Source organism: Echiichthys vipera, assembly GCF_963691815.1.
Source record: "Echiichthys vipera genome assembly, chromosome: 6".
In the NCBI taxonomy this organism is placed as follows: domain Eukaryota; kingdom Metazoa; phylum Chordata; class Actinopteri; order Perciformes; family Trachinidae; genus Echiichthys; species Echiichthys vipera.
Genome location: NC_139831.1, coordinates 13,680,610 through 13,752,698, shown reverse-complemented (window position 1 = coordinate 13,752,698; position 72,089 = coordinate 13,680,610). Strand labels below are relative to the sequence as shown.

At 40.8% G+C, this 72,089-nt stretch overlaps 2 protein-coding genes across 2 annotated transcripts; both read left to right on the top strand.

The window, feature by feature from the left end:
- Window positions 1-6,230: 6,230 nt before the first annotated feature.
- rom1b (retinal outer segment membrane protein 1b) lies at window positions 6,231-13,479 on the top strand (the record flags this gene model as incomplete). The annotated part of the gene is made up of 5 exons (XM_083915261.1): window positions 6,231-6,380; window positions 7,870-8,112; window positions 9,431-9,618; window positions 10,086-10,332; window positions 13,228-13,479. 5 exons carry the CDS (start codon window positions 6,231-6,233, stop codon window positions 13,477-13,479), a joined length of 1,080 nt encoding a protein of 359 aa, XP_083771387.1.
- A 2,079-nt stretch (window positions 13,480-15,558) lies between these two features.
- ccdc88b (coiled-coil domain containing 88B) lies at window positions 15,559-70,531 on the top strand. The gene is made up of 28 exons (XM_083915216.1): window positions 15,559-15,628; window positions 16,928-17,076; window positions 18,540-18,648; window positions 28,666-28,735; window positions 28,913-28,971; window positions 30,266-30,349; window positions 31,207-31,347; window positions 33,609-33,754; window positions 34,150-34,231; window positions 35,338-35,496; window positions 37,456-37,602; window positions 37,797-37,977; window positions 38,217-38,332; window positions 38,706-38,774; window positions 40,192-40,902; window positions 41,017-41,196; window positions 43,400-43,740; window positions 44,021-44,180; window positions 45,870-46,268; window positions 49,356-49,517; window positions 50,015-50,292; window positions 50,578-50,721; window positions 53,395-53,581; window positions 58,012-58,157; window positions 65,878-65,985; window positions 67,490-67,641; window positions 69,678-70,013; window positions 70,375-70,531. Exons 1-28 carry the CDS (start codon window positions 15,569-15,571, stop codon window positions 70,410-70,412), a joined length of 4,914 nt encoding a protein of 1,637 aa, XP_083771342.1. The 5' UTR covers window positions 15,559-15,568; the 3' UTR covers window positions 70,413-70,531.
- The last annotated feature ends 1,558 nt before the right edge of the window (window positions 70,532-72,089 follow it).

Genomic DNA, 72,089 nt, shown 5'->3' with positions numbered 1-72,089 from the left:
AGCAGCTGAGTGACCGGAGACGAGCAAAAACCAAAGTCAATATAGACAAAGCATTCACTCCATCGGCCGAGATAAATCAGTTCAACAGCATTAAAACGCACGCTGAAATGGCTACGTTTCTCCTTGATCGGTAAACTAACTTTCATGTTTACTAAGCTGTAACGGCGAACAGTAACTCTCTCGCTCTGCAATACTTGTTTTTATGGTGCAATTTGCTGGAGGAGATGGGTTCAAACGGACTCAAACAGACTCCAGCCTCCTGTAGGCCACCGGACCGGGCCTTACGAACTTGGCAACCCGAGTGCTGGAATTATTTATTGTTGTTGCGACTACGATCTTGAGACACTAGATGGCGGTTTTATGCTCATTCTCCCTATTCAACCTTTAAGTAACAGCTGATATTGAGTCTGATTCGTTTTTTATTAGGTTTTTAGCTTTTACACTTCAGAGTATTCAATCTGCAGTAAAACTCCTGAGATAAATCCAATAGTTTTTATATATAATAGTTATTTGTCACATACACAATCATACAAAGTTCAGCGCGCAGTGAATTTTTTTTTGGTCAGCTCCAAAAACTAAAAACTATTAAATAAAATAAAACAAGTAAAAGTAAAATAAGTCCGAAAAATTAAACAGTTAACTGTGAAACAGTGAAACAATGAAAAAGTAAACAGTGAAACTATGAAAAGTAAACAGTAAACAAATAAACAGTAAACAGTAAACAATAAAACAGAATAAGTTATATTTGAAACAATATAACCGGTGCATACATATTCAGTGAATGTCAGGTGGTTGGATTATATTCATGAGTCATAAATAATGTGTGTTTAGTTATGAATATGAAAGTCACCGGTTCAGGGACCAGACAGCCTGAGAGAAGAAACGCTTTTCATCCTCTCTGTTTTGGCCTTGCGGCGTCGCTCAGCAACAGAGAGAAGAGTCTGTTGTTGGGGCGATGAAGGTCATTCATTATCCTCTCGGCCTTCGACCTACACTTGCTGGTGCAGAGGAAACAAAATCAAAAAACAAAGTTCTGCTAGAGCCTGTGAATATTCTCATTTGCCCAGATCATCGTTATCCCCAAAGCAATTTCAGTCAAAAGCAACTGGACTTGGTTATTTGTCTAGGAAGACGTTTCACCTCTAATCCAGCAGGCTTCATCAATTCATGTATGCACGTACTTGGGTGAGAGGTGAAATGTCATCCTGACAAATAAACAAGTCCAGTTGCTTTTGACTGAAATGGCTTTGGGGAAAGTTCTGCTACAAAAATGTGTTTTCATTTTTTAAACTTTTCTAAAATATTTGAATGTCTGTTTTGTGTGTGTGAAATACTGTAATCTAAAATTAAGTGAAGTAGTATAAAGTAGCACAAAGTACCTGAGTAAAGTACAACATTACAGTATATCTATAAATCTTGCTAGCTAGGAGATGGTTTTATATTTCTGTACTCAGGCCCGTTGTCTCGTAATCTGCTCATGTGTGCAAGCAAACATTTGCATTCATGTGACCTGTGTCCAGTGCTGTAATTCAGATAACACTCCACCGCTGACATTATTTTGTAGGTCAGTATTTCGTAATACAGTTGAGGTAGAGATTAAAAGAACATCTGTGATAGAAAGTTCTAAAAGATTTATAAAGTGGCCTTTCTTTTTTGAATTGAGTGTTAATATGTGTGTGTCTCAACCTCAGGTGCCGTGCTTGATAAAGGAGTTATTGGAGAAGCACTTTGATTCGGCTGAGGCCATACAGAAGTTTCTGAAGACGCCCACTCCGATCAGCCATCCTGCCGCCTCCCCACAAGCAGCAGACGGACAACCTAAAGTGAAAGAAGCAGCACATGATTGGCTGACGAAATCAAATACAGGTCCGCAGAGGGTCACAGCCTTCATACCATTTAAACAGGAGGTGCCAACAATAGCAACTGAAGGCACTCTCTCTAGTCAGCACGAGTCGAGCCACAGCCAACCGTTCTCTGTAGCTGACATCAGCACTGCTATCTATAAGAAAATGGCTGCCAGTTATGCAGCCAAACCTGTCTATCCCCAAAGCCAACAGCAGCTCCCCCAGAGCTCTAACCACACCGGCCCCCCTGCAAACCTCCAGCAGGCCCACGTGGGTGGAGACAGCTGGGGTGGGAGGGGCGAGGTAAAGGTAACGCTTTTGGAGCAGGACGTTGTGCATGTGACCTCCATGTCAGCCCAGCAGATCCTGGATGATTTTTTGCAGCAGCTGCAGCCCCATGGTGAAGTGACGGAGCAGCAGGGTGGGCAGGAGTGGGCGGGAGGAGCGGAACAAACAGGAAGAGTGGCAGAATGAAAATGTCATCCAACAACATGCAGGATAAATGTTCTTTCATTCATATTGCATTGAAATATAGGTTTTTATTATATTTTAGCTTGTATATTATTTACTTTTAGGTTTAGGTTCAAACACACACACACACACACACACACACACACACACACACACACACACACATACACACACACACACACACACACACACACACACACACACACACACACACACACACACACACACACACACACACACACACACACACACACACACACACACACACACACACACACACACACACACAGACACACACACACACACACACACACACACACACACTATATGCTTTATTAATATATTTCCATTTAAGTGGTAATTTTAACAATATGTAATTTACTGTGCGTTCCCTTGCTCCTGTAATTTCCCCCCAATTTGACAGAGAACATGTCAATCACATAAAATTACAGTCTTCAAAAAGGCCTCTGTGCTTTAAAGGAGTCATTGTGGAGAGTTAAAATGACAAAAAAACTCATCCAGTATTGTCTATAATTATATAGACGTCAAGTCAAAGTGAACAATCGCCTTTTTAAAAAAAGATTTTCTAAAGATAAATACTCCATATTGTTGTACAGAAGCAGCTCTTCATTTCAGTAGTGAGCTCAACAGCTACAGTTGACCTTAGTTCAACGAAAGACGAGGTTTTTAAAAGTCGGAGACGTCAACGACTTAAGAATTACAGATCTGAGGTTGACATACAGCCTTTTCCAACAGCTGTAGTCTCTCAATTTATGTGAGATGGCTGTGTTATCCACGATTTAACTGAATAAATGTTAAAAACAGATCAAATCTACCTGAAGATTGAAACCCACTTACAAATCAGAGAAAAGCATCTGCTTTATTTAAAGCCAATATATTTTATTAATAATAATTTAATCAGGCAGAAACTCTGCTTTCTACACAATCTCATTTGTGTTTCCTTTCCATTGATCATGATCATTTGTTCAGTATATTTGTGTAGAATAACTCTTGTAAAAGGTTATTGGTAACTATTTTATTGTAGATGAGTATGAAATGAAAGAAATACTACTGTACATGCAGATATTTGTGTAAATATTCACTGAGGCCCTTTCTGAATTGATATGTGGTAGATGTTTGAAGCTGAAGTAGTGAATAAAATGTAAAAGTTGTAATTATTTTGACAATGTAGATTTATTTTAATCTGTATTGCCCCCATCTCTCTATACGCATTATAATTATGAATACTGCTACTGTCAGTTCCATATGTAACTATGTCTTTATGGCTGTGCTACCAATAAAACTCTTAAATGAATGCAACATCTGTCCTTTCAATAATCATCATTTCCTCTTCTCTCTCTTCCTGTCAACTTCAAACATCATCATCTTTGGGGCGGCTGTGGCTCAGTGGCAGAGTGGGTCGTCCTCCATTCGAGAGATTGGCGGTTAGATCCCCAGCTCCCCCCGGTCCGCATGTCGAATTGTCCTTGGGCAAGACACTGAACCCTGAATTGCTCCCCAATGCTGCTCATGGGTGTGTGAATGGGGTGTGAATGGTTAGACTAGATGGTATGTAGATGTCCACTGTCTTCTGAGTAAATGGGTGAATGTAGTGTGAAAGCGCCTTGAGTAGTCAGAAGACTAGAAAGGTGCTATATAAGTACAAGTCCATTTACCACCTTTCTTTATATAACAAAAACATATTCAGCTCGGCTATTACCCTTAATATTATCTGTATTAAAAATGTTGGCAGGACTGACGGAAGTCTCTGCCACTAGAGGGCTACACAAGTTTGCTCATTATGTCAATATGAATAAATGTCTTAATCAATCTCACCATTAAGGGCGCGCTCACACTATCCTCCCGGACCGAGACCCGGACTTTAGGGTACTTGTCCCCCCTCCCTCTCCCCCCCGCGCCCCAGCCCCGTTTGTACTCACACTACCAGGGCCTCGGCCAATGCTTCTTGCTGTCCATATGCCTTCAAGCCGTAACACGTCACACGCATTGATCGCGTGTGTGGCTTTGTTTACAAATCTTTCCATAGACCTCGGAGTTTTTGTGCGTCTTGTCGACTGTTTTTGAATATTTTCATCCGACCAAATCTGCAGTAAACACTCCACCTCCGCACCACACCAACGTGAACCTTTCCCCACCATTGTTGTTGTTGTTAAATGTCCGCGCATGGTCCGTCCTTCTATTTACATGTCCGAACAGGCGGACATAACGCTACTGCCGTAGGGCTCGTGCGCGTGCGCGTGCACGTGCGCACGCTCGTGCTCGTACATGTGTAAACGGCTCCGCTAAAGCCCACCTCTTTCAAGCGGGCCGTGGCGGCCCAGCTGGCCCCAGTTGAGCGCGGAGCGGGTGCGCTCACACTACTTAAAGGTACTAGACTTTAGCTGAAAAACCGGTTTTGGCCGCGGCCAAAAGGATAGTGTGATCACGCTCTAAAACACATCACTAGAAGTGTGATTAATAGGGATTTAACATTCATTAAAGGATCATTTGTGGATTTGAGGTGAGAGTTTGATTTAGTTTCTGTTTGCTGTGTTGTAAGAGCTGAAAACACAATACTGGCTTTAACCTGACTCTGACTCAAGCTGTCATAAATACTTTTAATAACAGTTTAATCCTATTGATCCAGCCCATCAACCTCCCTCCCTGTTTCTCTGCATACATAATCCTATAAAAGCGTATGTCTCCTCTCCATAGCCTCCACTTACTTTCTCTTTACATGAAAGAGCCTCTGCTACCCTGAGATTGTTTTAGGGACAATATTCAGTCAATAAATGAATCAGTTGGCTTTCTCTTTTTTTATTTAATCATAAAATGATTGTCATATAGTAGTTATAGTCATATACAGTTGTGTGTTGTGTCATTTCAGTGCCGCATCATAAATACTGTACGTCTTCAGCTTTTTCTAACTTGGAGCAGAGTAATTTAGTTTGAATGGAACTGGGTTGATAGTAATTCAGTAATTTCATTAAAGTTTCCATCCAAAAACTTTCAGTACCCCGACAGTAAATTAGATTTGCTTGCTCATTTCCCCACATCTCATGATTTTGTTAACATTTATCCTCATCTACTGTTTCTTTGATATCTACTCTGTCTCTGAGGCATCCATAGTGTCCAGCCTGTGCAGATGGGTTTCAGGTAAGTCCACCTGTCATAACAGTCCAATAGTCCCTCCCTTACTATGTCTCTATCAGAACAAGTTTGCTGATCAGACACTGGCCTGCTTTCCCATTGGCCCCTGGACTTTAATAGGATCCCAGGTACTCTGTTGGGGGGATTACGGCTCCAAACTCTCTCTTTGGCCAGTGTCTGTGTCCTCCAACTATGGGAACAGCGGTTTAGGGGGTCGCCGCACATGCACAGACCCAGACCCAGAGGGGCGCCATCAAAAGACAACATCACGTCAAGAGGAAGGAATCAGCTTGAAAGGGGGGGGCGGCTTCGGCGGTGTGACCAATCCACTCGAGGGAAAAACCTGTCATCTTTGAGAAAAGGAATACGTCTCTTCCACACTTCATTATTTGACAAATATCTCACATTTTCTATTGTTTTGCTGCACTGATTTGGATTATAAATCAACATTTTGGGACAATTTCAGCATCCAAGTGAAAGCTTTTGGATTATCCTCTGAGGTTGACTGTGTCCTTTACTATCTGAGGGATCTGCCTGCTTATCCCCTCCACCTGGAACAACTTAGATGAGCTCAACCTGTTAATAACTCACCAAACAACAGGAGCAGAGGCCTGCGTTGACCCCAGCATCTTGTGACCTCTGTGTCTCTTTACATGAAGCTGGCCTCTTCTGGACTACAGTTTTGACTAGAATTGACTCCACTCCTCTTCTCTCCTGCTCCCTTTCTTTTCTGTCGCTGCATTGATCGGCGCTTAGTAGTGAATCATGGCGCTGTTGAAGATGAAGTTCACTCAGCAGCGGCGGGTGTACTTGGCCCAGGGCCTGTGGCTACTGTCCTGGATGGCAGTGATGTGGGGGGTCATCATCTTTTGTCTCGGGGTTTACCTAAAGACAGAGCTGATCCGTAGGGCCGAGGTAGAGAGACGGAAATACACTCATGTTCACACAAATGAACGTCTACTTAAAGACTAGAGAGCCATGTTCGAAAACACTGGCATGAATTTATTCATAGCTACACAAACATTTATAGGTTTATCTGCTCACCTACCTATGCTACCTTTATCTTTGCTCGTGGTTGTTTACAGAGTCTGCTGTGCCGCAGCTTATCGGCGACTTTTATTTAAACTTAGCTCTGCAGTTTAATCCACAAATACAAACAGCAGTGCACACAATACAAGCGTAAACATGCACACAGTGACACTCAGGCACATTCATGCATGTTAAGTCGTGAGGACGTTGTGTGTTGTAACTGTTCTAAAAAAAAATCAACATTTCTTTCCAAAGTCAAGGGGATTTAATGTGTAATGTGACCAGCAGGTGAAGGCCCTGACCTTCACCAGCTAGCCATCGATCACTGATTGATTTGAATAGGTTGTATGCATTGATATCCAGTGGGCTGCACAGGAAAGCTGCAGGCCATGACCACATCCCTTCAGATAGTTATTGTGTTGTGTAGCAAAGTACAATTGAGTTAGTGCAGAGAGATGGTTTAGATAAGCGAAATGTTACATGTGACCGACAACATGTGTCAGGAATGATCTTACAGAATGATTCACAATAACTTAATCCTCTTTTATAGTTTGTTTTGCACTTTACTTAATTTTCAGGTTCATACTTGTAATTTGGGTATCTATTATGTTGTATTTTTACACTATTTAATGTTCAAAAAACACATTATTTTTCTCATACTGTCTGTCTGGAGGAGGAACTACTCTAAAGGCACTGTAGCAGCACTTTCCAACTATATACTGTATATAGTAAAATTGCAACATCACAACTATACAGAAGTCTGACGGTTCGTTTAAAAGCACAAATTTTTAAAAGGGGCTGTGGGCGTTTTTATACGAATTGAGCGCTTTGCTACTTTCACAGTATTTATCTAGCACCTCGACCTGCTTTATAATTATAACAAATAAATGGGAACCTCACTTTTTACAATATGGGACCTTTAACTGAAACACATCAGTAACAAGATAAACAAGATAATTTGTCCTAAACTCAAATATATTGATAGATATTACCGAATAATTATGTTACAAGGTGGCAGTACTGGGCTGAGTTATTTAAAAGTCATGTTAAAACAAATATGGGGCAAAAGTGCTTTATGACTGACAGGCTTTTGAAAACTCAGCCGATAATAAACTCACTCACTAATTGACTTTTGTTGTAAAAACGTGCAATGAATAAAATGTGTCATAGTATTGCCATAGAAGCTCTTGCATTCATCACATTAGCAGCTAAGGGAATCTCTTGGCTGCCAAAGTAATTTTTAGAATAGATAAGGCTAATTGAATGCAGGATTATTACCTGCTAAAGTGTGTAGAGGAGATGACAGAAGTGACCTGCAGTTGGCTGCTGCTCTTTTGGCACTGATTTCCTTTGAATGTGCTCTTCCTTTCTTGAGGTGATGGACAATCAAGAGATCCACGTGGTGCCCAACATCCTGATGATGGTGGGCCTGGCCTCCATCGGCACCAACTGGGTTGCCAGTCGTGTGTGTCAGGACTCCTTGGACCCAACCCGCTTCCCCCGTTGGAAACTTTTCCTGCTGGCTTGGTTTGCTGTAGCCACAGTGCTTTGTTGTCTGCTCATCGCTGTTGTGGTGCTCAGCTACGCCCTGCAGGGACGCCTGGAGGAGTCCCTGAAGGTGGGGTCTAGGATGATTGAAGGGTGACAGGTCAAAGGGTAGAGTAGTTGTCATTATGGCCCTGTGGTAAAGGGATCTGTCCCATAACAGGATGGTGCTTTCTGCTCCTAAAGCAAAAAGACAAAATGAAACCCGCTCCCCACTGTGTCTAAAAGAGAGTGCCAGCTGTCTAAAATGAAGGACGGAAATGGGAGAGTTTAAGGGGTTTAGGCTACAGAGAAAGGAGCTCATATTTTTGCAAGTTGAGGAATTAATGCAGATAAGAATAAAAACAAAAGACACAGAAATGAAAATGAAACTGAGTTTTGCAAACAGAACAAAACTAAAAGAAAAACAATTTTCATTTCAAACCATCAATATAGTGAAGAACCAAAGCTCTCAAGATAGACTTTCTAAAATCTGAACGATGTCACTCAAAGGTTTCAGAAGAGCCAAAAAGAAGCTCAATGTGGGTGCCCCTGGCCATCTCCATCTTGGCAGCGCCTAGTCTTGCAGATGTATCTCCACGGTGCTGTGTCAGTGCTGTAAACATGTTAAATTCTGCTGTAAAGTTGGGCCTTTTAACATGGGGTCTATGGGGATTTACTCAAGAGGTCATTTGAGGAACTGCAGTTTTTGGCACTTCTGTTTTCAGAGCTGGAGGTACGTTGGTTCTAATGGGCCTTTCAGACCAAACGTGTCAAAGGAAAAACCATGATGGCTGCATGCCCCTCTGCTAGCTCTGCCACCGCGCCTAAAGTTCAACTAGGCTGAACTTTGACCCCCACACACTGTGACGAATACCCACACGGCCAATAGAAACAAGGTAGCTAGCCCAGACCATTTAGTTTACACCCATAGCCCAGACGAAGCCTGCCAACATGGTGGAAAAGCTGATAGTGTTCTAAGAGTTCTCTGAACTGTACAACACAAGTTTAGGGCTATTGCATGCTTCTCAGCATGGGACACATTATGCATAGAAGTTTTGAAACCATTTTGCTCTGCCCGTCCCAAAACATCCTAGTAGACTTGCGCTGAACCAAGCGTACAGCTCAAACCGCGTTTGGTCTGAAAGGTGCATCAACCTTCTTTAAATGTTGCATTGAGACAAGAAGAATCAGCCCTTAGGTTTGCAATCTTTAAGAGGTGTCAGTTGTCTAATTTACACTGCAAAAGATTTTAACCAGCAAACCAGACATCATTTAACAAAAATAGGTTTCAAATTGGACTACTCCATCATATGTCTATCTTTTAATAGGAACAGAAAACAGCTTCATCTTTGACATACAGTACAGTAAACCAAAACATCCGATACATTTCACAATTTTCTCTCTGTCAGGTGGGCCTGAGGAATGGTATTCGGTTCTACAAGGACACAGACGTGCCAGGCCGCTGTTTTCAGAAAGAAACCATCGATCGTCTGCAGATGGAGTTTCGCTGTTGTGGAAACAACAACTTCAAGGATTGGTTTGAAGTTCAGTGGGTCAGCAACAGATACCTGGATTTCACCTCCAAGGAAGTCAAGGAGTGAGTGAATCACAACTGAGGAGTCGAGCAGGTTATGATATGATGAAGGAGAAGAAACTGGACTGACGAGGGGTATACAGGAAAGGGAAGAGAAATCTAGATAAATGACAGATGAATCGACCGCAGATCCAAAAAGGTCAAATAATATGTTACAGAGGGGATGGAGGGAGAAAGAGAATGAAGTGAAGGCAGAAAAGGAGTGTATTAAAAATAGATCTGGCCTTTACTTGAAGAGAATGACAGAAATGGATGGAAAGGTTGGTAAAAGCTGAAATAAGTGAAAAGGAATGAGCACACAGAAAGGTTATGACATGATGATGCTTGGAGAGAGGCACTGCTCCCTTCACATTAACGTTAATTGTGTATTGAGCTAAAAGTCTGGCCTTTAACTTCCTCCCTTTCATAATATTTTTCTAATTTGTTTCCACCACCTGTTTTCTTACTGTCCCTCCCTCCTCTGTCTCCAGTCGTATCCGGAGTAACGTGGATGGCCGTTTCCTGTTGGATGGTGTTCCTTTCAGCTGCTGTAACCCCGCCTCCCCTCGCCCCTGCCTGCGGTACCACCTGACAGATAACAGCGCCCACCACAGCTATGACTACCAAACAGAGGAACTCAACCTGTACAACCGCGGCTGCAGGCAGGCACTGACGGACTACTACATGGATCTGATGAACTCAACAGGCCCAGGTGTGCTGTCAGTCATCTTAATACAGGTGGGATTATTCTTTCATTTGTGACCTATGTCCTGTGACCAGGCCCCAGAAATTTCTGCTGCGCCCCTGCACACACACACATATATATTTTTTGTAATAATTATTGTCTCCTGATGTACTGACTGCCATGACAACCACCAGAATTAAAACCTCACACATTGTTTTTGAAGTATCGCATTAGAAAAGCTGTTTGTAAACAGGACAATTTATTAAAACTTTCTCAATTGCACATCAAACTTTTTTACACTCACTTGAGGTGGTTTTTGCCTTGCCTGTCCAAAAAGAGTTGATGTGCTATGAGAGGTATGGGAGCACCTTTGCTGAATAAACTCTGGGACATGTTCAATCTGAAAACGATATGCACCGTTTTGCTACAGTTTGACCGACATGTGTCCTTGAAAAGGTCCCTTCGTTCTAATACAAATACAACCATACTATGAGTATGATGGAAACAAATGTAATATGTAAATATAATATGATGTATAATATAATAATAATATGTCCCAATAAATAGTCTGTCAAAGGCAGTATGCCAGGATATCCTACTGCACCAACCGATTTTGCAGTATGCAAGCCAGCATGATTTTCTGGCTATTCTGACCCACAATCCTTTCCAGCACATATGAGCCAGAGAGTCAAAGTTCAAGGCACAATGTTATGAAAAAGTTATATCCTTTTAGTATGTATATTACATAAAACAGCACATACTTCACAAGAGCAGCTGCAGTATGTATTAAAAGAAAAAGAGAAAGATTTGGAACTCAATATGCAACAGACTTTGAGATGTTTTCTCTCGTTGGGTGTGTTAGAGGTGTTACCCAATCAGCAGTGACATGTACTGTACGTAAACTCATGGCATTAAAAAGGCAGTGCACTTGCGTACACAAAAGGCTATTTGACGCACCACTGTTTCTTTTTTAAATAAATGGTTTACATTTTGTCGGGGCTGAACGTTCCCCTGGCCTTGCGAATATTTAACTCACAAGTAATCAGCTGTTTCCGCTGTCACCGTCTTCCTGAATATTCCCATAAAGTGTTTGCATCTCCAGACATCATGAAACATGGCCAATACTAGCTGGCATGAAAGAACAATTAAAACTTGCCCAACTGAACAAAATTCCTGTAAACCTGTCTCCATTTTCTCTCATTAATGAGTTAGATGACCAAGGTGACCTGTTTGAGTTCTCAGCCCTTTCTTCTATCTTCTACCTACGCTATAGCCTTATTCATTTGCTCCAAACCAGTTGACGTGCCAAATTCACATTTATTTCAAAAGTTCAATTAAATTGAACAAGGGCTGCTGACACACATTGATTTCTGTCTTTCAATCAAACGTACTTAGACTCCTTTGCTAAATAACACTATTGATGGCACTTTCTCTTTCTCAAATAACAAACAAGGCCTCAGGCTGCAACAGGACGCTCATACACATGTTTAAAAGTGCATCATTAAACACCGCCTGCAGCTTTAACAAACAATCTATACTTTGAAATGCAGCAGCTCAGTATGGTGGTTTTTCCAGTCCACCATGATGAGGATGGTCTGCTGCTGAGAAGAGTGAACGAGGCCTCAGGCTGAGTTGTAGATAACGTCTGATTTTCAATAAAAAGCCAAAATGTGCTTTAAATCATATAGCCCCGTTATCAAACAAAAGAGGGAAGAGGAAGCATGAGATATAACTCAAAATTTACAGCACTGACTGTGTCACAACTCATTTATATTGCTTTAGATGGACTGCAGGAATAAAGTTTGGAGATGTGAACCCATTCTGTGTAAGGGACAGTATGAAAATGATTGGACCTTATGCCTCATGTTTTAGAAAATATGCAGACTTTATGATAGTGTACCTTGACGTTAACTTTAACATTTAACCACTGTTATTATACCTATGAAAGGTAATGTACAATTTGATTTGTATATGACCCACATACTTGTGAGTGAGGACGTGCAGGGCTGCTTCTGCTTCTGGGGGTCGAGGTGGATGGGTCCAGTGTGAAATCAAAAGTCAACGTTGCTTTAACTACTTAACAAACACAATGCACGTTAGTTGTGTAACAATACTTATATTAACCCAAATCAGAATCTTTTCCTAAACCAAACTAAGTAGTTTTGTTGTTCAAACAGGTTCTGCAGTTCAGGGGCTTGCACAAGGGCACTGATGGCTGTATGAGCTTATATGATGATACATTAAACCCATAGACTGTATAAAAAATAAATGTATCCTTCACTGTAGGGAGTCGCCATCTTGTCAGAGTCTGTCTCATTCCCTCTTACCAAGAAAGGGAATTGATGTGATGGTGGGGGTGGTACGTCCCTCTGGCTGATGTTTACCTCTGAGGAGAAGTGAGGGCCTGCAGTTTGCTGTCACTCAAGAGGCCGCGTACCTAATTATTCATAAACTTTAACCTCCAATTAAATAAAAATTGACCCCCCTCAGTGTTGTCATGGAGATATGACCAAACATACAGACTAGAAGGTTTTTTTGTACCAGGCCGTAAACAGATTTAATTATGCTGTGAAAGCGGCCTGTTTAACATGGGGGTCAATGAGAAATTGCTCTATTATGAAACCTACTAACTGCAATTTTTAGCACTTCATGATTGGATCAACCAGGAAGTCGCTGTGGTTGGTTACTGCATGTTGATGTAATATCTGCAAGGGAAGCATGAAACAGAATCTAAATGTAAAGTGAGAAATCATTAAAAGACCATCTCTGTCTCTTCCAAAAAAACGTCACACAAGACTTGTCGTACAGTCCCGAAACGTTTATCATACTCATCTTACAGCAAAACATGATTATTAATATGATCACGTTGATTCTTCAGACATCAGTTTTCCTGATCCTATCAAACCATCTCCGTTTTTACATCATTCTTATTGTTTCTTTGTCTCCAGCTGTCAGTGCTTCTGAGCCTGCGTTACCTGCAGACGGCTGTGGAAGCAGCCATGGCTTTGGAGGACCCAGAAGGCGAAAGTGAGGGCTTTCTCCTGGAGAAGGGTGTGAAGGAAACCTTTGAGGACCTCAAAGTCAACGTCCTTATCATGCTAAAGATGGGGCAGGTCGACCCCAACGGCGGCGAAGGGTCCTCTGAGGATGCAGATGCCGAGAAAGCTGAGAAGGCTGCATCCCCTACTCCTGCCAGTTAGAATGGGAAACTATTCAAATATAGGCTGAGGAGAATGGGACGCAGGGGGGGATGTGTTTGAGGTTTCTTGGTTGTGTGAGTTAGCAGGTGGTGGGTACAACACCTGTTGGGTTTTGACACGTTAGGCTTGATTTACGCTCCACCAAAGCAGCAGCTGCAGCTCCCTCGCACATGGCCAAAACAAGGCAACAGATAGGGAATCTTATTAGGCCCTGCACAGACAGCAAAACAAACTTCTCCTCTGTGCAGGACTTCATGAACGCGTTCACCATCAGACAACCTGTTCGGGAGATGTGTAGTACTTTTGGTTGTAGAAGAGAGTACATTCAGTTTTAAGGGGTGTAGCATTCACACAGACAATATTTAACTTTCTGATATTTGGCTGAAATTTGGCAAAGTCACATGATGCTTATGATTATGCCCATTTGCACTGTATTATTCATCTCACGGCTGTAGACTTTGTACTAAACTGCAATGAAATGCTTTGGAACTTGTTATTATGGAACATGAATTATGTATTAAAGGTAGAAGTTTTTAACTGCTTTGTAGTGTCGGCTTCCTTTTGTACACGTAATATAATAGACAAGCGAATTTCCCTGAGTAAGGGTTACCTGAGTTCAGAAAGGAGAATGAGATTAAGTGTGTGCGTTTGTGTGTGTGAGAGAGTGTGGTGCCCTATATGAAGCTGTCATCTTGTCTATTCTGGAAACAATCTGATAATCCTGGTGTGGTTAATCCCAGAACTGCTGCACAGGCAGATTCGTCACACACAGGCACACACAGGCACACACGCTGTCATGCAGAGACAGAAAACAGCGCACTGATATAACATGTTGGAAGTTATTTTCATAAAGCAAAAACAGTTTTTTAATGCTTTTTATTTGCAAAGAATATTTCATTGTGATGTGTCCTAGCTATCCAAATGTGTGCTCACTCTTCTTAAATAAAACTTTATCACAGAAGTCAATGAATGTTTTATTTTAATTTTATCTTTAATTAAGGATTACATTAGAGGTTGAAAGTTTTGTTTCAGACTTTGTCACATCCTTCAAATATGTGAACTGTAATAATGAATATCACAGTAGCAGAGTAAGAGATAGAAGGTTACAGTTTTCTTAGATGATTTTAAAAAACAAAGTGGATATATGAATCAGAAAATGAATGAATGAACCGATTTTTTTTCAGTAAGAAGTAAGAAGTAAGTAAGAAAAACAAACAAAATATTTGCAATTTTTCATAGTTACTTCTTCAAAATGGAAAATTCTGAGTAATTAAGGGAAGGATGACGCCTATTGTGGACCATTTGTGTAGTCTACAAACAAAAGGGTACATAAACTATTGTACCACCAAGGCTAGATGACCAATAAAGCCACTTCACAGCTAGAATGTGTTTCTACCCAATGACACATATCATACTGCAGATAGTTTCCTAAAATAGTGTTCACTGCACAGGAAATGCAGCACCTAAATAAAAGTAGGGCTGCTTAGTTACACTTCCCCCAGTGATTTTGTCATGGAAATAATGCATCATTTAAAAATGATGAACTTTCACTTCAAACCACCAGAGTTCGCTGTTGCACAGTGCTTGAATCTGACTTTAGTGTGGCCATGGAGCAATAAAGATAACCAGTGAATTATTAAGCAGAAATAACACAGAAGCAAACATTTCCATAAAGCAGTTTGTGCTGTAGACGACTTCCATTCAAAATGTGTCAAAATAACAAATTATGCCTTTAATCATATTGTGCAGTGTTTAAATCAACACTCTTTTGCACACAAAACCCAATGCACGTTTTGTCATTTTTAAACATCTCAGATGTGTGGAGGACGTGTGAAGCTGTTGGCTTAAAAACAAAAAAAGAAGAAGAAGAAGAAGAAAGAACAACACGTGCGTTTTGAAAATTCCGGTGTGGTTTTGCAATGAAACTGTCACAGAGAGGAAGAGACAGCGAGGTGCAGGGAGGGGAAGGGCCGCACAAATGTCAAACTACTTCACTTGACGCAAGATGGATTCTCTCTCTCTGATTCATTACACACACAGTGTTGATAATATTTTTTAATTAGTTGTCTTTCTGCAGGGTCTCACAACAATGGACTCAAACATTATGGAGATAATAGAGGAATTCATGGAAAGTGCGTTGGCGCAATGGGTACGTCATTTATCATTTATAATTTATCACGTCCAGTTACAGGAATAAAGGTCATCATTTCTAGAGGCAGAGAGAGGAGGAGGGTAAAGCAGGTGGATTGTGTGGAAGCTGTGTAGAAATAACCCTTGTATACGACGACCAGTTCTGCAGTATTATTTACAGTCACAAATACTTATGACATTGTTTATTATGTAGGTCGGCCTGCTTCAGTTGTACTCACCCAAATAAATATAAAAACAGGAGTTAAATAAATGGCAAAAATATAGCCTTGATACTGCTGGTTGGCTATTTTGTACAGAAAAACAAACACACTACTTCTCCTTTTGACAGTTTCCCTTGCCTCTTAATGACCAGCCCTTTTTCCTCTTAAAGCCTTGACACTTCCGTGTCCTTGGGCGGTTTCTGTTTTATACAAAGTTATCTGTGTATTCAAGAGATATTGTCTCACTAAAACCAGATGAGGATTTGTTGAATTTGTAACAGACTGGATTTCCAGCTGAGTTTTCCACATGGGAAAGCAATCAGCCTGAGGGGTTTCTTACCCATTCTGGTCAATGAGCGGTATTTACGATATAATGTCATACTGTGCTGAACCCTGTAGGGATACTGTCTTTATTCTTGCCCTGCTACAAAGAGGGGGGTCAGAGGTCAGGTTCAACAGGACGCCTGCAGCTGGCAGAGGTTTGCTTGAAGGCGTTTGAGCAGGGTGGTTATCCACTGACACGAGAGCTTTCACCCTGCTGAAGGACATCCGCTGTAACCCTGCCATCATATTTACCCTGGCACCCTATTTATCCTGTCACACAGGGGTCTGGAGCTGCTCTTCCTCACCTTATCAGCTGAGCCAACTCCAGCTTGTTTCTGTTTACAGACAGTGCAGTTTTTAGAAGGTGCAGGTGGGAATAAACCTCATTATATTGCAGTTTGCACAGCTCTTCTTAGCAGAGAGAGAGAGAGAGAGAGAGAGAGAGAGAGAGAGAGAGAGAGAGAGAGAGAGAGAGAGAGAGACAGAGAGAGAGAGAGAGAGAGAGAGAGACATTGGCTGCTGTCCTGCTTGGCTGCCTGTCACTGTGAAGTGCTTCCCAGTGTGAGAGCACAGAGCCCACCTGTCCAGACAGGTGCACTGACTCAAGTGGCTTCCTGTGTGAAAATGTTTGCACCTCTCCATCTCCCTCCTTGTCTCTCTCACTCATTCTGTCTCTCTCTGTACCTTCTTTCTGCTCCTAACTTGCTTGTCTTTCTCCACCTCCTGCACACACTTACACACACAACATAATAATCCCTCCCTGTCGTCCACAGGTTCACCTGTTTGAGAAGATGGTCGAGAGGGAGGATGGCGTCCCTCTCTACAGCCAGTATATGGAAGTAAACTCAATTTCCCAGAGTGCCCGGGATCGTTACATGAGGCTGACCAATGGGATTTTCCTCAATGAGATCATGAGGGTCATGTAAGATTGATAAAGATGTACTTGCTTCATTGCCTCGCAGCTAAAACAGACTGGAAAAGAAGAACTCATTTGATCAACATGTGATGGCATTTCGCAGTTAATCTGTAATGCAAGGGGAAAATAAAACAGTTTAAAGTGATAATTTGCAGCCATTTGAGGGACATTTTATGCTGATAAAATAACTGTGTAACCTTGCAGTTAGTTTCAAAAATTGGCCTTGGCTTTTATTAATATGCCAAAAAATGTAGAAATGGACAACCCATTCTCCATTTAAACCAACAGGCCACCTTTGAGTGAGGAAACATTTAAAAGCATTTAAATAACAAAGCATGACTTGCTTTTTTAGACATGTTCTGTTGAAATATCTCAACACTATTGGATTCATTGTAATGACATTTTGTACAGACATTCATGTTCCCCAGAGGATGGATCCTAATTACTTTGGTGATGCTTTGCTTTTAGTGCATGATATTAACATTTGTGTTTTTTTAAGGATGTGTGATCTGGCCTTTTTATTTGTCTAATTCTTTGTTTTATGACCAAATGCATGCAAAACTAATGACATTCTCTTTGTGTTTATTTCTCATTAGCATGTTAGCATGCTGACAGTAGTGTATATGTTTCCCTTCTCAATATCCTCTTGTACGACTCATTACGGAGACTGTTTGGGGTTTTATATTTTCAGCAATTATTTCTCCTTAAGTCAAATGTTTATGTTTCCCTGGGTTACTGTGGAAATCACCCACATCTTATAGCCTACTTTCTTGACTTTAGACACGAATATCTCCACAGTGACTGAACAGATTTTTACCATTCAAACTGCATTTGAAATGTTCATAGCTTTGTTAACGTTGTTCTTTTGTATTTTGAGCTGGAAGATGATCCTTATCAAATCACTTACAACATTATGTTATATCAAGAGACACACATGCCCTGGGAACAGGGATGATCCAATGCTGGCATGCTTAACTAAAATATTGAACACGGTAAACATGATTCTCAACATCAGCATGTCGTTATTGTTAACATGCTAGCATTAGCTCTTAGTTAGTTGTAAATAGCATTAATCACATTGTTCTGCCACCCGTGTAAAAGGATGGCACAAATGTACCCATCCACAAATTTCCAGTGAAACATGAAATTAGTTTCTGCATACACGCCACCCTGTTAACCATCTCTGCTGAAACCCTTATCTTTAGCAGAAAAATAAAAAAAACTTTTTTCACTCAACAAGACAAGATCTTAGTGAGTATTTGCCGGACAGCTGATTAATTTGTCCTGGCCTAAGCCACGTTATTTCAACTAATGATTGCATGTGGATTCTCGCCGCCTGCTACTGAGACTCATTAAAATTTCATTCACTCTGCTTGAATGCGCCGTTGCATGAGAATTTCTCATCTGGGCTGTTTGATCAAGCTGCAGTAAATAAACCGTGGTGTCTTTTCTGTTACTCTTCTGTTCAGAGACCCGAACCCCAAAGTGGAGCGTCTGTACGACAGTGAGGGAGATGATTACATGCTGAGAGTCCAGAACTTTTCTATTTTAAATCGACACATCAGAGCCTACTACCAGGTAGGGGGGAGTCACAGGGGGAAAGGGGGAGAGATGAAGGTGTTAGATCAGATAATCAGGAACTAAATCATAAGTGATGTTCTGAGGACGCACAGGTGTTTTCAAGAGGTAACATTTACACTCAAATGGATGAAACCCATTGAATGTAAAATGAATGAACTGCAGTTTCTCTTTTGACTTGTTTGACTGTATTTTTGTGCACTTTTAAAACAATATTCTATAATGAGCAGTTTTCATTTTTAGTGGTGAACTCAGAGAATTGTCATCCAATGTTGCAGTTCTCCTTAGCCCAATAGAGATGTTTAGTATCTTTTAGCTCATTTTGGTTTTATAGAATCCAGTTCTACAAGGCTATCTTATTTATTAGAGCTCCTCTAATAAACATTAACTTAACTTAAGTTGTGCTCAGGACCATATTAATGTTCAATTGTCGTTTATGGATGAGTATTATTAATAGGCTGCTTGCGGTATGGTTGTGGAAAGGGAGGGGTATTCAGTTGGTTGTAATCTGCGACCAAAACTGAATAATGTATCTCTTGGAAATTTTAAAGCTTTATTATCGGGTGTCTTTTATAATTGTTGTAAGTGTAATTCCTTGTTGTTATATGACTGTGTTGTTGATTGTTTTTTTATTATTATGAATGTTTCTTGTTCTCCGGTCTCTTGAAAAAGAGTTCCTAATCTCAATGAGACTGCCTGATGTGAAAGGGATATCAAAAATCAAATCAAAATGTAAATTAGTCACTTCTGGCTGGGAACTGTAGTATTTTCTATTAGGTTTATACTTTCGTCCAACAGTGAGTTGTTTGGCTCAGTTACTAAAGTTGACGTGCTTGCTGGCTTTTTTTGCCTGCAAAGGTTGTGTCCTGTGTAATTCATCCTTCTTCTTCACTCTCAGATGTTTGTTTTCTTGTGATTTCGTACCAGCTGCATGCTGCGTGAAACATCATCAACACACCAACTTGCTCTCTGTTAATTCTCACGCAAACGCTTACTCGGACATTACATAGACTTTCTAACAGGGTGCTGACAAGGTCAAATGAAACACAATCCATCTGCTTTCCAGACTAGCTCCGCACGGTAATGTCTTGCTAATTTCAGGTTTGCAGTGAATGTGTGGACAGGGCTTAATTAACACGTTATATATTGTATGTTTTATCCATAAAACGCCAAGATTCAAAAGCAACTTACTAGAGTCTCAGACTTGAATGTCTGTGTGAGTAAAACCTCTACAATTAAACCTAGGGTAGGATGTTTATTTTTGGCGTTGTTGGGCAAAAACATCCATCCAATCCAAGTGTTCTGAGAGAAAAATAGACTTCTGCACCTCCTCTTGGCTCAGGCTTCAGAATCTAGCCTGTGACGGGAGACTTTGGCCAATCACAGGTTATTTCAGAGAGAGAGAGCTTTTCTATTGGCTCAGGACAGAGAGGGGGGAGCTGCAGGAAGAGGTCTCGCTCTGCTTCAAATTTAGCTTTGTCACCTAATGCAGCTTTAATTGGATACTTTGATACCTTGTCAAACTCTGACATTAATATCTCAGCAGTAAGGCAAGTCATCACACAGGGATGAAATACTGAGACAGCGGACACAATCATTTACAAATGGTGGTTCTGGATCGAGCTCCATCTGATGTGTTTTAAGAAAACTGTCTTGAATAGCCACTTCACTTCACTTTCTCAATTATTTCCAGCAAAAAAACAACACTGGTGTGATGTTTTTTTTTCTGTGGATGGACTGAAATGAATCTCTCTTTAAAAAAATACTGAATATTCTTCTAAAAAATAACTCAGGGCCACACCAAATGGCGAGGGAGAGAGGGGGATGGAGGAGGGCTGGAGAAGCAGTTGTCTGGCTGTAAGGTAGTAAGAACAAGATGAAGCTCAACTATCAGTCTCGACACACAAGTATTTTGCTTCACGATACTGTGGAAAGTTTGAAGAGTATGCAGGGGGCGATGGAGTATTTGAACAAAAGAAAAGATGAAACAGAACATTTCCATCCTCGGTAAACGTGTCCCTGCTTATTATCGGGCAAATGGGGTGAGAGTAAGCGGAGGAGTGGGGAGCTGAATTCTATAGCAGCAGTTGTAGGGGGTTGAGGAATGAAAGTGAATAAAATCAAATAGCTGTATCGTGGATTTGTGGTTTGTATACACGCCTGTGGCCACGCAGGAAATGACACAATTCTTTCCCCCGGACGATGATTCAAAGGCCTCTGTTCTCAGCAACAGAAAACCTCCCCAAGCATGAGTCAGGTGGACTGAACATGCGCTGTTCAGCCTTGTCACAACATGAGAACACGAGTCTACAAGGTTTCACTTCCTAATTTTTAGTGAATCACTAATGTCGCTTGAAGGCGTAGGGCAGCACAAAACGCCAGCGCTCATTTGGAAGCTCATATCAGTCGACGTTACACTATAATTTCACCTGGTGCACTCAGAATAGACTCCACTCCTCGCTGTGGAAGCTTTAGTTCCACTTCTGTCATGGTTTAACTTCTCTCTGCCTTTTTTCTACTGCTGTGTGTGTGTGTGTGTGTGTGTGTGTGTGTGTGTGTGTTACAATGACAGGAGTGTGGTGAGTGTAAGCCACAGCAACAGTCTGCAGCCTGGAAGGACATTTTTCTTTTGCTTCTCTTATTCAATATTAACAATACAGACACTGAACTATTTGTGTAGAAGATACAGGCGCAAAATATGCTCATCATTACTGTTCAAGTGTAATTTAAAAACACTGTGTGGCTGTTAATATTGTACTTTGTTGTTTGTTCTATACTGTTCAGGGCCTGTATTCTCAAAACCTCTTAATACTTGTCATTTAATAAATACACCATCAATGCACAAATTAGATGAAATTTTGTTAACTTGGCTCACAGAGGAGTGGACACGTAAAGATATCTTAAATTCAAATATTCACAGAATTTAAAAGACAGAATATAAAAGCTGATATAACTTAACCAAGGTTAAAATATTTAGGCTATTAAAGCTACTAACTTGCTAATTTAGTAGTAACTATTTAAAAAACGGGCACGTCAGTTCTAATTTTAGTATCCTAAGTCCTAAGTATCGAAGTCCTAAGTATCTCACAAAGCATTTTAGAGCTGAAAGCAGCAAAGTTAGAAGTTAAAGTTATAGAAGTAGTCAAGACAACACCTAAGTCGCTCAGAGGAAATGACAAACAATCCTAAAATGTCTGCGGCTGCCTCGTAATCGCATCATTTACAAAACCTTTAATAATACTGAGCTTTTAGAAAAGTATTGCTTGTTTTTTGCAGTCATCCCAACTCCAAACTTTCCTTTAACATAATGCCCTTGTCACGGTTGAAGCTGGCAGGTGGACCCAAATGCAGAAACAGCACAGTGAAGACACGCAAACTAAAAAACAAACTGTTTATTTCCCCAAACAAGGAACCCAAACCAAAGCTCAGGGAAAAACACAGGCTGAGCACGAGGATGAAAACAGGCTTTGACACAGGAAAAATCGACAACAAAGTGACAGGAAACAAAATGGGAAAAAGAGTATATATATATACAGACAGGACTAATCGCAGAACGAGACACAGCTGGGGAGGGCAGGGAACAGGAACACAGAGGGACACAATGATTGGGTAACGAGACAAGGACAGACAACAGAGGACGCTGACACGCGGAAATACAAAACAGGTGTGCAAGGGAACACAAGCAGGGCCACAGGAGAGACATTTCAAAATAAAACAGGAAACAAACCAAAGCAAAAAGCAAAAACTTTACTTGTGTCCAGTTTGTTTTTTATTTGCACCTCTCACTTTTAGCCATGGTTATTGAAGCCTTAATATTCAATCAATATTGAATCATATATTAAAATCTTTGTATGTATAAAAGCGTATATATTATATAATTAATTATATAGTATATAGTATATTAATTAATTAATTAATTCAATTTTATTTAAAGTGCCAAATCATAACAAAAGTTATCTCAGGACACTTTACAGAGTAGGTATAGACCACACTCTATGACTTATTTATGATTTACATAGACCCAACAATTCCCCCGTAGAGTACGGTGGCGTTGAAAACCTTCCCTATAACAGGCAGGAACGTCAGACAGACCCAGCTCTGTGGAGGACGGCCATCTGTCTTGACCGGTTGGGTACGAAGAAAAGGAGAGAGAAAGAGTGAAAAAACGGACAGATGGACAGAGAGAGACAAAGACAGACACAAAGACAGAGACAGACACACTTCCAGTAACTATAAGTGGTGAGGTCAAATGTTTTGTGAATACAGGCCCCTTTCTATTCTACTCTGTTCTATTCTAAAATCTCTTGTTTGTTCTTTTCTAGTCTATTCTATAATATCTCGTTCTATTATATTGTAGTCTATTATATTATATTATATATTGTTTGTTCTATTATCTTCTATTCTAGTCTAGTCTTTTATATTATATAATATATTGTTTGTTCTATTCTATTGTTCTGTAGTTGTTTGCCTTCTCTGTCCTGTTGTATTCTACTCGCTTGTCTGCTCTGCTCTCTCTGTTCTTGTTGTGCTGTTCTTTTCTATTCTATTCTGTTTGTATTATTTTATTCTGGTCCGTTCTCATCTATTCTGCTCTGAGTATTTTCTTCTCTTCACTTCAGTCCCATTTTATCCTGTCTTTCTATTCTATTCTATTAGGATTTAAAATGTTAATATATCTTGCCTTCTAATTTATTGACCCTCTACATTTAAATTAGCAAGATCTTTTTAAAAGCTGCTGATTATCCAATAAATAATTTTTTAATTAACATTAAACACAAAAGATTAAAGCTGCAGTAGGCAAGTCTGGCAGATCGAATTGACTCGAATGTTCACAATCTCACGGCCCTCCCCGACTACCACTGAGCTCCTCCGCGCTCTCTAATCGGGTGCTCGTCAGTGCTAGTGCACCAGATTCCTGTGAACGCGCCTAGGTCTTCTCTCATCAATAAATATTCAATATTCAGTTTTTATGTGTGCAGTGTTTCGCTGGACAGACAACGAGCAAGCAGCGCGCGTATTGCTTAACCACATATTGCGTCAATGTGCACAGCTGGTAATCAAAGTGTTTTAGCAGACGACGTTTGTTGCAAAGTCTGAGAATTTTACACTGGCAGTGTGATCAAGAAGTCCTGGTGAATGCTTTTTAAGTAGACTGTAATAAATAATTAAGTGTATTTTTCGGTGCGATATGCACACTATTGTTCAATATAATAGTACCAGCAAGAAATAGAAACTGCTATCACCCCTGGTCACACTGCTGGTCCTAACATAACCATAACTGATTTGTCCAATTTAAAGTTAACTACAGATGCCCACTGGGCTGAAATCAAAATACAACTTTACATTAATAAGCAGTAAGAGCTGCAAAACACGTTTCTGCTCATTCTCAATTGTAACATGTGTCAGGGGGGATCTGTGGCGTGTGCACGAACTGTGAACTGCGCTGAGTGGTCAGGATGACACGGGCGCTGTTGATCTTTGCAAAACAAACAACAGGCCCTACATGCACGTAGAGGCTTTTTTTTTTCTAAGACTGGAAGATTTATGTTGTTCTATCGGAACATAATGTCGGCTTTAGTGAATATGATCAAACAAATGTTGCCGAATGGGACTTTCGAGGAAAATCGAGATAGTCAGCAGAAGCCTTGAAAATCAAAACTGTCTGTCGGACATGAAGTGAAATCGACAATAGAAAAACTGAATTTGGAAAAGATTATTTTGCTGAAGGATTTTAATTATCTTCAGCGCTGCGACCACCAACTTCATGAAAATCAAATTCAGGACTTTTTTTTTTATACAACAGTAGATTATTTTACGAGGCACCAGAAAAATAAACTAACCTTGAGAGAACAGATAATTGCTCCATGTATTTCTCACACTGTTAATCTCTTCTTTAAGCAGGATGTGTAATTGTGACAAATCATGATGTATAAAAGAGAGACTTGAGCAAACACCCCCAGTATTTATTCTGGCTGGATGACTCGAGGATGTTAGCAACAACAAAAGCATCTGCTACATAATTTCTAGTCTGGCTATTCTCTTGCAGAAGGGTGTTTGGCATCCTGAACCATGAGCTGAACGATGACCAACACAGAGCTGCAGTGGCTAATATCCCACATGCCCTGAAGGAGCACACACTTCAGGTTGGCTGCACATGCTTCTGATGCCAAACTCACATGATGGAGTTGCTGGAGGGAGTGCCTGGCTGCCTCTTGGTACATTTCCTTTCTCACTGTACAGTTTATAAATTACAGTAAGCAGCAGCAGAGAGAGCTGTAATTGCGACTTGCTTCTGGTGATTTTGCACTGATGGATGGCAGGAGGATGTAAACAGTATTTTAGAGTAGTTGGGAAAGGAGCAAGCCAATGTCAGCGTGTGGCTCTTTGTCAGAAACATTTTTTAATTAACAGGGAAATTGTTCGGAAGACCAACTTAATAAACTTATAAAGTATCAAGCGGAAATGACTTTGCCGAACTTCTTTTAGTGGAGTCATATGTCTGCTACTCTGGTGTGGCACTAGATGGAAATGTAGGAGGAGGAGGAGCCAAGCACTGCACGTCCTCATATGACAAATGCTTGTTTTTGTTGCCAGAAAAGCCAGGTTTCTGAGGCGTCTGCCATCCAGCCTGATTAAACGTCATTTAGAATCTGCTAGGACATTTGTCCAATATCTTGACGCAGGAAATACAGCTCACAGAAACAAGCTGACCACAGTGTTGGCAGGCCCTCTGTGAGTCCTGAATCACCCCATTAACTCCTCCACACATTGTAAATGTTATCTAGCACAAGACCATTACATGCAGATTCAAGAGCGTATTATAATATTTAACCAGAGGAGATTTAATGGCTATAAATTCTATTTTTATTTTTTTAAATTTTCAATTTGGAAAAAGCTTTTCTGCATCAAACACAAACCCTCAGGTGAGACGATAGTGTTATTATAACCAACAATGAAAGGTCATTACTGGGCAGTTAAAGCTGCATATTGCATGCATGGTTACCAAAACAGTCACATCACAATTCATCTCTATTAACAGATTCTGCACAGGACTGTAGAATCTGGAGGCAATGGGACAAGATCTGGGTAGTGGAATTGGTCTGGTTTTATACTCAGAGTGCTATTTACCAATCACGTTTGAGCAGGCTTTGGTTGCATGCAGGTAAACGGTCCGCGTGGTTCTGGCTGCCATGCAATCACGCTCAATCTGCTACTATATGACAATGATTAAGCTTGGAGGACACAAGGAGGCTGGAGCAGTGTGTTGTGGTTGAAGTTAACACAAGCAGGTTGTTCAGGCTGGTTTTGGTGAGGCAGTGAAAACAAGAGAAACATGTCAACAAAAGAAACAATATAAAAAGAAAAGCTAGCCCTTGCTTTTAAACAGGAAGTTCCCCCTGTAGACAAACCAAAGTTAGTATTTTTAATCATTATAAGTCATTTAGGTCATTAAGGCTATTCCATGAAACAATGACACCCCTCCCCTGTACCCTAACGTGGTAAAGTCTGAGTTCCCTCTTCTATAAAGCCTATTGGAAGCGCTAACTCCCTGATTGGCTGTTTGTTTGGGCCCATGACTGGCAGATAACATGGATGGTAGAGACTTTCAATGGTGTATCAAAAACACAAACAATCTGAATGTTGACAGTATGCACTAAAACGTATCTGTAAACCTACTCCTGTAAGGCGTGGGTGAGCACTTGACACACAACATGCTTTGTTCAGACACCGAAACATGTTCCTGATAAAGTAAATTCACGTTGAGTTAGTTAAAATATGCCCCCTCCAAAACTGAGGATGTGTGACGCTCCAGTAAAGCTGGTCAGTTTTTAGCATTGTTTGTTTGCCAGTATTTGGTGGTGACAGGAAATGAGGGAAGACATGCAAGAAAAGTATACAGGCAGACGCAAACTCGGTTATTGCATACTGATGATGCAATTATATGATGAGTGCCTTCAACTCCTTGGCTGCCAGGATGCTCTATAAACAAATGTTTTGGAAAACAATCCCTTAAATTTAATTATTCAATTTGATTTTATTATGACCCAGTTACATTATGAGCTGGACCTTTAACAGTAAATAAACAATACAACAATAAACTTCTATCTTACAATCGTTCTGTTAACAAACATCTTTATACTGCTATTTATTTTACTTGTCAGCCAACAGACCAATGGTGAAACATCTGTTACACATGAAAAAACCATAATAAAATTAAACAATAATCAAAGCCATGTTATTGTATCAGTCAGGCTCTAGTAAGTAGCTTATTGTCTGTCGTCATCTTTGGTTTGTTGCTACTTATGGGTTCTGGTTGTGCATGACGTCAGTTGGGATCTTTGTGGTTAATTGTTAATGTGCCGTGTCTGCCTTGCTGTCACATTACCCATATTATGCATATCTTTTAGCCGCAAGGGGAAGAATAGGATCAGGGATTTTGTTATTCACTCATCAGATAGTTTTTTAAATGTTTTATTGCCGACAAAGAATACTGAGAAGGACTTATAGTGAAATATATCAAATCTATTTTATACAAAGACTGCTTAACCTGGAAGGATGAACGAAAAAGTCACTGTTATCGGATATCAGCTTTGTTTACACCATAAACTGCAGGAGGCTGGTGGAAAGTTTTTCTGTTGTTGTTTATCCAGGTTTACTGTGGGCAGACAGACAGGATGGACGGCCAATCACTTCAGGGTTTTTGTTTTTCAGTTAAAGGAGAAGTGTGTAGGGTTTGGTGGCATCTAGTCGTGAAGGTGCAGATTGCAACCAACTGGATACTGCCCCTCCTTGTTAACAGATGGGACATGGGCCAAACTAAAAACTCAAATTACACCTCAAATAAGGTTTTCCCAAAGATGGTTTCTCTCGATGAAGGTAGTTTCCATCACATTGATGTTTGTTAAAGTGTTAATTTTTCTGATGTGTTTGGTTTTAAATAGTTATTTGATGCTAAAAAAAAAGGATGAAACATTGTGATTAAAAGAAGAGATTGGACTTTGATGTCGTGACTCTATCACACGATCACTATTGCACACACTCGGTTGCAAATGTACAACATGGTGGCACCCGTATCTGGGATATTTTGGCTTCAGTTTACTTTTATTACGGTAGCATTCAGGTAACGTGACAATACAAAAGGCCCTCTCTAGAGCCATTGGTTTCATGGCACACTGTGGAAGAGGACCCGCTCTCTCTCTAGATAGGAATGAGGGCTTGGCAGTTGCCAGGTTGCCATTGGCAACCATTTTGAGAAAATGTCGCCACCATTTTTTAACATATGAAAAAGGATGGAAAACAGAAAAACGTGCTTCTCAAAATATATCCATTTTAAATATTTGTTGCATTAATGATATTTAAATATTTGCATTTACAGTCAAGGGCGACTGTGCTCAGTGGCAGATCGGCGGTTCGATCCCCACCTCCCCTGGTCCACATGTCGAAGTGTCCTTGGGCAAGACACTGAACCCCGAATTGCTCCTCGCGCTGCGCATGGCTGTGTAAATGTGGTGTGAATGATTAGATTAGAGGGTATGTAGATGTCCACTGCCATCAGTGTGAATGTCTGTGTGAACGGGTGAATGTGACAAACACTGTGAAAGCGCCTTGAGTAGTCAGAAGACTAGAAAGGAGCTATATAAGTACCATTTACCATTACAACCAAACACTGAAGCTGCATTTGTGTTATTTATGTATTAGAGATAATGGTCAGGCAAATTAAGTTGCTTGACTTGGGAGATGAAAAGTTCGACTGAATTGATCAACCAGAGGAAGCTGAACGATAAACAAAAAGGACATTTGTAGATTTTGTGGTCTTTTATTGCACATATGTATGATTAACTGCATAATAATTTAATAAATCTAAAATGGCAACCATATTTTCTGTTTTTGCAACCAAAAGCTGATGGTAACCATTTTAAAAGTTAGTGTTGAGCTTTGCAAATAGAAGCAAATATTAGAGCCCTCTAAATCCTCCTCACTGCTCCTTTAACTCTTCACACGTTTTCTGTTCTTCAGGAAGACCTGCAGCAGTTGATACTGATGCCTCTCCCAAACGTTGCCATTCTGGGGCAGGACCCCCTAACAGGTACAAGAATAGCGCCATGTCTCTCAGCAGCAAGAAAGTCATTATACTTTATATACGAGTCCATATCTCTGCTATCTGTGAAACACATTAAGGTGTTAATGATAGGAGGATGGTGGCGGGGGCTGGAGGTGATGATGATGATAATGATGGTGAAGACAGTTATTTCTGTGTCCTCAGAGGCAGCCGTGGAAGAGCTCCGGCGACTGCTGCTGCTCTTACTAGGATGTGCTGTGCAGGTGATCTCACACTCACATGACCATCAAGCTCTTTGAAGGTCAATAACAACACCGGTGTTGTTTTACTGAACCTGCACTGGAAGACTAGTATTTTACTTTTTTAGCCATGGAAGTGTAGTGGTCAGTCTGTCCATGTTTTATTCCAGCCATTTAATGCAGAGTAAAATTATTATTGGATGGTGTATCCTTGGTCCCCAAATAATGGATCCAAATGACCTTTTTTCAGTCTACTGTAGGCCCAGTTTCTTCTTAACCATAAATCCACGACAGGATTTAGGATCTAACGGTGACACGGGTCGGGAGCTTTGTGAAACTGAACTTGATTGCTCTTCCTCGACGACCGGATGTGTGTCACAGTGAACTTTAACTGAATTGCTGAATGTCGAAGCAGAAAGTTGAATTTTCAGTGTTGATCACATACATTTTCATAGCAAGTGAATTCGACTTCAGTCTACAGCTTTTATTCAAGCTTCAAGTATTTCAAATTCAATGTAAATGATTTCAATTCAGTTTCTAGTGACACACATTTCTGCCCATAGAAAAGCAGCAAATCATCTCACTGGACGTGTCGAAACTAGAGAATGTTTCTTGAGTCAGTTTTCTAAATAGTTGCAGATTACATTTTTCAGTCAGTCAAACTAATCTTTTAAATTATCGGGTGTGTAAACTGTATTCTAAGGATGGATTTTAATCTAATACACACACACACACATACACACACACACACACACACACACACACACACACACACACACACACACACACAGACTCACACACATACACACACACACACACACACACACACACACACACACACACACACACGCACACACAGACTCACACACATACACACACACACACACACACACACACACACACACACACACACACACACACACACACACACACACACACACACACACACACACACACACACACACACACACACACACACGTAGGTCACTTTTCATTGTATGCAAATGCAATGACAATAAAGGCTATTCTATTCTTTTGGGGACATCACTTACTGTACTTCCTGGAGACTTACCCTAAACCTAACTTGCCTAACCTTTACCCCCATAATCACCTCTTTCCAATTAACTGGATTTTAGTCTGGATTCGGTCCCCGAAGTTAGCCTAAGTCAGGCGCGCGCACACACACACACACACACACACACACACACACACACACACACACACACACACACACACACACACACACACACACACACACACACACACACACACACACACACACACACCCTGACTCCAATGTATCCCTCTGTGTCTGCAGTGTGAGGAGAAGGAGACGTTCATTCAGCAGATCCAGTCCCTGGACATTGAGACCCAGGCAGCCATTGCCAGCTGTATCCAGCAGGTACATTCAAATGTGTAATTAATTCAATCAAGAATGGCTATGAATATAAGAGGCATTCAGCGACTGACCATCAGTATGAAGAGATATTATCCAGAGGAGACGCTTCCAAGAGGATATTTGTTCCGAAATATGAGTTAGCAAAGAATTTCTTCCCTGTCAGGCCTAAAGGCAAAGAGAGTGAAACTATTGTATCTTCTGCTGGCGCTTCAGGTAAGTGTGAAAATGAGCTACTTGTTATTCTGCTGGCTGCCTCTTAAGGACCTCTGAGTGCACCTTGCTGCCAGTGTAGGATGCATCCTCCACCTCTGCACCTCCACCTCTGTCACATCATCCTCTCCTTCATCTTTTTTCTGTCATTCTCCGCCGTCCTCTCCAATATAGCATGAATGCCAAATTGTACTCTTGTGAAAGACCCCCCGTGAGAAATTGCCTGCATTACAAAAACAGCATGTTGCATACCAGCGTGCCTGAATTACAGTAGCAGCATGTTGCCCACCAGCCTCTTTTTGTGCCAGGTTTCTCAGCCTCATAAATCATGGAAGTGAGAGGTGCTCTTCCTGTGTGGAAGGATGCACCCCCTGCTTGCTGTTCATATGCCTTCCACCCGAGGACATTACAAACCTGTCTACATAATCATTAGTTTTGCATGTATTAGTCTTGCTTTTTTTGGACACGCAGGTACATTCACATAGAAATGTGAGAAATCTTTTTTTCCCCTTTAAAAAACAAATGCTTGGTATTCACAAAGCCTTTCACACTGCCTGGATTGTTTGACCCCAGATCTGCCATTTTGTGTCAGGTTTCCCAGATGCACGTTGATCTTATCATGTAACGTGAGAAACTGTGTCCTGCTGCAGGTGACTCAGGATCCTCGCATGGTGCTGCCGCTGAGGTGGGAGGAGCTGGTGGAGGTCGAAGGTGCAGATTTACAGCTCGTGTTCAGCTCTATGGCCAAACAGATCCAAAGCCTGCTGGCACAGAAAGACACACACCTTGAGGTATGCACACTTAAAGGAGTAGTTTGACATCTTTTTCGTTTTCCCGCCGAGATTTAGGTGAACAGATTGATACCACTCTCATGTCTGTACATGTGGTAAAGATGAGCCTACAGCCAGCAGCCGGTTAGTTTAGAATAAAGACTGGAAACAGTAGCCTCTTTGGCAGCAAGATGTTACTGCAGGTAGCGTCTTTCAGAGCCCTCCATCTTGTCACGTTCACGGTCGGTATGTGTGTTGACAATTTTTATATTTTTTGCTCTTTTGTAGACTTTATTGAAACACAATCACCTCTCTATTTCCAGTCCGTCCCCTCTATGTTACCCTCTTAAATCCATACACACACACACACATGTTCCTATTACACTTTTGCCCTTACTACAAGCCTGACTCAGAAGTTGGAAGTTCCTGATTTCTGATTACAAGTGAACTCAGCATAACCGTCCGTTGTCAGCAAAGTCACTAACATGGCGGCCTATTTACATCTAGGGAGGAAATGTCGCCACAGACACACAGATTGTAATACTCAGCACAAAGGCAAGTAAAATGCTTTAATTGGTGATATGATCAAGCACCATTGTTTTAATTTACTTTTTGATGTGATTTAAAAGACAATTTATTAGATGAAAATCTTTACATCTTTACTGTACAGACTTGCCATTCATATTGATCATATCCAAGTGTATTCCCCAAAATGTTGAAATATCATGTAGTAATGTTTTTTACAAATACTGGAATATACTCTGAATGCAATGCAGTCATACCCGACCTACTGAATGATACAAGTGATTGGACACATTGGACACTAAACTGCTGTATTACTTGATGTACAGGCCATATACATCTGCTCAGACAGATGGAGTCAGACATTCATATTTTTTTTGTTCCTTAAAAGTATTTAATCATAAGTTTTTTGGTGACTCAGGCACAAAGACTATGACAGTAACGTCCCTGGTTCGATTCCTACTGCGGATCTTAGATGCAGAAATTAATTGGTTTGATATTTTCCCATTACTCCAATATGGTAATAAGAACATTCTGCTTTTATGAAGCTATAAAATGAAATTAACTGAAAATTAGGACATGCATAAGTAGCTTCTTGTTTCATTAGGGCTTAACTGCGGCACATATTTGATAAACATTTTATGTCTGATGCTGCCCAGATCTGGTATTCAGTGTATTATTTACACTCACAGCTGCAGTAATTCTGCCTTTTAGCCAAAACAACAACAACATCCTGATATAAAAATGGTACCTCAATGGAGTAGGCAGCATGTTTTCAGGATGTCGGTCCGCCTGTCTATCTAGTTCTTGTGAACCCGATCTTTGAACTTATTCGATTTTGGAAGTCAAAGGAAGCATCTTTGGCAATAACTCAAGAATTCCTATGTCTATTATGACAACATTTCACACAAATGTCTAACAGGATAAAATGATGAAGTGATGACATTTTGAGTCCAAAAGGTCAACTTCACTGTGTCATAATAATGTTTCTGTCCATTATTCAACACCATAACTCAGAAACAGAAGGGGAGACCCATGGTCGGATACTGTGGTGATTGTTTAGATGTTCTGTGCTGACGGTTTGAAGAAGAAGCATCCACGTTCCACCAAAAGATACACTTAATACTTATTAAAAATTTCTTACAAAGTCCTCATTACATATATTATGTAAGTCCGGACAGTTTGGATGTAAACTGCAGCTTCAAAAGACACAGACCCTAATAATTACCTCATATATGAGTGTGTTTCTTCATATGACAGCATGCTAAAATCCACTGGCGTTCCACTGAGATATTTTACCAGCTTTTGTGGGACTAAAAGGCATTATTAAAGAGATTATCTCTGTTTTTAACAGTGAATATTATTCTCAACCTTTAGCTACAACCTTAATGAGATCAGAGCAACATAAGATATCCAATTTTGATCCAATCATTTCCACCGACTCAAATAAGCCGCGATGAAGCAAGGACTCATTCTGTGCATCTGTATTTTAGTAGTGTGACTGCAAAAACAGAAGAAAAGTTATTTTACATTAATGTAGTAGAAAAACTAATTAAAAACAGTATATATACAGTATATATAAAACACTGTCACTTTACTTGCAGTCAGTTCAATATGAACAGACAAACCCATTTGAGTATCCAACACTGCTGTAATTCTCCCATATTTTATCTTGTGTTTCTCTCGCTCTCTCTCTAAATCTTTTCTCTCCTCCTCTTTGTTCTTTGCCACATCTCTCTCTCGCGCTACCTCTCCCCCAGAGGATAACAGAGCTGTGTCGGGAGCGGGAGGCCCACACTGACTCAACCACGGTGCCGCTGGGTGGTCACAGCGAGGAGCCCCCCCAAGGTCTGGCTCTCCAGCTGGCAGACAGCAAGGCCAAACTCCGCCGCCTTAAACAACAACTGTGAGGGTTTGTGTGTGTGTGTGTGTGTGTGTGTGTTTGTGTGTGTGTGTGTGTGTGTGTGTGTGTGTGTGTGTGTGTGTGAGTGTGTGCGTGTGTGTGTGATAAAAAAAAACCTCAAGAAAACTTTAAGGAAAGTTTTGATAAAGGCAGCAGATACTCAGCAGCGAGTTAGGAACAAACAGGTACTCAAAGGTCACTGGTGGCAAATTATAACGTTTGCATATATATATAAATATATATATATATATATATATAAAACTTTTTTTTATTTCTACCAAATTGCTTTAATCTTATTTTTTTATCAGCCAGTGTATAACCAATGCAAAATACTGTTTTGAGAAATTGTGTAATTGCTCCTTTTTTTAATGCTGATTGTTTTATGTTTGTTTCTTTAGGGAAGATAAAGGTGATCAGATTCTGGATTACAACCTGGAGATTCAAACCATGGAGGACCAGCTTAAGAAACTTCAAAAAGAGGTACAGACAGCCATGTTTGTAATCTCTGTCAAAGAGACAGAGATACCGTTGCTTTGAATACACAGAAAGAGAAGAAACAAGCACGACCAGTATTTTAGCACAGCCAACAGCACAAAACACAGGTGGATTTTAATAGCCAATAAGTCGATTCCTTTCATATTTAGCAGCAATTAGACTACACACATCGAACCCAACTACAATTTAGTTCAGAGGGACATTGTTGTTAACTTGCAGAATCCAGAATAAACAACAGGAATGTTCCTGGGACAGGGCTGCCTCGTTTAAAATGTCATAGTGCTAAATTTACTTACAATAGAATCAAACATTTTCCTCATGCATGAATGTTTTCTTATTCGTCTCTTATATTTGTTCCTGCACAAAGAGGATCTTGCGTGGGATTCATGAACCATGCACTGTAAGGGTAAGAACAACTCTGTTCTTACCCTGCTGAGCATGTCGATGAATCACACTTGATCTTAGATCCGAGGTGTGTTCCAGGAAGTTTAAAACGCCCCATTCAAGCCATATAAGGGCAGCAGACTTCAGTGCCATGTGCAAACCACAAGCCAACAAGCCACTGTCACGTTAAACTGAGATGACAGAAGAGCAGAAAGAAAAACGAGCGGAAATACCTAATCAGGATAAGAAATACTGAAGGACAGCGAAAAGAAAATACATGTTTCTTATGCAGAGATGCAAACTTTATTAAATATAATTCAGTTTAGACGACTCTTCAGTATATTTCGTCCAGTTTTTAAAAAATGTATGACACAAGAAACAAATGAAACTTTAAAAAACAAGAAATAAAAACCCTTTATCACACACACACACACACACACACACACACACACACACACACACACACACACACACACACACACACACACACACACACACACACCTTTCCTACTTCCTTTATTGAACTCTCAACATTTGTTTTACTGCACATCCCTGGTCTGTCCACAACCTTCTTTGACCCTGTCTGTAGTGGTATATGAATGTGTGTGTGTGTGTGTGTGTGTGTGTGTGTGTGTGTGTGTGTGTGTGTGTGTGTGTGTGTGTGTGTGTGTGTGTGTGTGTGTGTGTGTGTGTGTGTGTGTGTGTAGAACCGTTCTCTGCAGGGAGAGGTGAGGGGCATGCGTGCACTGCGGGATGAGCTGGACTGCGCCCGAGAGCGAGCTGCACGGGCCGAGCAGCTCCAGACTGAGCTCCAGAGCTGTAAACACAGATTGCACAGCCTGGAGCTCACACGCACTCAGCTGAAGGTACACACACACACACACACACACACACACACACACACACACACACACACACACACACACACACACACACACACACACACACACACACACACACAGTCATGTTTCCATCACTCCATCACTTTCATTTCTTGGAGACTTAGTCTAACCCTTGACCAAGTCTTCAACCTAAAATGTAATCATTTACATTATATGGGGACTTGCAGTTCCTGCAGTATGACTTAACAGATCTGTCCCACAACATGAGTAATACACGCACACAAACACACACAAACACAGGTCATTTACGTCAGAAAGAAAACAAGCAGCATCATTAAAAACATTCAAATTGCTTCGGCAGTAAGTTTAATATTTCAATTTCATACAGAACAAAATCGTTCTCACAAAGGCCTCATGCAAGAACCGGTCGTACAAACAGATTAATTCTTAAGTGGCTTGTACGATTGATTAAGGAGAACTTGCCGCATTCATCTACTTTCTCGTTTTTTTAATTTTCTCCTAGGTACGAGGAGTTTTTCACTAATAGATTAAATATTTCATTACTTTGAAGCAATTTTGAGTTTAACAATACAGATAACTGTATCGTTAGATATCTGTCAGTGTTGTCTATAGTGTTCTTCAAGATATGAGAAGTCTTTATGAGGCATTTCATGTCAGGTGTGATGGAAATCTCAGGCCTATCACGTTTCATTCGTTATCTCTCAAATTAATTATCTTGTTATCACAGGAAAACAGAAGGAACAAAAATGTATGACCCTGTAGGGCTGCCTTAATTCTGCAGGTGTACACATAAACACACTAGCACACCAACACGCATGCTTTTCACTAAGCGAGGACCTCATATAAACATTACAAGCGAAGGTCACATAGACGATTCCTCCTTTGACCTCTCTGAGTACATTTTTTAAGTACCACTTTATCTCTGAAGCCTTATATTCCCTCTCACGGCCCTGAGCTTTTCAATCAAGAGTGAGTCTGAAAAACTGTGAAGCTCAGCGCAGAGAATGAGATTCTTGTGTGATGTCATCGGGATTTACAGCCTGAAGCTGCTTCATTGACAAAGAGCAGGAGTGTGTCTTTAGTTATTGGAGCTTTTACACCCAAATGAGATTTATTCCAAAGGTAGTATAAAAGAAAATGTGCTCATATCCTTGTAAAACACCTCACAGCGTCCTCACTGTCACCTTCTCAGTCTTATTTGATTTATTCTGCCTTCATACTGAATCTTTGTGACAGCGCACATTAGCTGGCAGGGTGTTGTTGTTTTTTTCCTGTGTTTGGCTTAATAATTCATTTTCACAATTTCACAGTGACCTCTTGTGTGGCTGTCAAAACCAAAGGAGCTAATGTTGAATGTTTACATGTCGTAGTGTTCTCTTTTAAAAGACATTTGCATAGTTATATGCAAATTACAATAACAACAAAATTGTACTCAGCAGGTAAATTGCAGGGATCTGAGATTGCAAGGATATTGCTAAGGAGAGAACTTAAGGGACAAAAAACACAATCAGTCAGGTTATTACTGACATTTTGGATGTGCTCACATTTGGTTTTACAGCTAAGGGTTTTAGATAAACTGGCTAAACTGTCTGCTTGTTTACAACCTGTCTGAATTGCTTGTGTTGACACTTTGTTATAGCAATGTCTCTGTGTTTCCCGAGCTCATTGTGCAATGAAAGGTTATTTAATGCCACAAATGATGGTCAGAACCATTAGAATAAAACCAAAATTGCTGTTAGCGGCAACTCAAGAGGACAAATGTGGATCTGAAATCGATTAAATCTGAGGGCTGCTGCAGCTAAAGACACAGAGAAACAATGTGATTCACTCAGTAATGTTTGGTGTGATTATCCACCCATCTAAGATCTGACTGACTTGAGGACTTCACTTATATACACAGTAGAGCACTGTATACTTAAAGTTTCATGTTTCTTGTCCGTCTGTGTACTGCGCCCCCTGCAGGAGCAGCAACACCTGTGTGCAGCGCTGCAGGAGACCAAAGTTCTTCTGGAAGAACAGCTGGCAGATGCACGTGCGCGCTGTTCCTCGCTAAGGGAGCTCGAGAGGGACAATCTTCTGCTGCGTCAGAGAATAATAGATTCGGAAGCGGTGGGTGTAACTTAATGTTTGAGTGTTTGTGTACATGTTTGTATAAATTTGTGTGTTACTGGCTATATGTGAGGAAATGCCATTCTTCCTTACGATCTGGATATGAGTTTGCACGTTTTTATGGCACAGGAGTAGTATTTCATAATGAATAAATGTGTGTGTGTGTGTGTGTGTGTGTGTGTGTGTGTGTGTAGGAGCGGGACACTGAGAGGCAGCGTGTTGATGAGCTGCTGGAGATGAACATGAGCCTCGAGGCGGACCTGAGGCTCAGCAGCGGCGGCGGTGGTGGCAGCGTTCCCTCTTCGGTGGCAGCGGTTCACCAACGTTTCCTCCAATCAGAACTGGACTCTGACGAGGAGCTGAGCGATCTGATTGGTCAGAGCAACTGCCCTTCCCCACCTTGTCATTTAAGACACTTTAATTAACTGATAACAGAAAATATGTTGAGGTAATACTGACCCACAGGTTATCCATCAAGAATAACAGACTGAATCTCTCCATACATCATTTTCTCTTTTCTTCCATTTCTATTTTTCCTGCCTCTCTTTCTCTCCCTTCCCTTTTTTTTATCTTTCCCTCCCTTTATTCTTTATTTCGTTCTCCGTCTGTCTCAGATCAGAAGCCACTGAGCGTGGAGGTGGGCGAGGCTTCGACGCTGATGCTGCTGGGAGCGGAGCAGGAGAACGCAGAGCTGAGGAGAAGACTGGGGGAGCTGCAGGCCCAGCAGGAGGTCAGAGAGTTATGACTCACATAAATAATCTATAACAGTTTAGCCTTCCTGGTTTTGCACTGAAGTAGGTCATCACATGAGATAACTGTGCTCCTCAGCACTTTTGAAGCACATTTTCAATTCCACGACATGTAAAGTAAAGCTTCTGCACGCCTGTAGTACATTTTATATGTAATGTGACCATCATGTCTTGGTAGGAAGAACCATTTCAGGCAAGAATTATATACCAGTAGACCAGTAGACGCACATCCTTCAAATCAATCTGGCATCATTAAAGTCAAACATGAAAGCTCGTCACTATCTGGGCAAACGAAATGGGCAAAGCAGGAAGCAAAGGTTAGGGGAGTTAAAGCTCAATCTCCTCTTGCCGCAGGCTGATTCTCCAGATGCAAAGGATGAGCTGGCCTGCCTGGAGACGGAGCATCAGAACACACTCAGAGAGGTGAGCTGAGAGGGAAGTAAAGGTTGCTATGGACCTGAATTCAACATATATGGCTGTCAGACACACTGCTGAGCAGCATTAATACACAATTCTGTAAATGTGCCTGTATCGACACTAAATATGCAATAATCATACTGTACATGTGACTTAGTTTTGTGTTAATGTACTGCTGAAACAATTAGTAGTTACGACAATCAGTGATTATCAGTCAGCTTTTTGATTTGTCAACATATAAATAATGCACCGAAAAATAGCACAATACACCAAAAAACAAGACAAATTGAAACGAAATACACAAATAAACAAAACCAACGTGGGTACAGCAATAGCTGAGAAGCCATGCATTCACACACACACACACACACACACACACACACACACACACACACACACACACACACACACACACACACACACACACACACACACACACACACACACACACACCCTCATACACCCATGTATATTTCAAAAAGGGCAGAGAGGTTTTTGTGGTCCGACCAACTGACATTATAGAGCTGCTAAAACCATATTCACACACACACACAAACAAACACGCACACGCGCGCACACACACACACACACACACACACACACACACACACACACACACACACACACACACACACACGTTTTATATGTGTTGACCAATCACACTTTTCACTGTTTCATAGAATTTCCCATTCAGTACCTTTAAAGTCATCTCTCTTGGCTCTAATAACCCTGTGATGGACATTTTTTGACATTAGAAAGATGAAATGATTATATATTATACAGATAATCAATGTATTTAACGATTGCAACCCTCTTAATGTCACACGGAGTATGTTATAAAATAACTGTGCTTGCCATAAAGATATTATGAATATAATGATTGGATATAACTCATAGAAATAACACAAACATCCACCGCAGCCGTATTAAATTATAAAATGAATGCTGTATAGCAGATAACTCTTGATAGCAGCTGTTCAAATATACAAATGCTGTTGAAACCATTTTTATATTGTGTTACATATATTCTCCCTTATTTATGGTCGCTGCTGACTGTTGTCCTTTTCTGGCAGCCCATTTGTGAGTTGTCTGTACTTATTTATAAAGAGGAGCGCCTTTGTTTAGTACTTCTTTGAAAACCAACAAAAAATCCTGTAAATCAATCTCTAATTTTCCCGCATTTATGTGTATCACTTTTTGCTTACTTCTTTTTATTCTCTTGTATTGAACCTGGATGTATTTTTGAGTAAGAATAGTAAGTTCTTTCAGTCTTCTTTTTTTTTTTTTTTTTTAATTCACAATGCATTTAAGTTCAGTCATGTTCAATACATGAGAGGAGCAAGAGAAAAGAAACAAGGATGCAGGAGATTCAAAGCTTTGAAAATTGTTGAAATTTCACTTTCATTGAACATAACTTTTTCAGTTTCAAAACTTGAAGAATGAAAATGCCACTTTGAAGCAGCGCCTTGAAGAGCTGGTGACCAAACTGCAAAGCCAAGAAGACAGGAGGAAGGAAGAAGGAGTGAAGAAGCCAGACAGAAAGGAGGAGGAGGAAGAGGAGGAGAAGATAGAGAGAGGATTTCAGGGCTCTGAATCCTGCAGGGGAGAGGGGGAAGGAAGGGTGAGGATAATGGGGATGAGGGAGAGTAGAGGAGAAATCATTGGAAGCCAGAGGGAAGCAGGAGTTGGGGAAGAGATTCTCCCCGTTGATGGGGGAAAAGGAGAACTATGCGATGAGGAGTCCAAAAGGAGAGGAGAGGCAGAGGGAGGGCAGAAAGACAAAGAGAAAAAGGAGAAAGAAAGACAAATACAGAAAGAACAGATTGCACTAACAACTAGCTCAGAGATCCAAAATCACCCAGAAAGTATAAAAGATAATGCAGAGACCACAGCCGCAGACCAGGCTGTTTCTTCCCTGCCTTGTCCTGATGTGGAGTTTTTGACGAACCGCCTCCAGGAGGCCCAGGAGGAGGCTGACAGACAGGCGATGGTGGCCCAGGACCTGCGCTCCAGGCTGGGAGAGCAGAGCAGGAAAGCCTGGGAAGCTGAGCAGAGGCTGGTGGTCCTGGAGGCAGAGCTGCAGCGCCTAAGGAGAGCTGCAGAGAGTCTGGGAGATGCCCGAAGGCAGATAGAGGTACGTATGTATGTATTGATGGATGGATATATATATGTATATATACAGTATACAGATTCCTGTATGAATAGAGAGACAGATCCCCAGCTCAATATCCTCTTGTTGTTCTCTCAGGTACTTCAGTCAGAGGGTCTGGTTATGGAGGAGGAGCTGTGCCGCCTGCGAAGCCAAACAGAGCTTCACAGGATGCAGACCACAGTCATCGCCACCCTTGAGGGAGAGCGTGCCACACTAGAGAGAGACAGGGACACGCTACGCAGCACCGTGGATGCCCTGCGCACCGCCCAGCGCAAGGTTGAAGAGTACACACACACACACACACACACACACACACACACACACACGCACACGCACATGATGCAGCTGTGACACCAAACATTTCCATGACCACAGCGAATGTCATTTTACTGCAGGGAAGATGAACGAGGGGCAGGGGAATTGAAATGCACAAACCAAATAAAAGGGAGCAGAGTTTTTATGATGCAACACAAACCCCAACTAAGAAAAATATCTTGGATTTCTAATAGCTGATCTTATTATACTGTTATCTCTTTAAATATTTACCGGGTTACATTAAATGCATTACATCAGATAGAAGCTCTGCTTGCCAGATAAATGTGTTTTGTCTTGAACCTATAACTGAAATATAATATTACTGCACAGAGAAAATGCTCAGCAGGAGGTGGATTTGGCAGCGTGAAGTGAAACAGATGAGTCAAGCTGAGAATGAAACAACATGTTTTTATACACCCAGTATTGCGAGAGTGGGTCTGTTTTGAACTGCGATATTCACATGGTGACGAGAAACTCATCTACACTCAAAGTGTCCGTGGGTTCAAGGAAAAACACAAACCAGAAATCATATTTTTCACACACAATGTAGAATTGGAGATTTTCTGAAAAAAAAAGAATAATGTGTTTAATGTAATATCTGCAGATAAATTACAAGACATCATAGAAAATGCAAGCTAAGGAGAAGTGCAGTGCTAAGTCAGCATTAAAGAAATACCATAAAAGGGATTCATAAATACCTCCCATTCAGAGTCATACATAATCCTTCTTCAGATGTTGTAATCTTCGACTGTATTACCCGCCCTCTTTTCATAAAGCAAAGATCCAGTCATTGTTGTTCATGTTGCACCTGAACATCCACTAACCTAAACACCACTGCATATTTTACTCTCTGTACTGACTTTCTATTGTCTGCAACATGCAGTTTACAATTCAACGCAAATGAGCAAGTTAAAAATGAATGTGTTCTGCTTTGAAGCCGTGCAGCTTTGTGATCCCATAAAATCAGGTCACATCGATATAAAAAAAACAGAGAAAACAGTGGAGTATTCCTTTAATTTACAAACAGTACAACAGCCTCTGAATGTGACGGCATGAGGAAGTAAGAAGTGTACCACATCAGGCCTGTCAGATTAAAATGTGTTCATTTCAGTGCTCGATGATTTACTTCATGAAACAGTTTCCATTTGTGTTCGAGGTAGACTTTGTAGTCTGACCACCAGAATGAGAAGTAAAGACTCAGAATTAATGGAGACTATAACAGCATGTGTTAAATGAAACATGAAATGCACTCTGCTTCTTTCAGCTGTAGGGGTGAATAAAACCCAAATAGGAAATTACAATTCATCGACATCCTCTTTCTTTGTTTCCTTGTTGTCGAGGTGAGTTTATGGAACTCCACCGCATTGAAACATAACCAACAACAACCAACGTTGTATTTATTTGGTCCTGTCATTTGGTTAATTCACCTAATTTGAATTCTTGGAAATGTCGCAAAGATTGATTGAATTTGCATTAATTAATGGGATGTGATTCTAAATCTGGAGGCGACTAATTATAGGGCTCCCTGTGGAGTTCTGTGTTACTCACCAAAACATCTTTGATCTCTGTGTTGTGTGATTTTTTATTCTTTTTATACCGAAATCTTTATTGTTTACATCCACGTTGTCAAGCTTGTAGTCTCATTCTGCTTCACTGCCTTTGTTGGCACATTGCTTTAAGTTTCTTAGCACATTTCAAGTTAAGTCAAGTTTACATATAAACCAAACACAAACAATACAACTTAACAGATTGTGTTTTTTAAATTTATGATTCAGTGACAAACGTGTTGTGCCAGTTTGAATTTTGGTGTAAAAGTGAGTCAAACTGGGCCGGCCGGTGGCTTGGTGGTAGAGCAGTTGCCCCATGTAAAGAGGCTGAAGGTCCTCGACCTGTGGCCCTTTGCTGCAGGTCTCCCCCTCTCTCACATACCCCATTTCCTGTCTGTCCTATCTAATAAAAGGCTTGAAACTGTCAAAAAATTATCTTTAAAAGTATATCAAACTGACAGCAAATTCCTGGACTTTTCTGATTTATGTCTCTTTTGTTCTTCTTATTATTATTTGATTCACCACTGTGCATGGACGACCAAACTGCGTTCTTCTGAAATTAATAAATGTATCTAATCTAATGTGGCATTAATTATCCATCTTGTCTGTTTTGCCAGAGTGAGCAGTTAGAGCTCGCCACTCAGACTCTCAGGGCAGAGGTGGAACGACAAGGTCGGAATTTGGAGACTTCTCGTCGTCGGGAGGAGGAGCTGGAAGTAGAGCTCCGCGAGGTCACCATGGAGGCCGAATCTCTGGCCCGGACACGAGACCAGGCGCTGCTGGAGGCGTCCAGGCTGGAGCAGGAGAAGGAGGTGTGTCAGTCGGAGTTGGACGGCCAACGGAAGGAGGGGAGGCAGAGAGAGAGGGAGGCTGCGAGGCTGAGGCAGCAGCTGGAGAGCACGACCCTGGCCCTGGAGCACAGCAACCAGAGAGCTCGGGCTCTGGATGCTGAACACAGGTACACACACTCCTGTTCACGCATTAACCTTGATCAACAGCTGAGGCACGCAGTTAACTTTACAAGGCATCAGAGAGATGTACTTCGCTGCACCATGTATTTATCTTTAATGTCAATTCTATCTTCATCCAACCTGTGTCTGACCTGTGCTGTGTGTGTGTGTGTGTGTGTGTGTGTGTGTGTGTGTGTGTGTGTGTGTGTGTGCGTGTGCGTGTGCGTGTGCGTGTGCGTGTGCGTGTGCGTGTGTGTGCTCCGTGTGTTTGTGTGTGTGTGTGTGCAGACGTGTGTGTCAGCAGCTGTCAGAATCCAAGGAGCTCTGCACGCTGCTGCAGGACCTGGAGAAGGAGCTCAGCAGTCAATTAACCAGCATGGAGGAGGGTAAACAGCAGCTGCAGGAGCAGTACGCCGACACTCAGGCCAAGATTAACTCACTGTCCCAGGTGTGTGTGTGTGTGTGTGTGTGTGTGTGTGTGTGTGTGTGTGTGTGTGTGTGTGTGTGTGTGTGTGTGTGTGTGTGTGTGTGTGTGTGTGTGTGTGTGTGTGTGCATGTGCTTGTGTGACATGCTAGTTAAGTCACTGCAGGGATGTAATGCAGGGAAAACTCCCTCACTCATCTTATTTAGACAGCAGAAATTCCCATCAGTCATAATCATAAAAATAGTTCATTTTATGATGCTTCTGTCTGTACTGCATAATAATTCATTGTATTCATACTGGAAAAGTGACAACGGTCAGTATTTGTTTTTTCAGTTGTGACGTAACGCCCCTTCAAAGTACTATTTCCAGGTCCAAAACTCGTATTTCTGCAGTGCGGCAGTGCTGTGTTCTTCGTTGTTTGAACAGATCTTGGTAAAAAAAAATGTAATTTTACCGCGTTCCTATCGAAGTGGCGTCTCAAGAAAGAAGCGACCGTAAAAGCTTTACAGGTTCGGCCGTTGTGGTTTGTTTTATTCGATGAGTGTTTTGACCCAGAAATAGTATTTTTCAGACTTAAAGACTGAATACTTAAAGAGTGCCATTAGCATCCCATATATTTTCAGAGTGTTGTTAATGGACATTATTGTCCCAAAGTGGAACGAAAACTACGTCCTGCTGAACACCTCAAAAACGTGCTGGGTTGCATTTTGTTGATTTGATTTTAATTAGGAGTTGAAATGCACAACAGATCAAAAAAAAGTATCATGACACAAAATCCCAGAGGATAGCACTTATAAAAGCATTACTGTAGTAAAAAGGTTGTCCTCGATTGAAACAACAAACACAGCCCCTCTTGCAACTCCACACCCATGGTTCAAGCTTCCTGAACCATCAACACTGCTCACAGAGCCGCCTTAACTTTGGTTTAAAAATGTCCTTTTTTTGGTTTTGTTTAATATGCGGCGACAGGTTTTTTCCAGAAGGAGATCTCAGTATAGAACATTAGCAAAAAAGACGGTTGTGAAACTTAGTGATATGTATATCATCTTTCAATGAAATCATATATGAAGATATCATCATGATACATAATTACATCATCTAAATTGATAACAACAAGCACATACTCTTTTTTCAGAAAAGCTAATGTGTAATATTTGGAGTTTATATTTTTGCACTTCTCGCTCAGTATTTTTCATTTGTTACGTATTAAATTTCAAATTAAAGGAGAGAAATAGACTTGGCCATGTGGTGATTTCATAGTTCAAGACTATTTATTTGTTGAATTACCAGAAAACGTGTTATATTGTGATGCATATCGAGATATGAAATGACTTATATCAGGATAGAAGATTTTGGTTAAATCAACCAGTGATGTCACAAAATGATAAAGTAAATGTTGGAAATACATAAAAAAAAAAGAGCTGATTAAATCTTGGAAAACACATTTAGCTTTATTCTTGTTAGATTGATACCTGTCACTGCAGTGAATCATTTCCACTTAGTTCACACTGGAGTACGTTAGTTGGACTGTAATTACTGTATAGAATTAGTACGCAGTATGAAATTAGGCCACGACTAAAAATATTATCACAGGAAGATCAGTCCTTTGAGAACATATAGAGTCAAATTAATTGAGTCTAGATATGTACTGGATTTGAGTGGTGAAGATCACTGTATAATCTTTGAACACTGCGCCTCTCATCTCTTATCAGGACCTTTCCAGTGAGCAGGGACGTTCCCAGAAGCTGTTATCTGAAGTCGAACGTCTGAGCCGAAAACTACAAAAAGCAGAGGCTGAACTAAAGACGACAACTGATGCTCTCGACCAATCAAAGGAGAGAATAGAGTGGCTCTCCCTGCACCTTAAGAAAAGTGAATCTCTCCTCCAGTTGGAGAAAAGAAGAGGAAGTGCGGAGGTGGACGCTACATCTAATCCAAATTCAGACTCCTCAGTCGAAACACACAGTAGTCAGACACACACCCAGGAGGCGCCACATCAGGATCAATCCCCTGCAGCTGGCAAAGGTTGCGACCTTTTCGTGACCCATGATTATTCCACAGGAGAGACGGAGAGCCAGCTGAGGGAGAGGCTGACGGAGCTGGAAAGAGAGGTGTGTATCTGTTTGAGTATACGATATGTGTGGGAGCCTGTGAATCTCATTTGTCTGTGGGGTTCGGTCCATCTCCTTTGTGATGGAGATGATCTATGTCATGTTGAAGTTCTTGCTCAGGGGATGCCTGACGACTATCAACTCACAGAAGGCCTCCACTTCCACAAGTGCAGCACTTTATTTCCAGGACTTACCGCTTTATCTCTGCTCATCAGTTTTTATAATGTCACCTCGGCTACTGTTAATCTTCCTTATCTCGTCTGCTGCTCTACAGCTCTTACCCTCTCTCTTCTCTTTCCCTCTCTCTCTCTCTCTCTCTCTCTCTCTCTCTCTCGCTCTCTCTCTCTCTCTCTCTCTCTCTCTCTCTCTCTCTCACACACACACACGACACACACACACACACACACACACACATACACACACACACGCTCACAAACTCTAACGTCAAGCTGTAAGGGGTATCTCTGGCGCTGCCAAGGTCAGGAATTTCATTCTGTGCTTTTGCTCGGGAGGTATTGTGCTGCATTAATGCTGTCAGGATTTAAAGTTTTAGATTAGGATGGATGAAGCAAAGAGCTAACAACTGCATCACCAGTACAGCGATAAAAAAATCTCTATTATGACTTACAGTTTTTCTCAATTGCTAAAACACTAAACCCTGTTGTCTGAACCAATTTCTCTGTTGCTTGAACCGACTGATTGAATCAATCACTCTTTTTGCAAAACCATGAGCACTTTTCACCTGTTCAGACACAACTTACCAACACATTTTAATTTGCATAATGGTGAGCACAGGTGGCAAAAGTCAAACACAATTAAAGCACGGTTGTCACTACTTGAACACAACAACTCAAAATTGATCACACTTGTGGCTAATGATGTGAGGGAATATATAAAGCCAGTTCAGAGAGCACTGATTTGTGAGGCACAACAATGGATAGAAATCTGAGAGGAAGAGTTCGTGTGAGAGGAGGTCGAGGTGGTCAAGGTGGTCGAGGTGGTCGAGGTGGTCAGCGAAGACAAAGAACAGCAATATCTGATGAAATCAGAGCTACTGTGATTGACCATGTTCTTGTCCATGGTATGAGCATGAGGGAGGCCGGACAAAGGGTACAACCAAACACTTCACTGTGTCCACCATAATCCGAAGATTTAGAGAAGAGAACAGGTCTTTTTTGACATTATAGTACAGTATGTAAATGTTTAGAGCAAATTACTGTATGAGCTATTACAGTATATACTGTACCACAGTATACTGTAAGTAAATATATGTTTCAGTACATCGCTGTGCCAATGTACTGTAGTATTGTAATGGAGGGTTAGTCTAACTGTCTGCAGGCCTAGTTTTCCATGTATATTTTTTGTAACTGCATGTTCTCTTTTTGTAGAATTGAAACACTGTCATAGGGGGGTGGGAGGACAGGTGGCACATGTACACAAGTGGCAAATGCATACGATTTCTGTTTGTTTTGTACAAGGGCTGCGTGTAAATGCACAAGATTTCTGTTTTTTGTCTTTGTGTACAAGTGCTAAATGGACAGGTTTTTTGTTTTGCAACATGCATTCAGCTTCATGTCCTGAGCATTGTGTTTTCTATTTTTCTATGTAGTGTTTAGTGACTGCTCAGTAGTGTTTTTAATTTTGATTGACTTGGGGCACGATTTGACAACAAAGTTCAGTTTTGGGCACAGATTGAACTGTTTTGAGGTGAAAGTTTGGTTTTGCAAGAAGAGTCTGAGGTTTTGTGAATGTAGCTTGAAAATTGGGGTTTGTGTTCAAAGTTTAGAGAAAAGGAGAGAAGCTTTCAAGAAAAGGGTCTTAGCAATCGAGAAAAACTGTAAAATATCAGAAGTATGATCAGCTAATTGTAAAGTATCAGGAGGAAAAGTAAGTTGTATTAGATTACTAATCACGGTGCATTAATACGTAAGCAGAATTAAATTGGAGTAGTTGCTTGAGGTGGAACCTGTTTTCTCGTCTTTTTATCCAGCTCGGTTGTTTAGTCCAGTGGTTTCCAACCTACGAGTCCGGTGCTCTCCTAAAGGTCACAATATAAATCTGAGGGGTCATGACACATTTGATGAGAAAGAAGAAGAGAGAAAGTTCTGCTACATACATTTATATTTCCTTTTTGGGGACGTTTTTATTTAATCTTTGTTGTTTTTGCAAAATATTATTATATGATGAATATTTTGACCTCTTTCGGCCCAAAACAGTTCATTTAATGAAATCATCTGAGAAGTTTAGACAGGAAAGGTCTTTTTAATGGCACTGCAAACAACTCCTTTGTATTGTGATGACCAGACACTTTTTTGCAAAAGGTCACAAGACAGAAAAGTTAAAAACTGGTTTAACAATACGTCATTTTCTGCTGCTAAGGGGTCTCACTATCTCAACAATGACAAGAGACGGCCTTTTTGATGACGTTGAAACCAGCATGGTTCGGTCTGGTGCTGGAAGCCAATGTGAAAGAATCCAAAATGAAAAAAAAAGGTTTCCGCACATCAAAACTGGACTTCAGACCCTCCAGATGACTCTGTGGAGTGTTTTGTTGCTTTGCCATTACTGTTCAAATAAATTTACATTGTTTACTGGGTGTCGAGCCAAGGTTTGATGATGTGCCACAAGCTTTTTTTAGTTTCGTATAAAAACACAGGATTTTTATACCTTCATCAATTTTGAAAAAATACAACATTGTCTGTTCATTTTTAATCTATGCATCGCAATGCACAATCAACACACTCATTTATTAATCAGGGCAGATTTCACAGTCAAGAGTGTGAAATAAGTCTGCACATTTTCTGAGTGGATAATAAGATTTCAGGTGTTACAGGTATAAACCAAAGATTTGGATGACTAGAACATATTTTATGTATTATTCTTCTCTGCAGTTACAAACAGGATGCATCTCTGTGTTTAGAGACTGGCACAAATGTCACATAAAGCTGCTGCCTGACAGCTGCAGATGAGGTCGAGGTTTGAATAATATGAATATCTTGAGGGTGGGAGTGCAGCCGCTGATGCAGTTGCCTCTGAAGCCTACATGGCTGTGGACGCTCTCTCAGTGTGAACATTTCTCTCCCTCAGAGAGCGGTGGCAGTTGCAGGACAGGAGGCTTTGTTGTCGCGGCTGTCTCAGTCCCAAGAGGCGTGTGAGCACCTGAAGGAGCAGCTGGAGGCTCTGCGCCGCCACTCCCTCAGCCTGCAGGACTCCTGCACCAGACTACAGACACTCAACACCCAGCTACAGGTGCTAAACACACAGAGAGGGCATGACTACAGCTGGAATCATTTATTCAACCTGCAAACAATAGAGCTTATTGGACTCACATTGTTTTTAAACTTTTTGGTTTAAAAATGAAAGCAAATAGACTGGTTTTGATAATTAGACTCTGGCAATCAATTTGGACATCATTTTAAGCATTAATTACATTATTGGTGTACCAGACTGCTTTAAAGCGGACATATTAGGATCATTTTCAGGCTCATACTTGTATTTGGGGTTTCTACTAGAACATGTTAACACTTTTTCTCATAGTGTCTGTCTGAATATACCTGTAGTCACCCTCTGTCTAAACACTTTTAGCACCAGTCTCTTTAAGACCCCCTCTTGAAAAAGCCCAGTCTGCTCTGATTGGCTTGCGAGAAAAACCTGGCTATCTGTAACTTCAAATGTTTGGGTTGTTGTGTTGCTGTAAGACCCCAAACATGTAGGCAAAGACATGATCCGTCTGCTTTACAACACAGGTGGAGCAAGCTTCTCTAAACTCCCAGCATGCAGCAGCGCTGGCGCGCGGCAGTGAGAGCGAGGCCCGGTGCGCGGCTCTGGAGGCCGAGTCCAAGGTGTGGGCGAGGGAGCGGGAAGAGTCGGTGGCCAGGATGGAGGCTCAGAGGTGGGACCACGAGCGGATGACTGCTCTGCAGCAGCGGCAGGAGGTAGAGCTGGAGGAGCTGCTGGACAGACACTCTCAACTGAGGAGCAACAACCGCAGCCTGGAGGCCCAGCATAGGGAGCTGGAAGCCAGGTACACACACACACACACACACACACACACACACACACACACACACACACACACACAAACACACACACACACACACACACACACACACACACAGCCTGCATTTAATTAGACCCTTTCATAAACTGAAAAATATTGTCTCTTTCTGTTTATGGCCTATTTCTCCGAAAAACAAAAAAATACACACAAATCCACAACGCAACCTTTAAAGACACACACACTCTCTGTCATTGAATTTAAACCATTATTGTTTTCTATTGGGGTGAATATTGTGTTTGCAATCTCAAGGTACAAGGAGCTCCTGGACGGTAAAACCCAGCTGGAGGAGAGAGAGCGTGAGATGAAGATGGAGAGAGAGAAGATGGAAGCAGAGGCCCAGAGGAGACTGGAGAGAGAGCGAGATCTGGAGAGGCTGAGAGAAGACAACGCGAGGTAGCAAATCCACTCACCAATCAGATTCCTCAGCATCATGTTAATGAGATGTGATCATCAATTCACTCCTCTCCTCTCCTCTTGCTGCGTGCACGTTGCCTTGACTATAGGGGAGCAGCATTAATGTACTACTCTACATGAAGCACAGGCAGCAACACGGGAGCTGGGTTGAATGCAAATGTACTGTAGGAATGCACAGAATGCATTTTCTATTCCTGATTAAAGGCTTTTTGGCCCAAAACAGCAGCACAGATTTAAAAAGCACAAGACATGAAACAGCAGGAATGGGGAGCAACAATGTAGGTTTGTTTGGATATTTTACCAAAAGAAGAAGAATGAAGGAATTCATTATTTTAATTTGATTTATTTGACAGTCTTATATGTGGACTTACAGTTTTACCTTAGATTTTTGTTCTTACTAAGATTTGAGGTTAAAAACAGTTAAGAGTGCTCCTGATTACATTTAATCTTGGGGGTTGAGGGTATATAATGATGAAGATGAAGATGATGATGATGATGATCATACGATACTTGTGTGTACCATTATTAGTTATTCAACCAGATATTCATCATCATATTGATGTGATTTACTGTGGCAGGATGTCAAGCTGGACACACTTTGCGTGTTTCCATTAAGGTAAAATGTGGCCGCTCGGAAATTTTCAGGCCACGCCCTCTCAAATGGTCGTTCACTCGCCATGTTTCCATTACAAAAAAAAGGCCCCAGGCGGATTTACCAAACTCCGGAGGTGTTGCATCACTCACTGAATGGGTTTTGTTTGCCGGTGATCAGCTGCTCAGTGATACAGCCGTGCGCCGCTCTTTCTCAAAGTGAGAAATACAGAAAAGTTGCAGTTTGACTTAAGGTGGCCCGTATGATTGTGTGTCAACAGTGTCAACTTATGTACAAGTTACATGAAAGAAAACACTCCACCTTAAAAACTTCTGGTCGTTGTTAACCAGTCAACCCGCTTGCAGAACGGTTTGTGTTTGTGTGTGTGTGTGTGTGTGTTTGTGTATGTGTGTGTGTGCGTGTGTGTGCGTGTGCGTGCGTGTACTCAGCACTCATTTAAACAAGTCCGTGCAAAGAGGCCTGTGCACAGATCATTTTCTGCGCTGTGTTCTTCTACATCACTGGATAAAAGTGTCTACTCTACTTCGCCGTGTTGTTATGGCGTCTGTACTAACACACGTCACATCCCGCTGAGAGTTACATCCAATCAGCAACAGGGCTTCTCTCAGGGGACAAAACGGCCCTGCTCTCCCACAAGGCCAACAAACGGCTATTGAAAGCTATCGAGTGACTCAAATGCAAATTAGGGCGAGATAGACCTGCCTCATTCCGGGTATTCGACCATAGTGGAAACGCACCTTTTATTTAGATATAAAATAAGCATGTCCATGCATTTAAATGCTCCTTAGACCTGTTAATTAATATCATGTTTGAACTGAATTAGGGGAATAATATATTAATATATTAGTTGATCACATTTTTGTTTCAGATTTCTTTAAAGCGTTGTTCTCATAATAATAATCTATCAAAGACAAAGTGAAAGCAATGTGACGATGAAATGGGGGAGAATTAACACCTGAATCCGCAGCTCCCCTCGGCTTCATGGAGCTTTATAGTAAGTTTCAGCTCATTGCGCCGACTCTTCGTCTCTGTCGACTGCAGCAGGCAGATGTTTTCAATGGAAAAAGCTACCCAAGTGTTCTCTCCCTGCACAGCAACAGTCAGACAGACACAGATAGTGACTGGCTGGTGAACACAGTGATGCATTTAGCAGCTAAAGAGGCAGATATTATTGTATTATTATATAGAGACCCAAATCAGAGCTAAAAGAGAGTAAATATTTATCAGGTGTAGGGATGGGACATTACAAGATTTTATCCCTGATCATGATAAAAAAAAGACTTACAATAAATGTCCATTATCAGGATAATCATTAAGATTGTGAATATCCACAAGAGCGACTTCACTGCAGTTTGTCCTCTTAACCGTAAGTAACAGTTCAAATCAAGTCAGATTTTTAAAACTCCTGATGCATTTAAGTAACAGGGGACTGTCTTTACCAGCAAAACTATATAAAAATATCTGTGCGTTAAATCCAAGCCTTTATACAGTTGTATCTCAGTACTCCCTGAACACATGCGTTTTCTAAAACCTGCCTATTTAAGTATCTCTCAGTATTAAAAGAATACCTCACCCTCAAAATGACCATTTGTATATCAGTTACTCACCGAGTGTTGCCTTGAATTCTGTACACTGGTTCAATTTTTACTTGCATAAAAAGTTTAATAACACTTTGAATCCACACTGGGAACATAAAATGTCTGATGTTTATTACTGAATATTACCAAATTTCTCCCTCATTGACCATTAAGAGTTTCATCTAATCTCATTATAAAATGAAACAAAGTTGATTGCATGGTGCTATAATGTGGTTATTTTGAAAACATTGGTCTAAAACCAGTGAGTGATCCAGTAAAGTGTTCTTTAAACATTTTTTCTGAGACGTCTGATGATTTCTGACTTTGTAAGGACTTGTAATAATAAAACAACGACCTTCACTTCACAAAGAAATGACACACTTCAGAGGACACATAACAATGACAGTGATGAGTAAAACCTGTGTGTGTGTGTGTGTGTGTGTGTGTGTGTGTGTGTTCCAGGCTGCAGGCCCAACATAAGGAGGGGCTGGTTACACAGGCAGAGCTGCTGGCTCAGGGCTCGGAGCTGAGGGGAGAGCTGAGCGCCTCCCAGCTGGAGCGGACGCGGCTGGAGGGAGAACTCAGCGGCCTGAGGGAAACCAACCAGAGCCTGGACCTCAGCAGCGCCCGCCTCACCAGCCAGTATCAGGTATTAAACACACACACACACACACACACACACACACACACACACACACACACACACACACACACACACACACACACACACACACACACACACACACACACACACACACACACACACACACACACACACACACACACACACACAGAAACCCGTTTTTTATTCAAGCTGCCAGCCCACCATTGACATGCAGGGATTTAGTGCTCCACTACAGAGACACTCAGACACATTACACTCTTGAGATAAAAAAAACTAATTTATTTAAAGTATTATTGGACAATTAAACAACATTTATTAGAAGCTCATTGAATGTTTTATATTATAGCTGTGGTCAGGGAGGAACAGTTATCACCTGAAAAATGGATGTTAAACAAATTTCAGCGTGACGTGGAAAAAAGATGATGTATTGGTCCAAACAGAGAATGAATACAGGCGTAAGGGCATCTTTTACTCCAGAACAGCTTTACTCGCACTCGTGATGCTGAATATTGAAAACGCTCTTCAGGCGGAAAAGGTCTCCACTTCTTCGAGGGATGAAACAGGTGGCACTTGACTTTCTGCAAAGGGTTTAAGAAGTGAACTAGCAGATGTTAAGTTCTGCTGCTTCTTCCTCATGAGTCTAATCCTGAATCAAAAGCTGGTGCAGGACTTTTTGTATTCTGATGCAGGTGAAGAGATGTGAAGAAGCAGAAGCACAAAATCACTACAGCATCCAAGACACATGTGGCGCAGCCTCTTCTCTGGATCATTGTCCACAGTTTTTAGTTCAGGCGTTGCCAACTTTTAAAGGAATAGTTGCAAATACAGTTAGATTAGGAGGTGACACCACTCCCATGTCTGCATGTAGCTTAGCTGAGCATGCAGGGCTGCGTCCTCTAAGGGCACACTCACTACCTTGTTTTGGTCGACTCAGATTGTTGAATGACTTTTTTTCTAGAAACAAATTAGCACCTCTCTCGTAAAGATTTGAATTGGTGCTTATGCATGATTCTTGGTGGAGAAACTCAGTTTTACTAGCTTGGCTAATGCGACCAAATCTCAAGAAGATTCGGTACAGGAACCAAACATTAATTTGCTCGTATTTGAGACGTGGTTTACGATTACCCAGAGCTGTTTATCAGGCGCTATGAATGTCTATCAAATGCGTCTGTATGAAGCTCAGCCGATCATATCAATTATACCAGATGATGTATGTCGAGCGACATTCGACGAGGAAGTAGGGTATGTCTACGCGATGTTTCGGTTTAGCGTTGAGCGACTATTGCCATTTGTGCCAGACAAACATGAGGGAAGAAGGTAGCGCTTTATATGGAAACTCTACTCTTTTATTGAAAAAAAACACAGAGAGGCGATCTGTAGATGTAAACAAACTACAATTTGGTGTGTCGCATAGACGTCGTCATTGTCTTGCCGTCCTTCCCCATTCTGTGATTGGTTCCCTCGCTAAAGCAAAAATCTGATCCATAGAATCCAGGCTGCCGAGCAGGGTGAAATGAAATTGCGTGCAAGGCAGCATGGGTTTAACCAGGCTACAGTTTTACAGACCTGTCAATTAAATCAACCAATCAGTCGGAAAAAATCGCCAGAGCGTTTGTCCACTTAGAATCTCTTTAATCATCGACAGCCCCAAAGAACAGCCGGCTCTGTCCAAAGGGAATAAAGTCCACCCACCAGTTAAGTAGTTCACTAATTAACATATTGTATCTCACTGCGGTGTTTGTTTTGGCCTCTTTTGTTGCCAACGTGTTAAAATGCCCCTGACAAAGAAATAGTTCAGCACATAACCATCCATAAAATGACAAATAATAATATTTACAGAGTTTTTATATACACATAAAACATACTGTACAGATGCCAGAGTGGCATCGATTTCCTCATCTAACTATTAACAAGAAATCTAATGAACTTCCTTCTCAAAATGTGAAATTATTCCTTTAAAGGACCAACTAGTAGCAGATTCATGCTGAAAAATGAAACATGCAGAACTGGCATCTCTTGTCTTCGTCCACCCCGGTTAAACTGCCCTTTAATTCAAAGCACTGCTACAAATGTTTAAGTACCAGCATTCATGTGCCTCACTGGGCACCTTATTTGGCCCTTCACAATGTTATACTGCAGGCAGTTAGGTTTCCACCCTGGGATTCAGACACTTCTCATTATTCTGTCTTGTAGAAGTGGAGAGGTGGCAACTCTTCTCTTTGATTAAAAGCAGAAGTTCAAGTTTGGTGCTTGTGTGGTCCCGCTACAGTAGATCGGCCAAAAAGGCAAAAAATAATTGGAACCAGATTCACAAATAATAAATAAAAAATAGGAAATTGGGAGACATGTTCATGTAAAGGTATGGCCGTACCTTCTTGTAAGACTTTTCGAGTTTGTACAAGCAGCGTTTAACGACCCATATTTACATTCATAGTAGCAGTGACCTCAAGTGGCCGTAGTGTCGGGACAGGAGAAAAAGAGGAAGTCAGGTGACGTAGTAGAGCAGGCTCCCAAGGCTAAAGAAAGAGGCAAGAAAACTACTCAAAGATGGTGCTGTGGGGGTATGACACATGCGGTGGAACTGGAGCCGCACCGTTCTCTTTCTATGATAGTGCGCCACCTATTGACAGGATTCATACAGGTGCTTGAAATCCTTGAAAATGCTCAAATTCTAATTCTGTTTTCCAGGTTTGAAAAGTGCTTGCATTTTGGATAAAGTGCTTTAAAATGCTTGGAATTGTATCCGCATTTCTTTCACAACAAACAGCGATGGAATAGAATTTTAATTTAATGTCTTATCTGTCTGGTGTTAGAGGACACACTTTTAGTTGTTTATAACGTTATACCTTCTCTTTTTAACATGATTTTTAAAAAGTGAAATAATAATTTTCAGTACGTTTCTATAAGTAGAAATATGTAATTTACCACAGATATAAGATGGTGAAAATGGACCTTGAAAGTGATTGAAAAGTGCTTGAATTTGACCTTTTTGCATTTGTACGAACACTGTATTGAGCATCGTGGCAATTGCAGACCAGATTTTACTGCGCATGTGTCATACCCCCAAAGCACCGCCATCTTTGGGGACTTAACCTCTTTCTGCTAGTCTTGGAGGTTTGCAGGAAGTGGTTGGGGCTTTGTAGCCAATTTTGACGGTTAAGTCAGAATTTGATTAATTCTGTCAGATAGCATTTTGAAAGTCCAGGAGATCACAATTAGATCATTGATTCCCATTCAAGCACTAAGGTTTCTAGCGTCTCTAAAGTCTCTAGTGCAACTGTTCTATGGGCCACAAATGTGACAATCATCCATTTTTAGACGCAGCAGTTGAAATTTTTTGGCTTCATGTCCCACTGAGCAGCTTTAACAGGAATGAACAGGGCTCCGCCTCAAACACTGCATCCAGTTCTCTTACAGCGACAAAGACATCAGGGTTGATGTGCAAGTCAAACAAACACAGGTCCCACCCAGGAGACACTGAATTATCTTAACTCACGTAAGTTAACTTGTAAATGAAGTTACGTAACAAAGGCCCGTATTTTTACCCCACCCACCGTCTGCTCCAATACCTAACCAGACTGTGACCGTTTCTTGCAACCACATGTTAAAAACTGCGAAAAAAATAAAAACTTTCTTCTTTATAAAATGCTGCACTAACGCAATTTTGTCTTGTTTGATAAATTTTATGAATCTTGCAACTTGTGTGTGTTATCTGCACTTATTGTACGTCGCATTGGATAAACGAACCAGCTAAATAAAAGTTTTGTTATATAACGTTAAGCTATGAGAACGTGTTGCTCTGCAGCCACTGGAGGAGGCGTTGATTTAGGAAACGCTCTGTATTACAGAGTAGGAACAAACCACCTGTGTGTTAGCATGGGTTCAAGGATTTGTTGTTTATTCACATGGAAAAAAAGAGTTCTTTTAACTTCTTTCACTGCTTCTTTCACCTCAACAGCATCTTTATCAAACTCTCGCTGCTCAGGTTTTGTTCAGACATTTTCACGCAGCAGCTGAATGAATACTTAGGTCATTTGTGAGGCTGCATTTTGCAGCTTTGTGCCTTTCAGTCAGTCAGCGCCGGTAAGCTGTGACCTCTTGCTGCACAGCTTTGTCCGTTTTTATTAAACTAGTTTGCAGGTTGTTTTTTTTTTTAATCAATGCCCTGACACTAAGTCACCAACTTTTGGGCCTTTTTGTAGCTCTTTCAGTTTCCTTTGCCTTTTTACACACTATGTGAGACATTCTTTAGAACTGACATGTTCAATACTGCTGACCACTATTCAACTAAACCTGAAAGAGATTTCTGCAGATCCATTGTGTGCTTTCTTTTGCACTTGCTCTACTTCGTCCGCTACCTGTGAATGTACACACACAAAAAATACAAAAACTATGCATGTGGATCTTAGCAAGCTAGTTCACTTTTATTGACATTTACGGCTTTATGTGTGTAGCTGTTGACCCAGCTGAAGGGGAACATGGAGGAGGAGAACCGGCAGTTAGCGGAGCAGAATCAGAGTCTGCTGAAGGAGAACCGGGCCTTACTGGAGCAGAGCCTGGAGCGCCGGGACCAGCACTACTCACAGCAGAGGGAGTACCAGTCAGTGCACACACACACACACACACACACACACACACACACACACACACGCACGCACACGCACACGCACACACACACGCACACACACACCGGATAATGTGTTCTGTTGGAATTACTGACAGAAAAGTCAGGTTTCCTCACAACAAAGCAGCGTAACTGAGTGTGAGAGCTACTAATTGACATTTCTAACTTTGTAGTCAGTAACACATATCCAGGACATAAAAGCATTTACGTAAAGGTTTGAGACAACAATTTCACAGTCCAACAGCCCACAGCAGTCGTCCTTTTAAATGACTAACAGATTAATCCAGAGGTAATAGTGAGCATGCAGAGATGGCTTCACCCTTTAGGTTTAATGAGGCATATTTCCCACATATTACATTTTTTTTGTAGCTTAATTTTAAGCTACAAAAGATCATTTTTATACACTAAGGTTTAATTCTTATCTCTAAATTACTGAGAAAAATGTCAACATTTCACATTTCAGTTCAGGGCCTGTGACACATGTGGTCTCTTGTTCCGTCCCACAGACATTTATTATAATCTCAGCTCTATATCAGCGCGGTTATCATCATAAAAATGAAAGAAATCACCCCGAATTAAGAGAAAATAAATCCCCAGTGCATGCAGAGATCAGAGCCAGCCCTGACAAATTTGGTGCCTTAGGTTTCAGCTGGTGTCATTGCATCACAGCCGCTTCCACCACCGATCACTGTTTTCATACACACAAACAGAAACTGTGTTATTTTAACAAAAAAACAGTATTGGAATAAACAAGTGAGGTAAAACCCATTATAAATACAGTATAAATGAGGCATGAGGTAACAAAATATGATATTAAAGACATCGGTGCAAACATAAAAGAGGGGGACAGGAGAACTGCGTCGCTGGAATATGCTGCAGGATTTGCAGGGGTGGGATTCAAATATTTTAAAAGTGCAGCTGAACAAACACTTTGGATGTTATCACTCCATTAAATTGAGTAATGAGAGGTCATCAGCCTCATATAAATGGGTTAGAAGCTACACCTACTAATATTTTCAGGTAGTTGCTGGTAGGACCTCTTGGCGTCACTTTTTAAGAGTCTTGGAGTCGCTTTGTCCATTCAAACAAAATGGGCATTACTTGGTTATGTTTAGACAACAAAACTACTCGGTTAGGTTTAGGAAAAGATTGTGCTTTGGGTTAAAATACTAAAGAATGTAATGAATTAAACTTAAAAAGTCACCGTTTCACATGAGACATAAATTCCAGTCTCTTGTGTGAAAGTCCTGTTTGTCTGATCACCCAAACCTTCCTCCTTGCATGGAATCTTTGTCTTTTAGTACTTCCTACCATCATATTACATCATCATACAGCGTCGCGGTTCAGTAGTTTAAAGCGACATTGATGGGTGATCCAGCTTACCATTACAGTAGATAACAGCCTACTAAGGCATCTAGGAGGTAGAGTAGGGCCATAGCTCTTCATTTCTATGGTAGTGATAAAGCCCTTTCAACCGTTTGACAACGGTCGAACCGTCTGTCTGAAGAGAAGAGAGGACCACATATGACTACCTATAGCACCTATAAGCCACATCACAGCCTGCAACACTCTAGACACAAATAACAGTAATTACACCGAGCATCCATGCATAAAACATGTATTCACTTCTTTCCCATGATGCATGCTGTTAGTTAGCCAACACAGCACTGAAGATCCATATCTACACTTTCACCATAAACCAGGAAAAAGAAAATGCAATGAAATGATATCCGCTGTTAGTTTCTTTATAAAACAATAGCAGACAAACAAAAGTCAAAAGCAAACAAAAGACAATCTATATCTGTAAGTGCCATCTTTGGGGAGACGAAACCTGATGGAAACATCTAGAGCTCAGCATTTAAAAATGGATGTTGAGGGTCAAAAGCAATTTTCTACCATCACTCCATACAGGTACTAATAGGGATGAAACAGTTAGTAGCGTAATGACAAACTGCGGTAAAAAACGTGTTTGATTACCACCCTTTGAAAACTCACGGTAACACAGGTGCAGTATGCAGTGTTTGTTTTGAGTCAATGAAAACATGGTAAAGCGGTGACAGCGCTGCATTTTTCAACCTCCTACAGTCTTAAAGCTGCAGTCGGCAAAATTTGTTTGATCATATTCACTGAAACCGACACTTTGCTCCGATGGAAGAACATAAATCCTCCGGTTTTCAAAAAAAAAACGTGCCTCTACGTACACGTAGAGCCTGTTGTTTTTTTTTTGCAAAAATCCATCCTGTCCACTCAGCGCAGAGCTGACTGTCAGGCACAGTTTGTGCACACGCCACAGCTCCCCACCTTCCCCCTTGCGCATGTTACAATATCACATGCATATTGCCTCAAGATAGACATGCGCAACATGACGTTAGCAATTGCTTACTATGAGTAAGTAAGCCAGCCTACCTCCATGTAGCGTGTACTCCATGCTGCTTATCAATGAGAGAAACAGAAATGGTGGCGATGAGAGGGAGTGAAGGAGCTCGGTGGTAGTGGGGGAGGGTTGTGAGAGTTGTAAACAAACGGAGTCAACTCAATCTGCCAGACTTACAGAGTGAACCTTTAATATAATTTAGCCTAAAAAAATAAGAAAAAACAAATATCTGTTGTCTTAGCCACATTTATTTAGTTTGCATCTTACTCATGACCAGGAGGAAATACTACATGTCTTTGGGGCAAGAGCAAACGGTAAATGGATCTCACTTATATACGTAGCGCCTTCCTCGTCTTCCCACCACTCATCCTCAGGATCTAATTCTAATTATTCAGACGCACATTCACACACCGATGGCAAAGACTTTGAGCAGTTCAGGGTTCAGTGTTTTGCCCGAGGACACTTCGAAATGCAAACCGGAGGAGCCGGGGATCGGACCGCCAATATTAGTGGATGACCCCTTCTACTTCCTGAACCACAGTCGCCCACAAAGTCATGATACATGGTTTGTGCCTGCAGCTTCACGCCGCTGATCCACAGCAGTTGGCAGCAATGCATCAAGACATGTATCAAGAGGCAAGAAGAAGATGGCGAGCTAGTGGAGTAAAACAATGCAGGTTCCAAAGTATAAAAAAAACAAACTGCTTTTTGAATGTTTTATGAGTGCAAGGAGTTGCGTAAAACTAAGTTGTCAGGCCTAGAGGCCCCAGTCAGTAAGGGGTCGCTGATATCAAACACTTCTGATGATGTAGACAGGACTCGCTGTTGCGTCACCTTCAGGGTGTCAGTCACTCTTCTCCAGTTTGACTTGAGTCCAAATCAAACCTGACTTGAACCAGCATCACCCTATCCACTCCTACTGCTACTGAAAGAAAAATGTTATATTATTAAAACATGTTATTTGAAAAGAGTGCCGCCATTAATTAGTATTCAGGTGGCACTTTTATGAAAAAGACTCAGTAGGCTAAGTAAAGAAACCTCTGAGTACAGAGAGGGTAAAGTGCTTTTTCTAAAAGCTTTAACAGAGATTCCCCGAATAGTCCTTTTCTTTCTGAATTATTTGATGTGGTATTATCATCCCAAGGTCTGAAGTTCAGAGTCAAAGGCGTTTGGTGAGTTTTAAGAGCAGTTTATTTAAATGGTAATCAAGTTGAGGAGCACTCTGATCAAGTGTGGTAGTTTTAAATGCAAAAAGAAGGAAGAGGAGGGATTCACAGCCGTGTAGACGTGGTGGAGGACAATAACATCGACACCAGACTGAACTGGAGGAACAACAATGATGCTGCGTATATGAAGGGGACAAGCAGACTCTTATTTCCTGAGCAATTGATATTGAAAGTGTATTCTACTCAATTCTGTAGATATAGGTTATATTTTGAGTATGCTATATTAATTTATTTTATGTTGTTTATTTTATTAGGGTTATTTTTCTGGTCTAGTGTCGATATGTTTACAATGTATATATGTTTACCGTTTCCGTGCAATACTTGGATAACCTGCTGCTGTAACAAAATACTTTCCCAATTTGGAAACAATAAAGTACATCTATCTACACTGGAGATAAAAAAATTAGAGAACAAATTATAAATACTTGATTTGTTCTGAAATATTATTTTTTACTGTTCAGAATTTGATATGCGCTGTGGCTGTACCACTGCTGTACTAGCATGTTTTTTTTATATAACCAAGGCACTTCAACAAAAACCTTTATTTTATGAAAAAAACTGAGCAATTGTGTCAGAAGAGAAGATTTAAACAATGTTTTCATAGAGCTATAGGATTCAAAAAGTAATAGGAAGTGTAGAGGCCTTTGGTTTGAATGATTTCAGCACATCTGCGCCCACAGGACATTACTAGTTTCTCACACTGCTCTGGTTTGATCTCGGTCCATCTTCTTCAGTCTCTTCCACAGTTCAGTAACTGTAGTGGGTTTCTTAGACATTACTTTGTTGCCAAGGATTTTCCAGAGATTCTCTATGGGGTTTAGATCTGGACTCTGGGCTGGCCATTTCATTGTTTCAATATTCTTACCTTCAAGGAACTGCTTAACCTGTTCTGCAGTGTGATGGGGGGGGAATTGTCTTGCATGAATTGCAGTGAAGGTATTGCATATTGCCGAAGGAGGTTCACAAACATTTGCATTCACCCTGCCATTTAGCTGTGCAGGTGCGGACCCAGGGGTGTCTCAAAGTTATCCACACAATCGCAATAGTGATAGGAAAGAGAATAAACCACAAAACTGTACAGAGCCACCACAGGCTTCCTTAATGAAATAAAGCACTAAAGCACTATAAACTAAACCACCAACACAAAAATTGCCCCCTCAAAGGTTTGTAGATACACTGACAACAGGGAGACGCTCTCACTACCTCTGATGGTGAGATAATGAATCAGCACAGAGCACTGGAGACTCAGGGTATATGAAGACTCCCCACACCTGGGGTTAATCAACACCAATCAGTGCCACACACACCTGACTGCATTGAGTTGATTCACTCACCACTCACTGAACAAAAAGAACGAGAGCCCTCACATCTATCTATCTGTCTGTTAAACAGGAGTGTTTATTCCTGCAGTTCAGTTTGTAAGGTGTCTGTCCTGAGCCAAGTAAACTGGGGTTCATTAGGAATAGAGAATGTAATCCAAACTAACACCAGGATACAAGTCCAGATATCTGAGCGTGAGTGGTGGAGATGCTGTTATCTGATTGTAAGCAGCTTTTCTTGCTTTGAAAAACAGGCATTAAAAAATGAGCAATGAGTCTGACTGTCCAATGAGCATTTAAAGGCAACAAGTTCATCACAAAACAATGAGATTACAAACAGCATGACATAACAATCCAATCACTGTGCTGCGTTTTAGCCCATGCGATGTGTGAGAAAACAGGCCAAATACAAAAATGCACCAGATTTCACATGTCCAGGCTGGCTACGATTAAAGATAAACGTCCAGACAAACTGCCCTCTTCAGTGAGAGCCGATTTAAAGACACACTTCACAGACAGCTGGCTCAGCCTCACCTCTTAAAATATATATTCTGGATATACATATAGACCTTGGAAAGTGCAAAGGACGGTTTAGATCCACTTTTGTTGTGAGTGTTGCGGAGTGAATGATGCAGTGACTAAGCCCTTCCAAACTTAATGTTGCGGGAAATGTTGTGAATTCAGCGAGCAAACATGTGAGGAGGCCTCATAAGCTTTCATAAAATGAATCAAACTGGTCTTCAAGAGCGCTTCATCAACCTCTAAACTTATTTAATAAATTTGATTTTGATCCGCTGCCAGCTTGATGCTTTTGTCTGTAGTTGGTACACACACTGAAGATACAGAACAGATGTGAAGGACACACACACATCCAAAGGCCACATTATTGGATTGGAAAACATCCAAAAAGCTGCACAAACCAAAGCCATGCTAGTGTCTCTCCTCGTGTCTCTGTTCACTGTGGTGCATTGAGCTTAACGCTAATGCCATGGTAACATGTTAATGCTAAGCAGCTATAATGTTTCCCTTTTTAACCGTCTTAGTTTAGCGTGTCGGCATGCTAATATTAGCTAATTAGCACTAAACACAAAGTACAGCTGAGACCAGTGGTGGAAAAAGTACTTTACTAGAGTGTAGAAATACTCTTACTGCTTATACTAAGTAGTAAGAGCATACTAATACTACTTTGTTGATTGTGGAGTAGAATTCTAAAGTGGCATAGTATATAATAACTATAATAACTATAATTATCATTATTTTTAAAGGTAGTGTGACTTTTTCTTCTCATGGGGGAATTGTTAGGTCTCTGTGAATCATAAATAAGTCAGTGTGGTTTTGACATAATCCATATGTAAAGTGTCTTGAGATAACTTTTGTTATGATTTGGCACTGTAAATAAAATTTAACTGAATTGTGGATCGTGAATAGTGGATTAATTAAGGCTAACATATTCTTCATGACACATCCAGGTTTCAGTCAGGACAGAATAAATCAATATGATTATCTGATACCAAATCATGTACTAATACAGCTTTAGATGACAGAGATCTGATGTTTAAAGTCCACATTTTATTTTACAATTTTGTTGCTTTATTGCAGATTTGGTGTTAACCTTTATCAAGTTTTTCTGTATAGCTTCTCTTCTGTTCATTTTTTAACTAATCACTTTAGATGATCGTGGGGCAGACAGCATTTATGTAGGATACTGATCTGGAAAATGCTCCAGAGGGAGCCCAGAGAGGTGTTTAAGACTGTGACTCTGCATCCTGATCGCAACACTGGGTTGTTGTCATGGTTTTAGACCCGTAACAACTTCGTCCAGGTTCTACTTTGAATACCATCTCTCTTAATCAGACCAGGTTTTCCCCAGAAAGACTGCCAATTATCTACGAAGCCCACATTATTTACCGGGCACCATCCAGACAGCCAGAGAATAGTTTTTGAGCTATTTTCATCAAATCCACAAACGTTATTCTATGGTGGATCATCTGAGTCAGTAGGACTTATTATGCGGGGACCATAAATATTTCAAAACAACCCTGTCAGTCTCATAGTTGCTGAGTCGTTGTAGTCAAAGGGTTGGACTGACGTGCTAAGAATAAGAGATTACTGTGTTTAATAGATATAGAATGTTGCTTGTGTGCAGCGAGATAATGCTGTTTGTTTAACAAGACTCCCTAACTAATGTACACAGGCCTCCATACTGACTGTTACTCTCCTCTAATAACCTTCCTGATCTTTCCTGCTCACAGCTGTGTGTCAGTAACCAACCGCCAGCTCACACTGTCGGCAACTTTGTGTCCACTATTTTTTATTCTGAGCCGTCTTTCATGCAGAATGCCTGCTGTCCTGTCCTGCTGTATGTTTGTCTGCACACCGCAGCTCGAACCCTGAACTGAACCCTCACACACACACACACACACACACACACACACACACACACACACACACACACACACACACACATACACATACACATACACATACACACACACACACACACACACACACACACACACACACACACACACACACACACACACAGTCTCTTTTCTGATCTGCTGGTTTAAAGCGAATCCAGTTCAAACAACACAGCAGGCTCCGTTTCTCAGTGGTGACTTAACAGGAACGGGTTGATTCATACTTCATACACCATCAGCCACGTTACACACACACTTTCAGAATAATCCCATCTACTTGCAGGGATAATGAATGCATGAAATGAATCAAACAGACCTTCCTACTCAGCTGATTTCTTCTGATGTGTTTTCCTTCAGGGAGAAGCTGAGCGAGCTCCGTCGGGAGAAGCAGAAATTGGTGGAGAAGATTATGGATCAGTATAGAGTCCTCGAGCCCAGCATGCAACCTCCAGCCAGCAAAGCCAAGTACTGCATACAAATATATATATATGTAATGTATACCAAATATACACCATTTATTAGTTGCACCTCAATACAATACAATAAGGCACAGCACATTCATACAGACCATTGAAAAGTGAACGAAGAAAAGAAATACGGCATTAAAAACACAAATGTATACAAAAAATTGTAAAAGAAAATCAGAAAGAGTGTAGTTCAGGGACGAGGTGCAAGGTGGATAATGATGAAATGAAATGGTGTTTTCAGTCAAACACAGGAATAAAACCGCTTTTAACCAGTATAATACATGATGGTCGGGTTGGTTTTATATATCAATAAATATGATGTTTAGTTTTTTGTGCAGGAGAGCAGCTGAATCAACTCTATTACATTGTATTATACTAGTGAACAAGTCCTACATGGTGCCAACAAAGCTAAACATTATAAACACATGATTAGATGGTTATACAGATGCACCAAGGGTCTTTTTTTATAATTTAAATGGAGAAAATGTATTGGAAAAACTATGCAATGTCATTCAAAAATATTTGCCATGTTAATAATTAAGTCCCTCTGATGTCAGGGGAAGCACTTGTGAACTGAGATAGCTGCACTCCAACACTTTGACCTTCAGTTTATTGTTTTTATTTTCTTCCCCCTGCTTTAATACATTTGTGTTGGGTTTAAAAGAGAAAATGAGGATTTTTCATACAAATTATGTTTGAGAGACACAGAATATGTTACTTCCACTTCTTTTGGTTTTGACTTACCATCGTCTATTAGCCTTGTAGTCTGAATATGTCAGATATGTAAAGTTTAGGTTTTATGCTTACACTTGCACTTCGTATACAGTGCAAATGTATTGTCTCTAAAACCCTGGCTTCTTGTGTACATTATGGTCAAATCTGTGAGGAAGATCTCTTTCTGTTCCTCCTAGTGAGGTACCAAACTATAAAACCAATCCTCTGGTGCGCTCATGTTTTCAGAAATGCACCAGAATAAGAAAATAAATTGGTTAAGTGATGTGCATTTATCTCAGGTGTTGTCACTGTTGCCCATTTCATTCATTGAAACTGCACCTAACTGTTATTGGGAAGCCTTTTGTTCCACCCATGAACATTTAATTATTAGTATTGTACAAATTGTTCAGGTGTCACAGAAATGTATTTTGTCCCTCGTGCCACACATTAATATGGTAATGACATTTTAATTATAACATTTGCAAATAGATTTTTCTTGACATCATGTCAGAAAGGGCTTTCTTTGGCATAATAAATGACAGTTGGCACCTTCAGGAATAATTTGATTCTCATTTTGAAAAACATGCACCTCTTGCTACACTTGGCATCCTCTAAGTGTTTTCTTGAAAATCAGGGCTTTATGTGTGAGAGCGCGCGCGCGCGCGCACACACACACACACACACACACACACACCACACACACACACACACACACACACACACACATACACACACACTCCAAGCTCATCCTTCTTTGTAAATGGACCCTGTCCTCTGTGTCCTCGTAGGAAATCTAACTGGATTGCAGACAGGATGAAGAAGCTAATCAAACCCCGGGGAGGAGGAAGAGAGGGACGCGCCCTCTTCACCGCCGCGGGCAGCGTGGAAAACCTGGCCGACAGCACTGAATTTACATCAGACACACATACACCTCACCCTGGTGAGACACCACACACACACACACACACACACACACACACACACACACACACACACACACACACACACACACACACACACACACACACACACACACACACACACACACACACACACACACACACACACACATACACAAACACACACACACACACACACACACACACACACACACACACACACACAGCCCAGCACATTACCTCTCTTTCTCTCTCTCACACAAACACAAACACCGGCCGACTGGTTTTCACAAAGATATGCTCACATGCTCACCCCGTCAAGCGAGGCTACAGGCATGCATACAAATCATCTCATGACTACCAAGCGTGGTCGGCATTGATACCGCTCTCTTCTCCTTAGATCTCTCCATGTAGAGTGCCAAGACTTACTGAGGCTGGCTTTCTCTGCTAACCACATGTTGAAAGGAAAATATTCGCAAGGCTTCATCCTCATTTTAAGCACCTTGACTGTGGAATGCATTTTACTGGCTGAGAGAGCGAGAACAAAAAAAAAATTCTCTGCAGTTATTTCAAAAGCCCATATTTAAGTCCAAACCTGTATTCATATTTCTTTCTCTCTCTTTCATACCTGTTATTGTCCCAATTTAATTTTAGTTTTCCTCGCATTGTGTTTTCTATTATCCCTCTAAAACCTTTCTGTGTGTCAACACCAACACTGGGAGGGAGGCCTGGCTCTTCTGTTTTGCATTGTGTTTTTTATCCCAGAGAGAGACTCACATCTCTTTTTCACTCAAAGTGGAAGAAGCAGAAAATCTCTCCAAAATTGATTTGAAGTGTTTTATTTTTCACATGATGCATGTAACACTGTATACAACAGTAAACATAATTCAAATCCCAGTTTAATTGCTTTAAATAAATTGAATGTCCTGTAAAAAGAGAGATTCTTGGAGCCAGTCGAGACATTTTATAGTTTCTAGCGTCTGTATTTGAGGTGACATTTCCCTCAACACCAGCACTTAACCCTAAAACTAACGGGCTTTATGACAGGTTAACTTGACCTTAACCACTGCCATCAGATCAGTTTTAGGCCGGGACACAGCGAGTTCTGCCACAGTACTTCTTTATCCCATTAAGTCAAAATTCATGAACCATTTGAAGTAATTCAATTTGATATAATCTGTTAAATAGGCTGACTTTTTGAATAAAAATGTCAGACTTTTATCCAGGTTTAGCTCTTTATTTCAATGTGTTTTCAATTTTCTAGAAAAATGTACTTTAGTACATTATTTATGCATTTGCATATACTTAGATTTACAATTGAAACAGTCCTAATGAACAATTTAGGCTGTGTTGTAGGACCATTGTTCACCATTATCATTCTCAGCATCATGATTTTAACAGCCAGTTAAAATGCCATATTGTACAAGAAAAAGGTAGTGTAGGTGAGCTCACTATATTTTTAAAAATATATCACATTTACATAATTAAAAGAGTAGTTTGATGCATCACAGTAGGAATTGCAAATTGCATGATAAATACGCCACGTGTTTAACTAAACTACATGAATGTATGTTAAAAAACATGCATGTTTAATTTTATAATTGCTAAATAAGGGTTTTAATATAAAGGGTGCTTCTCTGTTGGTTGGCAGAGCTGCGCAGCCATCAGGAGCAACTTTGGCGCTTAACGTGTTGCTCAAGGTCATTTCCACACGTTGACAGGAGGAGCCAGGAATCAAACCACTAACCCTGTGATAACTGACAAACTTGACCTCCTGAGACACAGTTTCCTAAATTTATTTCTGAATTTGCCATTGTTGGAGCTCCTGAAACTCCTTCTCTAGACTAAGGTCTTGGTAATAAATAGCAACACAAGTACTCAAACACCCTTACTGTATTTGCACAGGAAGAAAAGTTATGTTATGAAGCTTCCTAGCAGATTTGTCCCACCTGGTGTCTTACAGTGAAACATTTAGAGGAAGACAGTGTACATGTGTGGGGGTACACTGATTACAATCATATTAATGATGCCATGCTATGAATGATTATAAACTTGAGTTCATTTATTTCTGTTTCAGACCCGCGCAGCGCTCCGGTCTCTCCGTCTCCCTTGAGAAAAGCTCCTTCCCAGACAGAGCCGGACATCTCGGCTCCCGGGACACCAGTCATGCGCTCCGGCTCTGGGGGGCGTCGTAAACTGGGGTCCCGTCACGGCTGGGGGCTGGGGTTGGCCAGAGCTGGCTCACAATCCTTCAGTCCCGGTGACCACAAAACACCGCCCCGCCTGCGACTGCGCTCCAGCCAGACCGCCTCCACCGTCCTCTGGGAGGGACAGAGAGGCGAAACAAACCCACCCCAGGCAGCAGATGCACCTTTGAGCAGTCAGGAGGGTGTTGAGGAGGATGAAGGCAGAGGTGAGGTGGAGAAAGTGGAATGAGGAGCATGTGTTTGTATTTCAGAAATGTCCAGCCTAACCTCTCAGTGAGTCAGATGTTCCTTAAAGGAAGAAAAAAAGCAAAATATGTAAGATAATGATGAGATTTGTACATTTAAAATAAAAAAGAAAGAAAGAAATGACTTGTACAGATGGATAGTTTGAAAGTGTTTGCGTATTTGTACGGTGTGTGCTCATTATAGTGAGCAAGGTCTATAACAGTAACAAGTTAAATGTCAAGCTGAATACAAATTAGACTGCAAAATAAAACTGTGTCCAAAGTAGCCAAATACATCCATATTATTTTTGCTTACCAGATTGTGATCTCCTCTGCCTTCCAGACAATCAACACTCCAGTGACGACACCACAATGACCTGAGAGAGAACTACAGTCAGGAACTAATGTTTTATATATTTTTGGATTCTGGCAAACTGTTTTGATGCTACCTTTTATGTGTATGTATGACATATTTTTATGTCTGACTATTTTAAATATGTGATCCCTCTAGCATTTTTGAATAATTAATAAATCCCTCTGACAACAGTTGCCAGTGTTGCTGAGTTATGGATAATGGATAAAAACATCAAAAATAAAACTGAAGGCATCACTAAATAAGGTTATTTTTCCAATACCAATTCAGTCGATAGGTTAGACTACATAAAACTTAATTTCACTATAACCATCAACTCTTCATTTAATTATATTATTTCTATTTATTTTTCAAGTCCTTAGTTACATTTTTTCTTTGGTCTTGCGACAAGTTTAATATTTATTTTGCTTAAGTTGCATTCATCATGCATCAACAGACCGTTGTCGTCTTCCCATTTCCAAATGAAAGTCAACAGATCGACGTTATCACCCAACCATAACTTCACAGAATAGTAGCCTAAGTAGCCCACACCATGATCTTTCCCAAACCAAGATGTTTTTATGTCTATACATCAACAAACAATGTATTTTGTCATTTAATCTGGAGGACTTATGAAACATTACATTAGAGAACTGTTGCAAGCTAGCTAAACTAAAAACACTGTTAGCTAAAACACACTGAGTATCCAACTTTTCATCGGCTGTTACCTAGCTCAAGCTAACTTTAGTCATAAAACTACAACAGCCAGCCCCCTTAATGTTTAATCCTATATACTGAACTATATTCAGCTGTAGCATCACTGTATCAACTCTTCTAACTTTAACTGACTAGCTAAAGCAGGTTTTTTTAGCCGACAAGCTAACAATGAACAAGTTAGCTGGGTAGCTATAGCTACGTGGAAATTCACAAACACAGTGCTTCATTTAGTCATAACCTCTATAACACTTTATTTTCCTTCTTACACTCCATGTTAATTGACTAACAATATGATGTTTTCAGGTATATTTTCAGTAAACCTTTTACTACATTGTGTAAATCCCTAAGCAGAGACCCACACAGCAGCTCTGCAGTGTGTTTGGACCATACAGATGCTTAGTGAAGACATCAGGAATATTATAGTACATTTCATTATGGACACCGTACTAAATATTTCAGTTTTAAGTTCAGTGCTAGACGTGTTTAATCTTGTCTTCCATAAACTTTAATACGGCTAACTAAAAATGTCTGGTATTCCTTCCTCTCTACATTGGCTCTCTCAAGGTAAAAAGTATTACTTTTAAGAGCTGATCACATATTCTGTAAGACATGCTTCAAGGTAAAAAGGAGAAGCCACATATACTCATAAAATGTTGAATATTAGCGCTGAAACGAGGTGAACCAAAAGCATAAAGATCTCTGGAATTCACGATAAAAGTCCTCTTCCAGACACATTTTAAAGTAGAAAAAAAATCTATTATTAACATTTTGTTTAACATGGTTTTCCCCCAAAAAAGTAAAAAAAAATATGGAAGCAAATGGATCTGACCTCAAGTTCCTTCCCTTGCAGTGGACCCCATGGGATCTCATTTGGGGAGAAATACGTCTGGATATATGAATTACACATACAATGTTTTCCCATTTAAAAGTTAATAGTGCAAGTCAAGAAAGTCACACTACATCATAGTTTTGTCGGGAGGCTACCACCC

Bases quoted from the DNA above. Each gene is read 5' to 3' on its own strand.
- ccdc88b (XM_083915216.1), top strand. From the start codon at position 15,569: ATGGACTCAAACATTATGGAGATAATAGAGGAATTCATGGAAAGTGCG. The intron at 50,722-53,394 runs GTAGCAAATCCA...TGTGTGTTCCAG, and splicing joins CTGAGAGAAGACAACGCGAG to GCTGCAGGCCCAACATAAGG. The intron at 65,986-67,489 runs GTACTGCATACA...GTGTCCTCGTAG, and splicing joins CCTCCAGCCAGCAAAGCCAA to GAAATCTAACTGGATTGCAG.